This window comes from Dromiciops gliroides, chromosome 1 (assembly GCF_019393635.1).
Source record: "Dromiciops gliroides isolate mDroGli1 chromosome 1, mDroGli1.pri, whole genome shotgun sequence".
Taxonomy (NCBI): Eukaryota; Metazoa; Chordata; class Mammalia; order Microbiotheria; family Microbiotheriidae; genus Dromiciops; species Dromiciops gliroides.
The window spans coordinates 287,412,823-287,484,911 of NC_057861.1; positions in this window are offsets into that span (position 1 = coordinate 287,412,823).

The window sequence follows — 72,089 nt, forward strand, 5'->3', positions numbered from 1 at the left end:
TTATGTTCACTTCAGTTCCTTTCTTAATTATATCCAGAATGTGACTCCCCCTCCACTATTTTACATAGTTATGTTCCTTTAGCAGCAGTAAATAATTTGACATTCAATCAGCTAAAAACACACTGGTTAGATTGAAGGTCTATTCATGAGGGTGTCTGTCTCCCATATTACCTCTTCTATTCTTGTTGCTTTGGTCTTCTGTTAGGATCTTCTCTGAAAGGTGAAGCTAACCTCACAGAACTTGAATCATCATCCAGTGGAAAACATTCTGGATTCAAGGGAACTGGATTTGAAATCCAGCTCTGCTACATAGTAACCATTTTTAACATCAGCTAATCACTTAAGCTCTTTGGGACCCAGTTTCCTCATTTGTAAAATGGGTCATTGGTCTAGGTGACCTCTGAGATGCCTTCAAACTCTATATCTGTGATCATATGGTTTTATGCTTCCAGTGATGCTCACCAGCTATCAGTCATCTCCACCATTTAACAATGACTTAACTATTGAGTATACAGAGAGATGGGGGCAGTGACTGTCCTAGTGATTCATTTGGTAGTGGAAACTCCTCAAAAAGGAAACTTCCTTCACCAGTACAGGTCAGCACCTTTTCTGCAATTTATAGTTGTAGATAGCTGAATTGATTTCTGAGAACTTAAGTGACTTGTGGGGAGGAGGGGAAGGGGAAGATTACATAGCTAGTATGTGTCAAAAGTGGGACTTGAACTTATGTTTTCCAGGATCCAAGGCCAGAACATTACATATCTCAATGTGTACCTACACACATATGGATTTTATATTTGAATTATATATACTTAAATATATGAGAATTAGACATTGTATATAAATTATATGTTTATTCATATAACATATATGTGTGATATAATATATATGTGTGGGTGTACATATACACACATTTATATTAGGTTGACTTTTTTTAATCTAAGAAGGTCATGAAGGCTAGATGAAACAAGGTTTATGGATTTTTCTTATAGGTCAGTTTTAACAAGGTTTGTCTTTGGAAGTGTCAATTCTAAAGCATTCCTTACATTCTTCACAACATATGTTTCTGTTTGTTATCTAGTTGCAGATTTAAAGTTATTTTGTATCAAATACATTCTATAGGTTCATAGGCACCTGAAAGACTTTATTTTGAAAAGATAAAGAGTTTAACACATGGCATGAAAATATATAGGTCTATTTAGTTCTTTCCAACAGAGAAGGATATATGATATCTCTTTTTATGCTTCTTGAGGGAGAAGCTGGCACTTACTCACTAATCCATCTCAAACAGTTTTCTACCATCATGGTATTTTGCTACACATGGAATACATTTCCCTTTCCCTGATTGCTACCTCTTGAAACCTCTCCTTTCCCCAAATGCCTAAATTAGCTTCAATCTCTTTCACTGAGGCTTCATTAATCTCTCCTGGCTGAATATGATTTCTTTCTCCCCAAATTTCTCATAGCAGGTAGGGGATACAGTGGAATAGGATACTTAACCTGTATAGGATGGGCTATCCTACTGAACCTAGAGTCAGGAAGACATGATCTCACTCACTAACTGTATAACTCTAGGCAAAGTACTTAACCTATTTGCCTCAATTTCCTTAGATGTGAAATGAGCATCATAATATCATCTACCTCATAGGGTTGTGATTATCAAATGAGATCATATTTATAAAGCACTTAGCACAGTACCTGGGACATAGTAGGTATTATATTATTGATTATTCTCTCTCTCCTGATCTTTCTTCACACTTTCAAAATTGGTTGGTGTACATGGACTCTCTTACATCTCTCATCATAAGGAGACTGTAAACTCCTTGAAGGAAAGGACTATGCCTGATTGCATCTTTGTACCTCCAGTGCCCATTATAGAGCCTGTATAGTAAGTATATGATAAATACTTGTTGAATTGATTTGGAAGAATATCCATTAGGTTCTATTACACAAAAATGACATCTGGGTAAGTAATGATGTAACAATATTTCAATATTTGACTCTCAAAATTAGTCTTGAGGAAATATTTTTCTATACAAGTTCTGAAAGAATTACATGCTTTCTAAAAACATTAAAATTGAGCTGACCACATATCAAGAGCAAAGGATAGCCTGAGGATATAATGTGTACCCTTATTACCTGGTAACCTCAAGATGTTAAAGAAAAAGTAGGAAGGCCTACTGCCCATTGGGTAGAATAAGACTTATTCAGGATGGATAGCCATGGATGGGCTGTGATCCATGTTACTGGAAGAAATATCAACATTGATGAGATCAAAAATATATTTTAGTACACCAGTAAGATTTTAATATAAGGAATGTCAATAAACAGGGAGATATTTAGGATTTTCTCTAATACATCATGGGAATTATTCATCATAATGTTAGCCAAGGTCATAGAACAATATTAATCATTTCCAGTTTGTACTACAGTTAATCTTTGTAAAGAAAATTGTTCAACTCAGATTCATTTCCCCTATTGGGATGTAAGCTTGATTTTTTTTTCCTTTCGAATTTATGACTTAATTTAAGATTAAAAATTGTTAACACATGTTACTGTAGAATAACTCATTATTCTCCTAAGCAGGCTTTGACTCTCTTATCTTTTTGAACCTGAATGTCTGCCTCTTAGAATCTTTTCTTTCCTTAAAAATTCAACTCAAGTGCTACCTTCTATGTGAAGACTTTAGAGATTCACCCAGTTCCTCTGGTCCCCCCTCTGAAATTATATTTTGTTTATAGATATAGGTATAGATATTTATTTATTTGTTTATTCATTTTACTTCTGGAAATTTGTTCCTGAAAATGCATAGGGTGAATTTTTGCAAGTAGAATACACAATGGACATTAATTTCAATGTGATATATTTATCTGAATTCCTAATCCTTCAATTAATGCCCACTTATCATTCAATGATACTCAAGGGCCAACCTTTACAGGAAAAGAAACAAACAGAATAATAGAGACAAAAGAAATAAAAGAAAACAAAGCAAATGATAATGATATCTCATTGACTATAATTGATAACTCACTGAACAAGACATCTCTTGGAAAAGAAAGAAGACAAGGCAACTATTCCTTTACTTTAGGATGTATGATGCATGAGATTGTTACTATTATAAACTAGAAAACCATAAGAACTCTGATGATAAAATGTAACTAAACACACATCAACTGTACAACTGCAAATATGACAATGAAGTGTCTCACATTTTGCGTTTTGCTCAAAAGCTCCAAAAAATACAGATCACTTCTCATAATCACTTCCCAGCTAATAGCTCTGTTCCTTAAGGATCATAACTATTTCATTGATTTTGTGTCCTTAGAATATAAAACAGTCCCTGGCAGACAGTAGGTGCTTGACAAGTACCTTATTTGCCAGGTATTATTTCTTTTTGACATGAATTTCTGGGATTTCTAAGCAATAATGAAATTGAAAGACAAAGGTCATTGAGGTATCAAGTGACAGGGCCAAGATGGTAGCAGTTTGAGCAAGAAAACTGGTTGGTACCTTTCTTTTTCATTATTTATTTATTTATTCATTCACTATTTATTTAATTGATTTTTACTATGCAATGAGGGATAAGTGACTTGCCGAGGGTCATACAGCTATTAAGTGTTAAGTGTCTGAGGCTGGATTTGAACTCAGGTCATCCTGAATCCAAAGCTGGTGCTTTCTGCACTGTGCCACCTAGCTGCCTCTCCCCTCGGTTGGTACCTTTCTTAATTTAGTTTGTAAGCCCTGATGCTGTTATTAATGATTAAAAGAATGATAACATCATGTATAGAACCTTAAAAACTGAATTGTCTTTTGTCAGCCTACTTAAAAAAAAAAAGTTAAAGAAGGAGTGCCTTTGGATAGGCATCATTTGGGTCCTCTAATTTAATGGGGTATAAAAATATCCTAAAAAAAAATTAAAGCCTAGTTTTCTGTTTATTTCTTCTGTTTGGTAAGAAGTCAATAAACTGCCCCAAACATGGGTTCTCTGCTAAGACTCCAATGTCAGCTGCTTCTGTGGCCAGCTGTAGCCTACTGTGAAAGGATTCCATTGACTGTCACCATCCTCCATACACAGTGGACTGACTATCCAGGAACCCTATTTTATTTTCAGTTATGGCTTCTTTTCTGTTTCCATATTTAAAAACAAAAAGTCTTTCATGCTCTTGGAGTTCCAGTTTTACCAAGCTTTCCCTTTTATTAACAGTCATACAGTGTATGATCTTGAATTTATACAAAATGTTTTACCCTGAAGGATGTCCAAATTCCTTGTACATATACATACATTCTTCCCCTGCCCTTCCCTGCCACCCTAGCACACAAATCACGTCATCTCTGAAATTCCTGTCTCTTGACGGTAGGTCATGTTAGCTGTAGAACAGCAGATATTCTGTGTTACGTGGCTTAATAAGGTACCAAAGACCAGGTGTCAGGGAAAAACAAACAAACAAACAAACCCAAATTACACTAGAAGGGGAATAACCTAATGGAATAAATAAAAGTTTGCCTCTTTATTCAAGAATTGGAAGGAAAAGAATGACAAGCCATGAAGAGCCATTTTGTTTGAAAGACTGTCAAGATTTTTTTAATGTCATACATGATATTAATTAGATAGGTAGAATTAGGTGAAGGAATATGAAAAGAAGATATCAGCCTTCCTAAGAAAATGCCTAAAACTCATATATCTTAAATAGCTGAAGCAGTAAAATGTTCTTTATGGGGAGAATGGGAGTCAAGTGTGATTGAGAACCATTTTACGAAGAGATATTTATGGATGGCTGGAAGAAAATAAGAAAGGACAAACAGGATGACTTCAAAAAAAGCTTGGAAAGACATGTATGAAATGATGTATTGGGAAGTCAGCAGAACCAAGAGAACATTGTATATAGAGACAGCAATATTGTTTGATGAAGAGCTGTGAATGACTAGACTATTCTCAACAATGCAATAATCTAAGACAATCCTAAAAGAATATTGATGAAACGTACTATCTGCCTCAAGAAAAAAAAAAAAAACTGGTATTGATGGAACAGACTGAAGCATGTTATTTTTCACATTCTTTCATTAAGTAACAAATATGATGGTGACAGTTTGGATGATTATATATGCATAACCCATATCAGATTGTTTGCTGCCCCAGGAAGGGGGGAAGTGAAGGAGGAAAGGAGGGATAGAGATTGGAACAGAAAAATATAAATAAAAATGTTTAACATGAAAATAAAATAAAGGGGGTGGAACAGATAAAAAAGAAAATATGTATGTTGGGTAAGTAGAACAAATATCAAATGAAGCTCTAGATTTTAGAATTTTAAGAAAAGAGAAAATCCACAAAATTTTAAAAAATAATTGTGAGGAAGCAAATTTCAATGAGTTTAGGCCCTACATATACCTCTGAGTTCCATGTATGCTAGTATTAGTAATGCGGGACAAGGTGAAACACTAGGTTCCCTTTCTTTTTGAAAAATCTATAATTTTTATGAGTTTCTATTACTATAGTAACATGATACTTTTTAAGGTCAAATAACACCATATATTTATATTCAAGAAAGAGATCTATTCCTTATTAAGAAAAAGAATAGTTTAAAATTGAAGGACATTTGTATCTATAAAAATACATTTGTATCTATACAAATGAATGTGAGAAGGAATGACACAGTATTTGTTGATTGAAACAATAATTTTTAGTGTCACTTCAAAAGGTGCACGTGACCTGATTAAGGATCACAGCTGGGAGGCATCTCAGAAGTCATCTGGTCAAATATCTGAATTTGACATGAGGGAACTGAGTCTGCAGATGAATCCCATGGAGGGTAAGTGACTTAGTCACTGACACAAGAGGGAAAGAGGTCAGGACCAGGATTAGAGCTGATCTTTGGACTATAAATTCATTGTTCTTTCTTCACTATCCCTCCTCTCAAGGACATATCATTCCATTCCAAAAGTAAAATTTTAATAACTTTAGTAGAAATTTTTCTAAATATTATAAATGAAACAGTGTCCACCATAAAGATAAGCTTATAATAATGCACATTTAGTTCTTTGTGACAGTTTGAATATAATTCCAATTATTAAAGTCTGATGAAGTAAATATACCATTTCCTGTTTTTCCCCAAAAGACAAAAGAGATAATATTTGGAAATCTTTATTCAGTCAATGAAATGTGAATACTGGCCAAACAATGGAACAAAATATTTATTTGTTCATTATTTCAGTTGCTATAGAAACAACAGAATGACTCAGAAATGGTTATGGTAAAGAAGAATAACATGACAATATTTTCTTGACACAGAAAAATATGGGCTTGAAATTCTGGATCTTTCGTATGTGCTGACTTGTTAACTTTTAAAAGTCACTTTGTATTATTAATCAGCACATGTTGATTGCCTAACATGTATTGGACATACGTGTTTTATGGAGTGTCATATGACATTTTATTTATAAAATTCATCCAAATAAAGTTGTGCATAGATATAGTAACTTCTTATCAAAAACTAAAAAGAGAGGTTAATAGAAAAATTAGCATGTAGGTCAGGTAAATATTATAGACTTCTCAATTCAGAGCTTCTGAACCTTTTTATTTCATGTATCCCTTTCCTAGCATGGTGAAGCCTATGGACCACTTCATAGAATTATATATATATATATATTTTAAATGAATAAAATAATATACATAGGGCTACTAAGGAAGTCAATTATATTGAAATTAAGATGTAATTTTTCCCATCCAAGGTCATGGATCCCCTTGTTTATCCCAAGTTAAAAACCCTTATTCCAGTAGAATATTAAAAATTAAAACTTGATATGTGTTATTAACACTTCCATTGACATTCTAATAAGCCAAAGGAGGAAATATTATATTGCCCCCATAACCAAATCATAGTCTTACTGTTCTGCTGGAAAAATATGAATCTTCTTAATTGTTCCATAACTTTAATAAGAAGGAAACATTTATTAAGCCCCTACTATGAACTACACACTGTGCTAAGTGCTTTACAAATATTATTTCATTTGATCTCAACAACAACTCTGGGACATAGGTGCTGGGTTTTTTGTTTGTTTTGTGTGTGGGGAGGGGATTTTCTGAATTTGCTCCCCCTTTCATCCAAAAATCACTAAATGAAGTTCTACTGGTCTCTTTGTGTTCATTTTAAGGACCCATAATTTTTTTTGGATATGATACTTCCAAAACTATTATTGTGTTTCTTTTGCCTCCTCCAAAACCCTCTCTGATGGAAGAATAAAACCAGACCTACTGCCAACTGGTTTGGTCAAAATTTTGGTCAGAAAAATATATTAACTTCAGAAAATAACATCATGCAGGAATGTGATGCCAGCAAAAATATCACCATTGCCAGAGAATACACTCTTGGGTGGGTGGGTGGCTTGATTTGCCTTGAACACTTAATTAAGTACAACTTTTCTTGTGGTGTATTTACTTTCACTGATTGGCTATTACATATTGGTTTCCGCCCCACCCCCATCTCAGCTGTTAGTCATTTGTGTAACAAAGGTGCAGCACAAGTTGTATTATGCTAGGAAATAGATTTTACCCTTCCTCTTTGTATAGGATGGATAGATAGATAATAGATAGATGGGTGAATGATAAATAATAGATAGATGATAGGAAGACATAAATAATCAGTAGGTTAGAACTGATTTAATTCCTATAAGAATCTCTCAAACTCCCTCTATCAATGCAGGTTTCCATCTTCTCTGCAACTTACAATCTTAGAGAGTTGCCTAGAGTACTGAGAGGTTAGGGGGCTTACCCAGGGTCATTTAGACAGTATTTGTCAGTGTGATGTGAATTCAAATCTTCCTTCCTCTAAGACAAACTCTCTATTTATTGTATAGCCTCTCCTAGCTTTAACTATAGATATACCTTGATGAGTGATCTACTAAATACTAGAAGGTTTGTAACTTCTCAGTAGGCATTCACACACTGGGAGTTTTCTATGTAGATGAAATTGTATATTTGTGTGTATATCTATATCTATAGATAGATATCAACAAAGATAAATATTAGGTAGAGATAGATTAGCTATAGATGTGAATTAGATATAGATTAGATATAAAAGGAGATGTAGATATAGATGTAGATTTTGATAGAGATGAAGAGACAGAGATAGGGGTAGAGATAGATGACATAGAGAAGGAATAGAAACATTTGCCTACATGCATCCAAGTGAAACGACTTCTTCCACCTGCCTAAACTCTTGCTAATTGAAGTCTTAGTAGCATCATTTATTTAACCCTTTTTAAGAATTCCCTAAGAGAACATTCCCTCTTTTTTTATCACTAGTTGTATCTCTTTTCAAATAACACTTGTCACTCATAGAGATCACACCAATCAGACCCTCAAGAACAAAAAAAAACCCAAAACCAACAATAACAACAAGCATTTATATAGGTTTTACTATGTACCAGACACTATGCTAAGCATTTGCTAATATATCATTTGATCATCATAACAATGTTGGGTATAAATATGTGGAATAAGGGTACTTACAACCCTTGCATTATTTATACTTTAGAAAGGGGAAAGTGAACACCAAGCCAAGCTGCACTCCTCCATCCCCACACAGGATTATACAATCATTCTATCCATAGAAAACACTGTAATTGGGAACAAATTTATATGCTATATGCTTATATTTATATTTCATTATCTTTAATTTCCCATTGGCTATGCTTCAACTTTCCTACAACTTGCTAGTTAACCAGTAGGTTATTAATGCTCACCATAACAATATTAACTTTTCTAATTGTATGTGACCATGAAAATATTGCCTAAGTTTCCATTTACCAGAATATGACAGGATTATTGGGTCTTTAAAATTTTTTTTTTGTCTCATAATACCTTGACCTTCAAATACACATGCTCATTTATCACTCTGGATTAAGTTTATTGTTTCTCTCTTTTCTGCTCACTGACAGCTCTCATAGTTTAGTCCCTTTCCCCAGTACTATGGTATCAGCAAGAATCACCTCAGATTCATTATTCAAAAGGCAGTGGTTGTGGGCCCATAGTGTATTCTAACCAAACATGGACAGGCTTAGTGACTTGTTACTTGTCCCCAAGAAAATTAATGCCATATATGAGGCATCATGTATCTAAAATATTCAGCTCAACAGGATATTCTTCTCTCATTGCTTAAATCAAGAATTAAGTTTGTTGTTTTTTAAATAAAGATTTGGGGCAATTGTTTTTCTTTTAAAATCAAGTTGTTTGGGGCAGCTAGGTGGCGCAGTGGATAGAGCACCAGCCCAGGAGTCAGGAGGACCTGAGTTCAAATCCGGCCTCAGACACTTAACACTTACTAGCTGTGTGACCCTGGGCAAGTCACTTAACCCCAATCGCCTCACCAAAAAAAAAAAAAATCAAGTTGTTTATCCACTTTATTTTATGTCATAGTCCTTTCTGAACAAATTCGCTATCCCTACATTGAGCCTTCCTTAAAAAAAGAAAAAGAAAAATTATTAAGCAAAAATCAACTGGGCATAGCCAACTGCCCCTGGTACTGAAGACAACTTTCCAGACCCATAGCTTTCAGTACCCTACTGAGAAGGAGATCCATAGATTTCATCATTTGTTCTCTTGGGTCAATATTTGTCATTATAATTAGAGATAGTTCTGTTTACTTTTGGAATTCTTTTCATTTACATTATTATAAGGATTGTCCATATTTTTCTCTTGGTTCTACTCACTTCAATCTGCATCAGTTCAAAGCACCCTGCCCATGTTTTTCTAAAAGTCTAAGATTTGTTTCAGTCTTTCTCCAATTAATGAGGTCTTTCCTTGTTTCCAATTTTTCACTATGTCACAAAGTACATCTATGAATTTGTTGGCATAGATGGGACCTTTCACCTCACCCTTGTTTTTTACCTGCTCAGGGTTATATACCCAGTATTGGTACTACTAGGTAAAAAGATTTAGGGGCAGCTAGATGGCGCAGTGGTAAAGCACTGGCCCTGGATTCAGGAGTACCTGAGTTCAAATCCAGCCTCAGACACTTGACACTTACTAGCTGTGTGACCCTGGGCAAGTCACTTAACCCTCATTGCCCTGCAAAAAACAAAAAAAAAACAAAAACAAAAAGATTTAAATAGTTTAGGAATTTGTCTTTCATAATTTCAAATTCTTTTTCAGAATGGTTGGTTTAAACTTCTTGTTATTGTTGTTTATCCTTCATTCTCTTGGATGACCAGGATATCTACATGATGTCATGACTTGCTATGTAAAGTCATTAGCCTCAATCTCTTGTCCAGAGCCATATGGGTCCAGTGGCAAGATATATATTAGGACAACTTGACATGGCCCTAGATGTTTTGAGGAAATTGGGGTTAAGTGACTTGCCCAGGGTCACACAGCTAGTAAGTTTCAAGTGTCTGAGGTTAGATTTGAACTCAAGTGCTCCTAACTCCAGGGCCAGTGTTCTATCCACTCTACTACCTAGCTTTCCCAGTTGATTTTTCTATTTGTCTTATTTCTATAACCACCTCCTGAACATCTACATGTGCATATCATGTGGGCATCACAAATTCACCATATCCAAATCTGCACTTATCATCCCTCCCCCAAATCCTCTCCTCTAAACTCCCATGCTTCTGTTGAGGACATCTCTATCCTTATCAGCACTCAAGTTTGAATCCTTAGAGCAATGCTAGACTGTTCTTCTCCCTCATCCTTCAAGTTTATTAATTCTTCCTCTATAGCATTTTGTGTCTGTCCTCTTCCCACCCTCTCACATGACTAACTCCCTTTTCACCTGTCACCCAAACTACTATAATAGCCTCAACCCATGTCTCTTCTATCTGTCTCTCCACTATGCAGTTTACACTTCACATAAATGATAAATCTTCCCAAGAAGCAACTAGGTGTTTCAGCCGATAGAGTTCTGGACCTGGAGTGAGGAAGATCTGAATTCATACCTGGCATCAGATACTTACTAGCTACATGATTTTGGAAAAGTCATTTAGCTTCTGTTTGTCTCAGTTTGCTCACCTATAAAATTACATAATTATGGCACTTATCTAACAGAGTTGTAAAAATCAAAAGAGATAATCTTTACAAATCATTTAGTCTACTGTCTGGCACATAGTAGGTGCTTATTATATTATTATTATAGATACTTATTTCCTCTCTACTTCTTCCCACCACCAAGACACAGGCTTAACCTTTTCAATCCCCTGTTACAAAAAACATTGGTGGTTCCCTATTGTTTCTAGGATAAAATCCAAACTGTATTAGTGCAGCTAATCCTCCTGATGTATAGGAATTAAGCCTATCATGCTCACTGTCACAAGGCACATCAAACTGTTTATTAGGAAAAGGATATGAAACAGAAGCATGTGCAGCATCAGTTACTCTTGGGTCTCAGTATTTCTAAACTCTGCAACATCTATTAATTGAAAGATTCAACTGTACCATTAAATTAATATTCCATTTCTATTTCTATACATTGACTCTAGCTGGAACCTACTCCATCTTTATCTCCTCCCCACTTACAATCTTATCTTCTTTCTAGGCTCATTTCAGATGCCATTTCCTCCAGGAAACTTCTTTTCTTTCTCCCTTCCATTATAAACCTTCCTATAGTTCTTTGTCTAATTTTAATTTTGCTCCTGTCTCCCAATCCCAAATTATACTTAATTATGTTAGCAACCTAGTCTGTCCCAAATTCATCAATCAAATGTCCAAAAGTCCACCAGTAAACAAATTGTAATGACTTATTAGGAAAAACTTCATGTTTCCTTTTAATGTAATCCCTAGTCTTTGAGGTTGATTTGTAGAGAGAAGCATAGCTCTCCAAGGCCTATGCATTTACATGCTAATCAATTAGTAAAACAGATGGGCAATTAGTCTGAACCAATACACTATTTCTTTTGCTTAATGGAGCCATTTTGATGCAAACCAGATCTCCCTTTTATTTATATTGTCCTTTTAAGTCATCCATTGCATACTTATAGTGAAAGTTAGAGGTCAAGGCAAAATAGCCATATATATGTATATATCTCAGATTTGCTGTCTGAATGAACCAATGCTTTTTATTCCCATGAAAATCATCATGCATGAGGAATGAAGAAATATGCTTAATGTGATTATACATATATAACCTGTATTGCTAGATTGCTTGCTGTCTTGGAGAGGGGGAGGGAAAAAAATTTAGAACTAGAAAACTTATTTAAAAATGTTGAAAATCATCCTGGCATAGGGTAGAACATTCAGGAAACATAGGTTCAAATTTCATTTTAGACTTTTATTAGCTGTATGATCATAGACTGCTGCCTCTCAAAGCCTCAGTTTCCTCATTGGTAAAATGGGGATAGTAGTTGCACTATTTCATGAAGTTATTTCAAAGAATGCAGAATATAGCATAAGTTGTTATTATTACTCAGAGTTATTTATTGAAGAGTTTAATCTCCCAGAAAGAAAACTGCCATTCAAATTTAAAATGCAATTGCTCAACATTTGGATTTAATTATTTATCCTACCAAAATGAATTTTAATATTCCAGTTCCATTGAGTATACTACTATAATTATGTGAGCATCATCTAATTTCATTTTCTCATTTTTATTTTTTAATTCTGATATAGATAGACAAGTGAATAACTATTTTTAATGAAAGACAAAGTTATTAATTGCATTGTAGAATGCTTTTGTGTTTTTTAATATCTTCCAAAATTAACAAAATAGCAACTAGCTTGGGTAGCATTCCATTTGTCCTGGAAAATACATCATTTATGAGGAAATCAAAATATGCTCTTAACCTCCAAGTAGTTAGCATGAATTATTCCATTAGTTTTACTTTGAATTCATGCCATCTGTCAATTCAATGAGGATCAATAGATCATCAGATTCAATTCAACAAGTATTTCTTAAGCTACTACAATGTAGAAGGCACTGTGCTAAAAATGCTTAGTATACGAAGACAAAAAATAAACAATTCCTCCTCCCAAATACCTTACATTGGACTGGAGATATACAACATATATAAAGTAAATCAAAATATAGGAAAATAACACAAAGTAATTTGAAGAACAAGGCTACACTAATAGCTGGGAACATCAGAAAGTCACCCTAAAAGAGTCAGCACTTGAGCTATGCTTTCAAAGAAACTCAGGATTAAACTACGGAGGTTTGATGTAGGAAAATTCGAGACAGGAGGCTTCACTCTTCAAGGCATGGAATTGGGGGATGAAATACATATGACTCGGTAATCTAATACTTCATATGAGGTAACAAGCTCTGTGTGAAAAATCCAAAGTCATTTCTGTACATTAAAATGAAAATGTTGGTGGAGATTTTAGTTCAGTTGTCAAATCACTATTTGTAGCAGCTAACCTGTGTAGTGGATACTGCCATCTTTCTATTTCCAGGCCTAGTACTCAATCCATTGTGCCACCTAGCTATCTACAAAGACATAGCTATGTGAATCCAAGTTAGTCACTTAAGCTCTGTCTGCCTCAATTTCCTCAACTGTAAAATAAAGATAATAATAAATCCTAACTCATAGGGTTGTTGTGAGATCAAATAGCATAATATCTGTAAAGTACTTAATATACTATCCTGTTCATAATAGGTACTTGATAAACGTTTATTCCCTTCTCTATCCTATTTTTGTTTTTAATTTCTTGAAAATATGAATGTATACTGAAAGCCCAAATTGGTTATTAGATGTTGATATAAGCACAGAATTTACATTTTTCCTTAACATGAGCTATCTTTCTTGTTTTGAATTTAGAATACATTCTAAAAAAGCATAAATATTTATTTTTTCTCAGTCTTATATGTTCATGTTTTTCAATTGTAATATTTTTGTGAAGGAGAAAAATAATTTTGAGCATGTCAGTCTATGAACAAACAGGTGTAATATTCAAAGTATATCAATGCTGTGCCTGTTTGATTTAGAATAGTTTTCTTTGTGGGTTTATGATAAATAAACATTAATTTAAGAATTCACTTGCCAATCTAAATTGTTTTTTATTAAACCATTCTTAGGGGATAAACCCCAGGCATATGTGTTTCAAAGCCATTCTTGGCTTTAACATGTCAATAATATACAGAACCTAAATGATTATACTACCAACCCAAAGAGTGCTTAACCAATTCAATTGCTGGACTTAATGTTCCTCATATGTGTAAAAATTAGTTTGTTTATATATGGGGGAAAGGGTAGAGAGATCTAATATGAAATTATAGAATGGAAACCTTGTAATAGCTTTAGCTTTTTGCCTTGATATTTTGGCATGAGATCAGTTTTGCTTATTATGATTGGCTCAGGTAGTAGACAGGCAAATGAGTCTATGGAGGCTGGTGTAACTTTAGCTATTTACATCATTAAATGTTGAATGATGGCACATTTTGCTGTTTTGCTGCCAACTTTGCCTTTGATAAATAATTGTTAGTGTCAATAATTCATTAGTTCCAATAATGAGGCATAGTTTGAGAGGAACTGAATCTATGGTGTTCATCATACAATAAATTTGTGTGCTCTTCTGGGGTGATTTGAAATTATTGGTATTGAAATAAAGGCAAGGTGAGTATAGTTGGTTTCCACTGAGAACTGAATTCTATCCAAAAACTTATATAAATGTTCTTATTAGATTACAAACTCTGTTATAGAACTTTTTGATTTAGATTCAAGGCAACTTTTCTCAGAGAAAAATACCTAGGCTGAGACTCCCAAGGTAATTTTTGAGCTTTCACTCAACAAAAAACATATTATTTAAACCCAGAAACATGCAAATAATACAGATAGAATTTTTTAAAAATCTTTTAAAAAATAATCTTTATGTTTAAGGAAGTTTAAGCTCAAGTTTGAAAGTTATCTGAATTTAAAGGGAAAAAAAATCAATTATGTGGCCTCAGGTTATATTTGTATCTCAGGGTCAATTTATCAAAATGAAAACTGAAAAGTATCCTAAGTTTAAGCAGTGGGTTAGTGCTATTGTTTTATAATTTTAAAAATGTAACTTTAATTCAATTTTTTAATTTTTAATTTCAATTTCCTCCCACATTGGGGAAGAAAAAAAAAACAGAACAAAGCTCTTATAGAACATATGCATAGTAAAGCAAAAACAAATGCTCACATTGGCAATATCCCAAAATGAATGTCTCATTCTGCACCCTGAGTTTGTAGGTGCTCTATCAGGTGGTGAGTACTATGCTTCATTGACAGACGCTTGAAATTGAGAGACTTGTGGTTGATCATGGGATTGATTAAAGTTTTTATGTCTTTACTTCAGTTGAAATATAGTCAATTTTTCTCCAGGCACTTATTTAAACTTTTGTGGATATTTATGTTTCAAATCTGTTTCTTGCAAACAATAAATTGTTTTTTTCTGCTCTCATCTATTTTGAGAGTAAATTAATTTCATTCACATTGACAGTTATTGTTAATTGTGTATTTCTCTTTATAGTATTCCTTTATAAGAGGTTGGACTCATTCTTATTAAAAACACTAGAGAGCATAGGAATAAATTGTCCTTCCCTTAAAATGATAAGCAGCATACATCTAAAACCATCAGCAACATTATATGTAAAGGGAGATAAGTTGTAAGCATTCCCAATAAGATCATGGGTGAAACAAAGATGTCCATTATTACCACTATTATTCAATATTATATTAGAAATGTTAGCTTTAGCAATAAGAGGAGCAAAAAAATTAAATAGATTGTTGTTGTTTGTCCTTCATTCTCAAAATAGACCATAACATCAGGAGGTGAATTGGATTTAAGTGAGGGCAGGCTATGCAAAATCACCAGCCTCACTCTCCTCTAGAGTTATTTGGGTCCAGTGGCAAGTTTTACATCAGGATAACTGGAAATGACCTTCATTATTTGAGGCAAATGAGGTTAAGTGACTTACCCAGGGTCACACAACTAGTAAGTATCAAGTATCTGAGGCCAAATTTGAATTCAGACCCTCCTGATGCCAGGGGCAGTATTCTATCCACTACATCACCTCACTTCCCCCAATTGAAGGAATTAGAATAGGCAAGAAGGAAACACAACTACCACTCTTTGCAGGTGATATGATGATATACTTAGAGAATACTAGAGAATCAATTCAAAAACTACCTGAAATAATTAACAACTTTAGCAAAGTTGCAGGATATAAAATAAATCTTCATAAATAATGAGCATTTTGAGGGGCAGAACCAAGATGGTGAAGGAAAGGCAGTGACTCTAATGTACTCTCCCTAGGACCCCTCTGAATACCTTCAAATAATGCCAAAAGACAATTCCTAGAGCAACAGATTCTACAAAAGGATTGGGTGAAGTCATTTTCCAGCCAAAGATAACTTAGAAGGTCTGCAGGAATGATCTGTGCCACCCAGGTAAGAGTGGAGCACAGTCTAGTGCAGGTTGTGCCAGCAGAGACCCAACCTCAGAAAACCAGGAGCAGGCCTTTTGAACCTCTGAATCAGCAGCAGCAAATGATTCTGTATCTCAGCCCACAGAGAAGAAGGGGGTCAAATAACTGTCCAGAAGGAAATTACAGGTGCCTTTTTGCTAACACTGAGGCAGGACTCTATTGTTTTGCCCATTCTCAGATCCAAGTCACAGATTTGGGTGGTGGTCCCAGGCCAAGGAGGAGTACTAGAATGCCATGGTTTGCATGGGAAGAGAAATTATATTGATGTAAGAAAATAATGCAGAAAAAGTCAATAGCTTGGTTAAGGAGATACAAAAAATACTGAAGAAAATAACACCTTAAAAAACAGACTAGGACAAATGGTAAAAGATATACAAAAAGCCAATGAGGAAAATATTGCTTGAAAATCTGAACTGGCCAAATGGTAATGAAGGTCAAAAAGATTACTGGGAAAAAATTTACTTCTTAAAAATTAGGATTGAGCAAATGGAAGCTGATGACACAGCTGATCTTCACACAATGTTGCTGTTACTGTGTACAATAGTTCCATTCACTTCAATTAACATCAGTCAACTTATTTCTTTCCAGGGTTTTCTGAAAGCTGCCTGCTCATCATTTCTTAAAACAAAATAGAGAAGCCATTCCCCAATTGATAGGGATTCCCTCAAATTCCAATTCTTTGCCATCACAAAAAAGCCGCTATAAATATTTTGTACATGTGGGTCCTTTTCCCTTTTTTATGATCTCTTTGGGATAAAGACCTAGTAGAGGTATTGCTAGGTCAAGAGTATGCACAGTTTTATAACCTCTTGGGCATAGTTCCAAATTACTCTCCAGAATGGTTAGATCATTTCACACCTTCACCAACAATGCATTAGTGTTCCATTTTCCCCACATCTCCAGCATTTATCATTTTCCTTTTTTGTCATATTAGCCAATCTGTTAGGGGTGAGGTGGTTCCTGAGTGGTTTTAATTTGCATTTCTCTGTTCAATAGTGATTTATAACTTTTTTTCTTGTGATTACAAATAGCTTTAATTTTTTCATCTGAAAACTACCAGTACATATCCTTTGTCCATTTCCCATTTGGGGAATGACTTATATTCTTATAAATTTGATTCAATTCTCTATGGATTTGATAAATGATACCTTTTGAAGAAACACTGACTCTAAAAACTGTTCTCAGGATAATAACATGTTCTTATGTTTTCTTTTAAAGCAATTTTCCAGCCAATCCTCCTTAGAGTTGGTTATGTTTAGAGCTAATACTTTCCTTAATCTACCATCCCTTTTGCCTTGCCGTCCTTTTCTGTTTCCCCTTTGAGGGAATTGTATTTTTATACCCAATTCTATATATGCATTCTTCCTTTCTACAACAAGTTCAGATGAGAGTAAGGTTCAAGTGTTAATCACTCTGCTCACATCTTTCTCATTGTTTGTGTTCCTTGCTTTTCTTGCTCTTTTTTCTAGGTCTTTTTGTTTTGTTTTGTTGTTATTGCTGTAAGATACCTTACATAGTTTTATACATTTTTTTTCTCTTTGGACTTTGTTTTGGTATTTCTTTTTGTCTCAGGGAATCACTAAATAAACTATATATGTAAAACTACACACACACACACACATATATATAAAACTACATATATTACTACATAAAAGTACAAATAAAATATGAATATTAAAATAAAATATGAATGTATATATTAAAATGGATTGAATATGAGTTAATTACTCCATGAGACAAAAAAGGCTACATGCATACATACATACATACATACTCACACAAACACACATCTTAGACTCTTTTTAAAATCTTGCTTTATCTCTTCAAGGAATTCATGTTGAACTTATACCTGAGCTATGCCATGCTTCTCCTTGAGGCTTTACTTATACATATCTTCTTCTTGTGTGTATTCCTATATCAACCTGGGCTGGAAAAAAAAAAGACACTGTGATTTTCTTGAATTTCACACTGAAGATTCAGTGTGGTGCATTTTCTAAAACTATGTGTGAGAACATAATGGGTTTGGGGACTCTCAGAGCCCCCTGCTTGGGGGCCTAACCCAGAGAGGACCTTTCTTCAGGCCAGCCAAGAGTCAGAAGAATTTCTTTTTTTTTCAAATAAAAGTATTTTGTTATTTTCCAGTTATATGTAGAAATAGTTTTCAAGATTTGTTTATATAAGATTTCCAATTTCAAATTTTTCTCCCTCCCTCCCCTCCCTGCCCCCCTCCCCTAGGCAGCAGCCAATCTGATATAGGTTATATATACATAATAACATTAAACATATCTCTGCATTAGTCATGTTATATGAGAAGGATCAGAGCACAAAGGAAAAATCTGAGATCAGAAAACCAACAGCATCAAAAACAAAAGAAATAATATGGTCCGATCAGCATCTATATTCCACAGTTCCTTTTTTCCCCCTGGATTTGGAGAGTCTTTTCCATCATGAGTCCTTTGGAAAATTCTTGTTCTGTTGGATTGGTGAGAAGAATCCAGTCTATCACAGTTGCTCAACACATAATATTGATGATACTGTGTATAAATGTTCTTTTGGTTCTGCTCATCTCATTCAGTTCATGCAAGTCCTTCCAGGTCTCTCTGAACTCCACGTTCTCATCATTGCTTACAGCACAATAGAATTCGATTACATTCATATACCACAACTTGTTAAGCAATTCCCCAATTGATGGACACCCCCTTAACTTCCAATTCCTTGCCACCACATAAAGAGCAGCTATAAATATTTTTGTACCTATGGGTCCCTTTCCCTTTTGTATGATCTCTTTGGGAAAAAGACCCAAGACTGGTATTGCTGGGTCAAAGGGTATACACAGCTTTATAGCTCTTTGGGCATAATTCCAAATTGCTCTCCAGAATGGTCGGTTCAGATCACAGCTCCACCAACAATGCATTAGTGTTCCAATTTTCCCACAGCTTCTCCAAAATTTATTATTTTCCTTTTTTATCATATTAGCCAATATAATAGGTGTCAGGTGGTACCTTAGAGTTAATTTGCATGTCTCTAATCAATAGTTATTTAGAACACTTTTTCATATGGGAATAGATAGCGTTGATTTCTTCATCAGAAAACTGCCTATTCATATCCTTTGACCATTTCTCAATTGAGGAATGACTTGGATTCATATAAATTTGATTTAGTTCCCTATATATTTTAGAAGTGAGGCCTTTATCAGAGGTACTGGCCATAAAGATTGTTTCCTAGCTGTCACCATCCCTTCTAATTTTGGATGCATTGCTTCTGTTTGTACCAAAACTTTTTAATTTAATGTAATCAAAGTCATCAATTTTGCAATTCATAATATTCTCTATCTCTTGTTTGGTCATAAACTGCTCTCCTTTCCAAAGATCAGAAAGGGAGACTATTCCTTTTTCTCCAAATTTACCTATAGTATCACCTCTTATGTCTAAATCATCTACCCATTTTGACCTTATTTTAGTATAAGGTGTCAGATGTTGTTCTATGCCTAATTTCTGCCATACTATCTTCCAATTTTCCTAGCAGTTTTTGTCAAATCCTGAGTTCCTATCCCAGAAGCTGTGGTCTTTGGGTTTATCAAACAGTATATTACTCATATCATTTACTACTGTGTCTCCTGTGCCTAGCCTATTCCATTGGTCCTTCACTCTATTTCCTAGACAGTACCAGATAGATTTGATGACTGCCACTTTATAGTAGAGCTCGAGATTTGGTACAGCTAACCCACCTTCCTCTGCATTTTTTTTATTATTTCCCTTGATATTCTTGATGATTTGTTTTTCCAGATGAATTTTGTTATTATTTTTTCTAGCTCTATAAAATAATTTTTAGGTAGTCTGATTGGTATGGCACTGAATAAGTACATTAATTTAGGGAGAATTGCCATTTTTATTATATTAGCTCTGCCTATCCATGAGTAATTGATATCTTTCTAAGTTTTTATATCTGATTTGATTTGTTTGAAAAGTGTTTGGTAATTGTGTTCATAGAGTTCCTGGGTTTGTCTTGGCAAGTAGACTCCCAAGTATTTTATATTATCTACTGTTACTTTAAATGGAATTTCTCTTTCTTTCTCTTGCTGCTGGACTTTGTTGGTCATGTATAGAAATGCTGACGATTTATGTGGATTTATTTTATATCCTGCTACTTTGCTAAAGTTGTTACTTGTTTCAAGTAATTTTTGAGTTGATTCTCTAAGTATACCATCATATCATCTGCAAAGAGTGATAGTTTTGTTTCCTCCTTGCCTATTCTAATTCCCTTAATTCCTTTTTCTTCTCTGATTGCTAAAGCTAACATTTCTAGTACAATAATAAATAATAGAGGTAATGATAATGGACATCCTTGTTTCACCCCTGATCTTATTGGGAAGGCCTCTAATTTATCTCCATTACATATAATACTTGCTGATGATTTTAGGTAGATACTGCTTATTATTTTAAGGAAAGCTCCACCTATTCCTAAACCCTCTAGTGTTTTTATTAGGAATGGGTGCTGTATTTTATCAAAAGCTTTCTCTGCATCTATTTAGATAATCATATGATTTTGGTTAGTTTTCTTATTCATATGGTTGATTATGTTGATAGTTTTCCTAATGTTGAACCAGCCCTGCATTCCTGGTATAAATCCCACCTGGTCATAGTCTATTATCCTGGTGATCACTTGCTGCAATCTCCTTCTAATATCTTGTTTAAGATTTTAGTATCAATATTCATTAGGGAAATGGGTCTATAATTTTCTTTCTCTGTTTTGGCTCTGCCTGGTTTTGGTATCATCACCATATTTGTGTCATAAAACACATTTGGTAGAACTCCTTCTTCAGCTATTTTTCCAAATAATTTGTATAATATTGGAATTGATTGTTCTTTAAATGTTTGGTAAAATTCACCTGTAAACCTATCTGGCCCTGGGGATGTTTTCTCAAGGAGTTCATTAATGGCTTTTTCAATTTCTTTTTCTAATATGGGCTTATTTAAGGAATTTATTTCCTCTTCAGTTAACCTGGGCAGTTTGTATTTTTGTACATATTTATCCATTTCATTTAGATTGTAAAATTTATTGTCATAAAGTTGGGCAAAATAATTCCTAATTATTGCTTTAATTTCCACTTTCTTGGTGGTAAGATCACCCTTTTCATTTTTGATACTGGTAATTTGGTTTTCTTCTTTCTTTTTTTTAAATCAAATTAACCAATGGTTTATCTATTTTATTGGCTTTTTCATAAAACCAGCTCTTCATTTTATTGATTAATTCTATAGTTTTCTTTCTTTCAATTTTATTAATTTCTCCTTTAATTTTCAGGATTTCTAATTTAGTAATTAATTGGGGATTTCTAATTTTTTCTTTTTCTAGCTTTTTAAGTTGCATGCCCAATTCATTGATCTCCTCTTTCTTTTTTATTCATGTAAGCAGTTAGAGGCATAAAATGTCCCCTAAGCACTGCTTTGGCTGCATCCCATAGATTCTTGTATGTTGTCTCATTATTGTCATTCTCTACAATAAAGTTATTGATTGTTTCTATTATTTGTTGTTTGGCCCATTCATTCTTTAGAATGAAATTATTTAGTTTCCAATTGATTTTCTTTCTACCTTTCTGTGGCTCTTTATTACATGTAATTTTATTGCATCATGATCTGAGAAGGATGAATTTGCTATTTCTGCCTTTCTACATTTGACTATGATGTTTTTGTGCCCTAATACTTGGTCAATTTTTGAAAATGTGCCATGCACTGCTCAGAAAAAGGTATATTCCTTTCTATCCCCATTCAGTTTTCTCCAGACATCTATCATGTCTAACTTTTCTAGTATTGTATTCACCTCTTTCACTTTGTTCTTATTTATTTTGTGGCTGGATTTATCTAATTCTGAGAGGGGGAGATTCAGATCCCTCACTAGTATAGTGTTATTGTCCATTTCCTCTTGTAACTCATGTAACTTCTCCTCTAGGAATTTGGATGCTATACCACTTGGTGCATACATGTTTAATATTGATATTACTTCATTATCTATAGTATCTTTTAGAAAGATGTAGTTTCCTTACTTATCTATTTTAATTAGATCTATTTTTGCCTGTGCTTGGTCTGAGATAAGGATTGTTAGCCCTGCTTTTTTTACTTTAGCTGATGCATAATATATTCTGCTCTAGCCTTTTACCTTTACTCTGTGTTTATCTCTCTGCTTCAAATCTGTTTCTTGTAAACAGCATATTGTAGGATTCTGGTTTTTAATCCACTCTGCAATTCCCTTCTGTTTTATGGGAGAGTTCATCCCATTCCCATTCACAGTTAAAATTATTAACTGTTTATTTCCCTCCATCTTCTTTTCCTCTTTGTACTCTTTTTTCCCCTTGTTGCCCCTATTCCACTTGACCAGCGTTTGCTTCTGACCACTGTCTCCCTCAGTCTGCCCTCCCTTTTATCAGCTGCCCTTCTTTTTCTTGCCCCTTTCCCCCCCACTTGTGCCCTCCCTTATATCAATACCAACCTTTTACCCCTTCCCCTTTTGTTACCATAAAGAGTAAGCTAAGTTTCTTTATACAAATGGTATTGTATTTTATTCCCTCCCTGAACCAAGTCTGATGAGAGTAAGGTTGCAACAATGCCCACCCCTCCCTTCTTTCCCTCTGTTGTAATGGGTTTTTTTTGTGCCTCTTCCTGTGGTATAATTGACCCCATTCCACCTCTCCCTTCCTCTCCTCCCCCTAGTCTTCTTTTATTTTGTCCCTTAAGTTTCTGTATATCATCACATCAAAGTTGATTTAATAACAATACCTTTACAGAGATATAGACCCAAAGAGTTGAAAGGATTATCCTCCCTCATATGGACTCAAGCTGTTTTCTGCTTGAACAACCCTTTACTCCCCCTTGTTTATCTCTTTATATTTCTCTAGAGTCTTGTATTTGGAGATCAAATTTTCTGTTCATTTGTGGTCTTTTTCTCAGGAAGCCTTGGAAGTCTCCTAGTTCATTCAATGTCCATCTTTTACTCTGAAAGAGAATGCTCAGTTTTGCTGGGTAGTTGATCCTGGGTTGTAATCCAAGCTCCTTTGCCTTCCTGTATATCATATTCCAAGCCCTGCGATCCTTTAATGTTGAAGCTGCCAGGTCCTGTGCAATCTTGACTATGGCTCCATGGTATTTAAATGGTTTCTTTCTGGCTGCTTGGAGTATTTTCTCCTTCACCTGATAACTCTGGAGTTTGGCTACTATATTCCTTGAAGTGTTCCTTTTGGGGTCTCTTTCAGGAGGTGTTTGGTGGATTCTTTCAATGATGATTTTTATCCTCTGATTCTACAATTTTAGGGCAATTCTCCATAATAATTTCTTGAAACATGCTGTCTAGACTCTTTTCTTTTTTTTGTTTTGTTTTGTTTTTTGTGGGGCAATGGGGGTTAAGTGACTTGCCCAAGGTCACACAGCTAGTAAGTGTCAAGTGTCTGAGGCCAGATTTGAACTCAGGAACTCCTGAATCCAGGGCTGGTGCTTTATCCACTGTGCCACCTAGCCACCCCTAGACTCTTTTCTTGATCATGTCTTTCAGGTAGTCCAATAATTCTCAGATTTTCTCTCCTGGACCTATTTTCCAGGTCAGTTGTTTTTCCAATGAGTATTTCACATTTTCTTCTATTTTTTCAGTCTTTTGATTCTGCTCATCAGATTCTTGTTGTCTCATGGAGTTATCTGCTTCCATCTGCTCAATTTTAATTTTTAAGGCCTTATTTTCCACAGTAAGCTTTTGTACTTCTTTTTCTGTTTGGCTAATTTTTTTTCTCATTTGGACAATTGTATTTTTTAAAGAATTGTTTTCCTCAGTCATTTTTTGTGCTTCTTTTTGCAGTGTAGCTCTCATTTCTCTTATTTCTTTTTCCATTTTTTTCTTTTACATCTCTTATTTGATTTTTAAAAGCCTTTTTGAGCTCTTCAAAGATGACTTATTGGTCTTGAGACAAGATCATCTTCCTTCTTGAGTCTTCACTTGTGGGAGTTTTGACTAACTCATCTGTGTTTGAATTTTGGTCTTCCTTTTCACCATAGAAGTTGTCAATGGTAAGGGTCCTTTTTTGTGTCTTGTTCATGTTGTAGGCTACTTTTAAACTTATCAAGTTGAAGTCTGCTCCTGGGGCACAGGGTTCACAGTTGCAAGCTTCTTACTTCTCTCAGCTTCTCCACTCTCAGCTGCTCTACTCTCAGCTGTGTCAAGTTGCAACATTATTGAACTGCCAGTGAGTGGAGCTTTGCTGAGCTGAGCTTTACTGAGGTGAGCCGCCCTCCCCTTTTACCCCAGGTGAGACAGATCTTTTCTGAAGTCTTCTAAATTTTCTCACATAGCAGGATTTTGTCTTTCTTTTTGTAGGTTCTGTAGTTCCAGAATCTGTTTAAAGGCTTGGTTTAATGTTGTTTTTGTGGGAAATCCAGGAAAGCTCAGGAACATTCCTAGCTTCTCTCCACCATCTTGAGTCAGAAGAATTTCAAGGGAAATGTAGATTGACCTTGCTGACTATCTACAGGAAGTTCCCTCATTCAAAACCACACTTATCTGAAAGCTTTTCCCCCCAGAGGATCTGTACTCTGTACCTTGACCTCAGCACATACTGTGCTGGACCACCCTCAAGTCCAGTAAACCAATAGATTTGAATGGTGCTAGCCAATTAGCTTTGAGCAGTGTGGAAGGGCTGCTTCTCTTCCTGACCACAAAAAACTTACACTCAGATTCTTTCGCTTGGCTGGGGCACTCAAGGAGGCAGGATGTAGCTTCCTCTCTCTTCTCTATCTTAGATAGGCCTTCTAAACTTTTGAGGCCATGTTCTCTATCTTTATTTATATTTAATATGCTTTAATAAATGTTTAATACAAATAAATAAATGCTTATTGCCCAAAACTGGTGCTATAGCCTCTAATTTCTAAGTAACAATATATTAGAAACCCCACCTAAATTCTCTAAAATTTGGGACAGAAATATAGGCACTCCCATAAATTTTTAAATGCCACATACGTGAAAGAGTTGTCAGTGAGAGATTCTCTCTACTCCTCTCTACAACTCTGACATCTTAGCTCCAACACTCCCTTCCCTTTATTTCTTGTTAGGCAGAGATGCAAGTTTTCAAAGATGACAATTACTGCTATCAGCCACATACAGGGGTAGCCACCTTAGTCCCAAAGGAAGAAAAGAGCAATTGGTACTTACTTTCATTTGAGCATATAATAAGGACTTTCATATAACTGATAACAATTGTTTATACAGAAGTGAAATGACAGAAACTTACCGTTCACTTGCAAATTGTGTATGTATGGCCTAAATGTAGGCTTCTGAATTATTTGTCTGGCTATGTTCAGAGGCTCATTAGGAAAAATACAAAAGAAAATAATCACTGAGTAACATACATTGTGCAAATCTTACTGTGTGTTTTATGAACATTCATTAGTTTGGAAGAAATACATTTGTAACAAAAGATTTCAAGGTATAAGAGAAACAAGACTTGTGGAGAGAAAATGGGTTAATAAACTTTTGTTTTTTTAGGGCAATGAGGGTTAAGTGACTTGCCCAGGGTCACACAGCTAGTAAATGTTAAATGTCTGAAGTCGGATTTGAACTCAGGTACTCCTGAATCCAGGGCCAGTGCTTTATCCACTGCTCCACCTAGCTGCCCCAATAAACTTTTAAAGGAATTGAGTTAATATGGAAAATATTTCCCACGTCTTTCAGGTGAGATATTGCATATCATAATTTGCTCAAGTATCCAGTTCAGTCTTACTTATGCCCACAGTGTTTTGTAAAAACTTGTCAACTGGTTGGGAAATTATGTAAATATCTTTGTGTTACCTTAATGCCAAGCAATATAAGTAGAAAAGGATAAAAATTAGAAAATTCAAATGATTGTGAACTTCTGTGTCAGGGCTTTGCACATTCCTATATCACGTAAGATGGAGGTATCCACGTGGGAGACATGAAGAACATGATTCTAGGAAAAGACATTTTTGTATTATTCTACTATCTGGGTGGGAGCAACCTCTTTTCATTGGCTGTATAGACATACTGGCTATATCTTTGAAACTACTAAACTTAAATAGTCTTTCTTTCTGTTGATATCCAGAGGGTGAAAGTCTGTTTACCTGAAGCATGGGCACCCTTAACTAGGCTGGGTATGATGGGAAAGTCCACTTCTCTTCTTTACAGCCTGTGCCCTGAATAATTGATCTTGGGGCTTGAGTCTGTTTCACATAACCATTCAAACTCTATGCATAGAAAGTAGGGTGCTATATATGAGGCCTTGAGTATAGTACCTGTGAAGTAATGACTCCAGGCTGAATATGGTTGCCTGTTCATCAGGTAAATTCTGAGAAGCCAGTGTGCTGGGATGCATACTTTGTGGAACTATGCCATATAGGAATGAGCTAAACTGTGAACATAATCCCCATCTCTTCCCAAGAGCTTGGGGAGCATAGGAGAATTTTGCCTTGCCTCAACACCAGGTAATGGGGTGGGTGGGAGAATATTTATATCTTTGTTCTTGTCATATCTTTGGAATAACTAGACCTTTGAAAAGGCTAATCTAACCACCAAGTGGTAACTGGGGTGCTGGGAAACACTAAAATTAAGGGAACTCAATTGGCAAGGCCTTGAGCCAATAATAGACTAGACTCTCCCAATACACTTAAGGTTACTAAAGAACACAGGTGGAGTACTGAAATGTAATATACCTAGTCTTTAGAGAGTGGAGCTAGAGTAGGTACCATGACACTTTTATTGTCAGTAACATTATTTTCTTTTTAAATCACTTTGTAAAAAAAAATTTGACATTTTATTTTTTACATCATTATAATTAACACTAGTATCTTTCCCCCTCCCATTCCCAGACAGCTATCCCATATAACAAATAAAAGTTGTAAAGACAAAGAGAGAAAAGTCAGCATAATGTATTGATGTGCTGAAAAAAGTATTAAAATAGAGTGTTACAAACAATAAAATGCTAAATAATAAGTAAGTCAAATAACAAATCGAAAAAATAATACTTTTATGAAAGTTTCCCACCAGATATACTGCTTTTAGAATTATTTGGAATTCTCCACCTTAATTTCACACAGGTGCCTTCTTCCCTCTTATCCCTTTTAGCTCCCTTTAGTGTGTTCTCTTTCCCCATTAAAATTGTAAGCTAGGGGCATCTAGGTGGTGCAGTGGATAAAGCACTGGCCTGGATTCAAGAGGACCTGAGTTCAAATCCGGCCTCAGACACTGGACTCTTACTAGCTGTGTGACCATGGGCAAGTCACTTAACCCCCACAGCCCCGAAAAAACAAACAAACAAATAAATAAATAAAATTGTAAGCTACTTGAGGGAAAGGGATGTCCTTATTTTTATTTGTTGAATTGAAGTAACCCCCCCCCCCCCCGTGTGAGTCTGTGGACTTTTCTTTCCCTATACCACACACTCATCCCTCTTTTAGCCCATCCTAGCATACTGAAGCACTTAACACATTGTCTAGCATAAATGTTTATTGGCTGTTTTCATGAGGCTGCTTTGATGTGAAAGAAAATTATAATAATGAAACAACATTCCAAAATTTCTGGGATGCAGATAAAGCATTCTTCAGGGGAAAAATTATAGCACTTACAATACATAAATTAAACATTAAAAGAGAGGAATAAGGGACTTGATATGTATAGAAAAAAAGGAAAGCCAACAAATAATCATAAATTAACAAAAAGAGGAGACATCAAAATTTAGAGAAGAAATAGATTAAGTAGAAACCAAAACTAGTATAGGAATGATAAATCAAACTACAAACTTTTTTTTGAAAACAAAATTGGTAGACCTTTAGTCAATTTCAATAAAAAGAAAAAAGCATAAAATTCAAATAAACATAATAGCAAGAAAAGGAAATCACATGCAAAAAATGTAAAGTTTTTTTAAATATATTCTACTATGTAGAGTTATATACTAAGAAATTTAGAAGATGGAAGAAATTGAGGATTACCTTCAAAAAATAAAATGGGAAAAATAAAGTGATAACCAAATAAAGATCTAAAAAAATCCAATATTAGAAAAGGACATAGAACTAACTGTTAAGGAACTACCAAAAGGAAGACAACAGCAACAATACCTCTCCTGATTCTAGTGGATTTACCGGAGAAATCTCTCAAACTTTTAAACACTAATTAGTATTAATATCACACAAAGCATTTTTAAAAATTACCAAAACAAAAAGGATCTTACCAGATATATTTTATAGGATGAACATAATTCTAATACCTAAGAAAAGGAAAGGGTAAAGCACAGAACTATAGATCAGTATAATTAATTCATTCAAATTTTAAAAGTAAATTCCTAACAGGCCATGCAGATTTGTCCAAGAAACCATTCATTCTGATCAAATTGAATTCAAACCAAGGGTCCAAGAATGGATTGACATTAAGAAACCAATTAATTAATTAATTGATTGATTGATTAGTTTATTTAATTAATAATCATAATAAAAACAAAAACCCAAATGACATGATTGTCTCAATATAAGAAAGTGCCTTTGAAACAATACAAAACTGATTTACACTAAAAACTCTTCAAAGAATAGACAAAATTTTTAATTCACATTAATTAATGTCATAAAACCATCTATTTTTTAAAAAGTAGGCAACATAGGCAATGGGAATACAGGAGAACCTTTACTAGTAGCTCCAGGAGTAAAGCAAGGATGGCCATTTTATCCACTATATTTTGATATAGTTCTAGAAATGATTATAATAACAATAAAAGATAGATAAATTTAAATTGTAAAGATAGGCAAAGAGGAAGTAAAACTATTTTTATTTTGGGGTGATAACACATTTTACTTCAGAAATCCCAGGGAGTCATACTCATTGAGGCCATTAATAACTACGTTGAATTAATGTGCAGGCTATAAAACAACCCCTAAGAATCAACTGCATTTTTATATGAGAATAAAAAAACACAATAGAAAAGAATAGAAAGGGGAATCTCATTGCATATAACTAACAAGTATATAAAATACCTGGAGATCAATCTAACAAAGCATAAGAGATACTTGAAAACTTTTTTTTTAATTCCTTAAAAGAAATAAGAAACTTAAATAAGTGGAGGAATATTCAGTGCTATTGGCTGGGTTATACTAATGTTATAAAAATAACAATGCTACCAAAGTTAATTTATACCTTTACTGTAATACTGATAAAATATTAAAGGAATATTTGGAAATGATAAAAAATATAACAAAATTCATTTGAAAAACAAAAGATCTAAACCATCAAGGCTAATGATGAAAAAGAATGTATGAAGGAGTCAGAACCTCAAACTATATCATCAAGCAGCAATCATAAAAATCACTTGATATTGGTTAAAAAATAGAAAAGTAGACCAAGGGAACAGACTGGAGAAGGCATAATCAGAAACAATGCAAATTAACTACCCGGTGTTTAACAAAACATAATACGTGAGTTACTTACGACATTATTTTCTGTAAATGGTGGACTATATTTTCTGGTCTGTCAAAATTTATACTAGATCATTTTAAAAGTCCTTTGCAAATCTAAGTTTCTATGATTCTTATTATGCCCTAACAACATAACTATCTTAAAGTCTACTTTCCCCACGTAGACAAAACAAAACAAGATCCAATTTATATACGAGGCTCTCAATTACAGTTTGTAAAAATGGTTGAATAAATTAAAGCAGAACATTCAACAACCTCTTGGGGGTATTAAATAGATTTTTTTTTTTTTTAGTGAGGCAATTGGGGTTAAGTGACTTGCCCAGGGTCACACAGCTAGTAAGTGTTAAGTGTCTGAGGCCGGATTTGAACTCAGGTACTCCTGACTCCAGAGCCGGTGCTCTATCCACTGCGCCACCTAGCTGCCCCTATTAAATAGATTTTTAAAAATCAAGCAGTTAGAAAGTTGGTTGGCTGTTTCAGCACTGTGAGGATTTTTTTTTTTGAAGGCATCTGTTCTAGCCTGAGAGAAGACACTGAGAAAGTATCAGCTTGGGGGAGGGGAGAGAAGAAAATTGCTGTCTCTTTCAATTACCATTCCTTCCCAATTGTGTATATCATGAGAGATGCTGGACAAGTAGGCTAGAGTACATCTATCATAAATGAGAGACAATGGATCAGGAGGAAACAAAAGTTTCAGCCAAAGTGGAGTGACATACCAAGAGCAAATGGATGCAGGAAAAATGTTACTTGAGGAGGGAGGCAGCTTTAAGGAGTATGACAGTCCCAGCCCCAGTTCCAGAGAAGAATGATGCCTATAAACTCAGGAAAGGAATTTGGGTCATAAATTGTCAGGAACTATGAACTATACCTTTGTCCCATGCTCAGCTACATGTATCTCAATATTGTCATGTGTGTTCTATGTTTCATCCTGCTCTTCCCATGGACTTATATATACTTGGGGGAGATAACACCCAAGATTTTGTGGTGATTATTTTGCACCAATTGTTTGTTTATTATACCACCTTAGTAATTACCTTTGCTAAGAGCTAATTTAGACTCCTAGATCATTGTTAATGGGAAGCATCTTTGTAGTGACTACATGAACAGAGTAGCAGTCACAGTGGGGGATAGGATATCTCTATCTTTGTCTGGAACTAAATGAGCTGAGTTGGAGAAAATGGATCATACAAGGGTAATGGAAGAAGAGATAGATTGAAAAGAGATCTGTTATATTTTAGAAAGGAAAGATGGTGGTGGGCTCTCAGATCACACTACAGACACTGTGAGATGAAAACTTGAACTCAAGTTGTTTGTACGTAATAACTTCTTCAACTATTAAGGGGATTTCAAAGAGGGCTACTCTTTCTCTAGTTTCCCTTCTCTATATCTGAAGTAACAGGAACTGGTTTATGCTCATCTCCCTTCTTTTATATAAACATTTCCTATGTCTTTCTTTTACTTCAAATATCAAAAACCTGATTTTGATCATGAAGGTTTATATTATACACAGCCCACACCAAGAAAGTTGGAATAGAAGAAGTCAAAGTCTAAATAGAAATATACAAAATTTATACTAGGAAAGAAAGTCAAAACTCTACCTGAATATTAAAAATATTAGTAACTAGAGACTATGAGCTATTATGATTATATTAATAACTTTTTATCTGCAAAAAACTATAATACAGCAGAGAAAGGACCATGTAGACATGAGGGCCATTATATTCCCTGTAGGCTAAAAATAAGCTAATTATTTTTATAGGGCATAACTGATTAAATCTCCAGAAAGGAAGTGGATAAGGAAAAGAATATATAGTGACAGAAAAAAACACATCATACCCTAAATTACTCCCAGGGAAAATATAGATGAGAACCCAGAAGGATTTAATTCTATACTTGTCCAAAAGGAAAGAATTAGTAGGAATGATTCATAGCTATACAATTCTACCCTTTTTTGTTGGGCAATGAGGGTTAAGTGACTCACCCTTGGTCATACAGCTAGTAAGTGTCAAATGTTTGAAGCTAGATTTGAACTCAGGTCCTCCTGAATCCAAGGCCAGTGCTTTATCCACTGGGCCACCTAGCTGCCCTTGACAACTCTACTCTTACAATGATACCCACTGGTATTAAAGGAAGAAAGCTTTTTGTCAACCTTATAACCTTATATATACTCCAGCTATGAGCATTATTTATATAAATCTGTATCAATATGCATTTCCAACTTTTGAAATCTTCAACTCCTAGGTTGAATAAGATGCTGCTATTTCCCCCTTTACTTCAGAAACTCTATAAGGTAAATTTAGGGTATTAAATGTATTTATTTAAAATTTCCTTAAATAACTGTTCTGTTAAGTTCCATTTACATGCCAAATCTTTCATGCAGCCATACTTGATATGTCCAGCTAAAAGTTGCAGATAGACCATCCTTCAATCTCTTAAGATCTAATGCAGTGCCTATTTCACAAACTACTTCCCTCTTCCATATTAACTCTTTAAGAATAAGAACAGTATCACTTATATAATTTTTGTAAGCCCTTCCCATTTTTCTTACTACTTATCTATGCTTTCACCTCATCGTCAAAAACTTCTCCTCCCTCTTCTTACTTTCATAGTCCTTATAAAACTGGAATTTCTCTTGTTATTTGCTATAGCAGCTGGGAATGCCTAATACCTAAGAAATAGCTTACTATCTGAAGGATGAATCTAAATACATGACTATAGTATTTCTATCTTGAGCAATACTTGCCATTGATGCAGGTACTCAGCAACCAGGGGAACCAAGCTTCATCTCAAAGCATACCATTCACCTATTCTAATAAGTAATGGTTGATTTCAAGGGTCTTTGTTTTGCTCTTACCTACATACTACTATTTGCATTGTTTCTACTGCAGAGGGTTATTTTATTCCTGTGTGAAGGGAGATTAACCAAAAGCAGCTTGAATCAGAGATCTACCCACATCTTCATAATGGTACTGGAATCATTATTACGCCTGCATTTTTCTGTGCTTGCCTTCCATTCAGATTATACTGACTTTGTATGCATACTTTTTACATGTTGTCTGCCCCATTATAATGTGAGGTCTTTGAAGAAAAAGGCCATTTAAATTTGTTCATGTGTTTATTTATTTGTTTGTTTGCTTGCTTGTGTGATTGCTTTTCTTTCTATCCCTAGCATTTAACATAGTTTCTTGTGCATAATAAACAAAAAATTCTCATTGACTGACTGAATGATTCCTCCCCTGGATTATTTCCCTAACCATCAAACAAACAAAAATATAGCCTTGATTTACCATGGAAACAACCCCAGATTCCATTTTTTCATAATTTTTTGATCTTCCTTTTCTTTGAACTCCTAAAACACTATGTAGTCAGTAGGCTACCCTCACACTTAAAAGTCAAGACTGACTATATCTCTTCCTCAGCATACTAGGAGGGTAAGAGTGTTTCTTCTCTTATGCCATCAAATAAAGGCCCTATTCTAGCATTTCCTATTTTGCTCCTCCCATGTTTACTACCAGGGACTAGTGATCCAGTTCCATTTAGCCTATTAACATCAATAACGTTTCACAAAAGAATATTTACTGAAGATATAGAAAGAGCAGGTGTACAAGCATTTTGCCCTAACACTTTGGGGTTACAATCTCCCATATGCCACCTGTCTCTGGGGAGAGTGGACTCAGACTTAACACATTTTCTACATAGCATTGGTCCTAACTTACGACAAGCTCACATCACATACTTCTAAGTGATGCCTTGCCTTAGACACTATTGGGGTTAGGTCCCAAAGGATGCTTCTCTTTCTTTGAAGTCTTAAAACTGATTCAGTTGAAAAACATGTAGGACTCCTAGGCCTCTTGGACCTCTGGTGACTTGAACACATGAAACTTTTGAAACTCCCATTTACTTATTGTAAGTCATTTCCTTATTCACAAGCCACATGTCAGCCAAGAAAGGAGAGAGCTTGCGGTCTTTCCCCTTATAGCATTGCCTCTCACTAGGCACAATCAGCCAAGAGGAAGTCACACAAAAAGGAGTAAAAGCAAGAGAAATAACTATGTTAACTGGTGGCTTTTGAATACACATCAATTTCTGCCTCTGATTCTGTAGCCAATCAAAACGGATGTTATTCACCACTTGAGTAGTAGAATAAATTCAGTTACAGAAGGTCTACACATTTTCTATGTATTTCCCAAGCAGTACATGTCATCATGATTCTCCTAGAATTGGGCTCCCCAGTTTCTTCCATGTGGGGAATTGAATAAGTGACATTCTGATCATGTTCATAGGGACTGGGCTCATTGACCAGTCTCTAATAACAGTTATATATTTGGGCCCTTAATTGTATGTTCTTCTCTGGCTTTTATTGGTAGCTAGATAAATTTTTGGTTAAAGTATTAAATCAGAGCCAAGAAGAACTAACTTTGAATCCTACCTAACATACTTGCTGTGTGACCTTGGGTGAGTCATTTAACCCTTCTTAGCCCATAGTTTCCTCATCTAACAGGGAGATTTTTTTTTAATTACTGCAAAAGAATGTTGTAAAGATCAAATGAGATAAATTCAAACCCCTACTGGCTTGTAAATTCCCTGAGTTTACAGGCTAGGACTCTGATTCATACTCACTTTTCTCCTTATTCACTTATTTAATCTTAAGGTATTAAGTGTATGGTGGTTGATTTACTGATTTGTATGGTTGAAGGCATATGGATGAGCTTTTTTTAGTATTTCTTCTGTATAAAGTATAATTTCTATAATCCATATAAAAGTATACTAAGGCATAGTCTGTAGTATCAAAAAGTATAATCTATTGCTAACAGCAGTGTCAACTACTGTCTGTCTTTCTCTATTTCTGATTTGTATATGTTTGAATTTAAGCCCAGCAAGCATTTGAGGACAGCAGACATAAAGTTGAAACATACTTCCTTCTTATTTCATGATCTTTTAACCTTTAAGATATAAATCATAACCATATATTAGGAATGCATCTCTTACTTTTAGTCATAAAATTCACTAAAACTCATCATTTATAGTTAATGATATTAACTACAGAAACACAATGCTAGTATTCATCATGGGTGGAAAACATCTGTGAGATATTCATAGAGATTATGAAGACTGGTAAGATTAGAAAATATTTGTTCTCGGCATAGTGGCATACACCTGCAATCCCAGCTTCTCAGTCAATAGGGTTGGCTAGCGCTGGTGGATACCTTCAGTTTGAGAGTTTTGAGCTGCAGCAAGGCTAAAGCAGATTGAATCTCTGTTGTGTCTGGCAAAGTAGTAAGCAAGCCCCCAGGAGAGCAGGCACCACACTGACTAAGGAGGGGTCAGATAAATGGAGTGGCTTAAAACTCTCATGCCAGGAAGCAGGAGAATCAGTCACTGAATGTCCAAACTGGGTGAAATAGGAAATCCAGTAAAAATGAGGAAATAGTTGATTCATCTTAGAATATTAGGATGTACTGAAGAAGAAAACTATAGTAGCAGTTTATACTGCATAGCTCACCTCAGGTAACTCCACTAACACTGAAGTCTTATTTATTCTGCCTGGAGGACATTTAATTTATTCATTTCTTTCCTTAAAAAAAAATCATGTCTCTTACAACAGCACTGTGTTCATTATAGACCTTGTTGCTATTGGGGATGTGTTTTATTTTTTGTTTGTTTGTTTGTTTTTAATTTTCACAATAAAATGCTATCTTTTAACTGTTAGTAATCTGGAGCTGACCAGTTGACTACAAACTGCTAAATTATTTCAAATTATTTAGAAGTACCATGATGTAGTTGATAGAGGGCCAACCTTGGAGGTAGGAAGACCCAGTTCCAAGTTCTGCCTCTGACACAGTTGTGTGACTCTGAGCAAACCACTTAACCTCATAGTGCTTCTGCCAGCCCTTGTTATTTAGTCATTTTCAGTCACGTACAACTTTCTGTGACCCCATTTGGTTTTTCTTGGCAAAGATACTTGAGTGGTTTGCCATGTCCTTCTCCATTCCATTTTACAGATGAGGAACTGAGGCAAACAAAATTATGTGGCTTGCCTAAGGTCACAGAGCTTGTAAGTGTCTGAAGCCAGATTTGAACTCAGGAAGAGGAGTCTTCCTGACTCTAAGCCCAGCACTCTATCCACTGCACCACCTAGCTGCCCCCAGCCAACACTGTGAGACTTTAAATTATAGATAACTTGCCAATCTACATCAGTGAAGAAAGTTTCCATTTAAAAAATTCCCCCCCATACTGAGGAAAACACATATCAAAAAATCACTTGATTAAAAAAAACAAAAACAAAACCCCAATTCCTATTTTCCATATAAACCGAAAGTTCAAAACTGGTGAGACTATACATATGCCCAGACTCTAGAGGTTTGGAGATAATTAGTTTGCTCTAATAATTCTGATACACTATTTGACTTTTCAATCACCTAGAAGTACTTTTTGGCAATTATGTTACCTCTGAATTCTAATGTTTTCTCCTCTAAAACAAAAATGTTATTAAAACATTTGTTTCTTTGTAAAACTGTGTCTCTTTCATCTAAGAATTTTTAACATGGAATCTGATATAAGAATTTCCCAGGAACTCTTATAATATTCCATCCCTATTAGACCAATAGCTTTCATTAAATTCCCTAGATCTCCAACATCAATTTCACTTTTACTTGATTTTTACCCATTCTGTCATTAGAAGAGCTATTAAGGAGCAACTAGGTGGCACAGTGGATAAAGCATCAGCACTGCATTCAGAAGGACCTGAATTCAAATACATCCTCAGATATTTGACACTTACTAGCTGTGTGACCCTGGACAAGTCACTTAACCCTCATTGTCCCACAAAAGGGGGGAGGGAAGGAGCTATTAAATGTTAAGTTATATAGTTAACTTACCTAAATCAGAAGCTGTTTTACAAAAATGTCTTTTTATCTATGTCACATTTAGGGAAAACATTTTATGAGCATATTTATTGTACATGGGTGAAAATATATAAATGTAGGTTACCTGATGTGATAAAAAAAACATGCTTTGTTAGCTCATTGGGAGGTCACACATGTTGGGTGTCTTTTGACAAACTGGGAAATAAAGCCTTCTTTTTTAGGACCTAATCTTTACAGGTTGCAGGTCACACATTCATACTGACTTTTGAAAACTACACCAACTTTACTATCCACCAGTTTCCTCATTTTTTTTTCCCCTTTGGTGCTTGGTTTCAGGATCTTGGGCAAGTTGCTTTCTTTTCCTTGGTATCCTAAATCTGTGTTCTTACAAAGATGAAGATAATAATATCTCTGTACTACCTTTCAAATTAGGATCCCCCATGAGCCTAAAAACAAGTACTTTTAAGCCACCTTTTATAGTACAGGAAACACAGACAATTGGAGAAGTTAAGAAAATTGCCCAAGGTCATACAGAAAGTTGGAAGCTGAGCCAGGAATAGCACACAGGCCTCCTGATTCCTAGTCAACTGCAATAACCACCAGACCATAGTCCATCTCTGATGATGCTAGAACAAGCCATCTTGGCATTATACACTTCAATTTGTAGTGCTACTTGAGAAACAAGTATATAAACACTACCTTTCTTTCTAAAGGTATACTGAGCAGCTGTGTTTTAAAAGAAGAGAAATTGCTTTGAGCAAAATGAGCAATCAGCCTTCAACTAAGTGTTTAAGTTAAATCCCTAATGTTAGAATGGGTATAGCATTTTTATTGTTATTCTTTGAGTGAGGAAGAGAACATGGAATAGAGATTGGGGGCGGGGTGGGGGGAATAGGCAGGTGGGAAGAATTTAAAGGATTTATGGAAACATTTCCCTTCTCCATTCCTGATTCATTTAGTTTCTTTGAGTGGGGTTAACTGAAAAAGAAAGGGGAGAAGCACAACCTGGAACAGGTTAAATTTCCTTCTGAGTATTTTAACAGTCTTTCCTTCCTCTGAATCTTCATAATAAAACAGAATCCCAGGTTATTAGAGTTGGAAGCAATCTTAGACATCAAATCCAACCTCCTGTACCTAACCAAAAATTCCCTCTATAACCATCATCAATTAAAGTCCATACAGCTTTTGCTTGAAAACTTCAGGTAAGAAGGATGTGCTGGGGCAGCATGTTGCACTTTAGGGAAGTTCCAATATTAATGAAGTTTTTCCTTATTTTGATCTGAAATCAAGCTCTACAACTTGGACCCATTGGTTTTATTTCTGCAATCTAGAAATGAACAGAACATTTCTTTTTCAATCTTCTCAAATATTAAGACAGCAAAGAGGTTCTCCTACCCTTGCTTTTTTTCAAATTAAACATCCCCAATTTCTTCAGCTAATTCTTACATAACAAGAACACAATATTCTGCATATGGCCTAATCAGGAGTACAGTGATACCATCCCTTCCCTCATTCAGTACACTATGCCATTAAATGCAGCCTAAGATCCCATTATCTGTCATCTTCCGCATCCCTGTAGATATTTTTCAGATGAATTGAAATCTAGTGTTGTCTCCTCCATCCCATATTTCTGAAGTTGATTTCTTAAACCCACATGTAATTCTCTATTCATCCTTTTTTTTATTTGATTAGATTTGGCCCAATATTCTAGCCTATGAAGGTAACTTTGGATCTTGAATCTATTACTGAACATGCTAGCTATTCCTTCAACTTCATGTCATCTGCATATCAAAATGTCATTTATGTCCTCATAAAAGTGATGAATAAAAATGTTAAACATCACAAGAGCAAGTGCAAATTCCTTTGGCATGCCAATAATGATCTTCCTCCAAATTGACATTTGTAGCATATTCTCTAAATCTGGGAATCTCATGTTTCTTTTGAGCTACTTCAATTCTGTTCTGCTCACAGAGCACAATGCCTTCTTTGATGTGAGTATGCCATACTGGGCAGTCCTTTGTTAGTTTCTCACACATCATGCAATCAATTCAAAATTCTTCAGACAGCACTTAAGAGTGTCCTTGTAGAAGATGGCAGAGAGTAGCCAGGACGTTGCCTGAGCTCTCCCAAGTTTCCCTCAAAAACAAAATTAAATCAAGCATCTAAAAAGATTCTGAAACTACAAAACCTACAAAAAGACAGAGAGACAAAATCTTCTAACTTGATATACTTTAGAAGACTTCAGGAAAGGTCAGTCTCACTTGGGCAAAAGTGGAGTGCAGTGCAGCTTTGCACAGTGCAGCATGGACCAGATCTGGGCAAGTCAGCAGGAAACAGTAGAGCAATTAAGGCCTCTTGATCCTGGTTCAGCAAGCTGGTGGTGCAGCATGGCAGTTGCGAGACCCACCAATACCAACTGAGTGGTCAAGCTGACAGCTGGAGGGCCACCCATGAGACAGGCTCAACTGGGACTGACCATCCCAGCACCTATAGCAAGTGCAGGGAGAAAACCCAGGGCAGTTAGAAATCCACAAGCCATAGAGGCCTCAGAGTAGAAAGCCAGTGACATAGTCTCTATCCCGCAGCACAAAAACCTTAAAACAGTGACCCTTATGCCCCAGGAGTAGACCTCAGCTTTAAAAAAATAAGCTGCAATATGAGTAAGAAATAGAAGAAGGCTCTTCCCATTGAGAGTTTCCATTTGGACAGAGAATAGCAAAATAGAAGCTAAGATGAGGACAATATTCTCAAATTGCCTACATGTGAAGCCTCAAGAGGGAAAATGAATTGTAGGAGAACTGCCCTGATATTATAGAATCAGAAAATAAAGTCATCATTGAAAGAATCCACCAACCACCTCCTGAAAGAGACCCCCAAAAGAAAGCTCCAAGGAATATTGTAGCCAAATTCCAGAATTATCAGATAAAGGAGAAAATACTCCAAGAAGCCAAAAAGAAGCAATGTAACTATCATGGAGCTAGAGTCAGGATTGCTCAGGAACTGATAGCTTCAACATTATAGGATCACAAGGCTTGGAATATGATATTCTGGAAGGCAAAGGATCTTGGATTGCAACCATTAACTACCCAACAAAATTAATCATTCTCTTTCAGTGGAAAAGATGGACATTCAGTGAAATAGGGGACTTTCAAGGTTTCATGATGAAAAGACCAAAACTGAATAGAAAATTCGATCTTAACACACAAGACTCAAGAGAAGTTTAAAAAGGCAAATGAGGTAAAAAAAAAGTTATTCAATAATGTTAAACTGTTTATACCCCTTCATGGGAAGATAATACTTATAACTCTTGAGAACTGTATAACTATTTGGATAGGCAGAAGGAATATACACAGAGGGTATAAATATAAATTGTCTTTTATATGATGATATAAAGAAAATTAAGGGGTAGAAAAAAAGGAATATATGGGGAGATGAGTAAAGGCAAGGTGGAATGGGGTTAATTACATCATATGAAGAGGTGCAAAAACCCTATTACAATAGAGGGAAAGAAGGGAAGGATGAGCATTGTTTCAACCTTTCTCTCATTAAATTTGGTTCAAAGATGAAATAACATATATGTTCATTTGGATTAAGAAAATTAGCTTATTCTTCAAGGAAGTAAAAGGGTAAGGGGACAAGGGGGTACTGATAGAAGGGAGGGCAGAAGCAGGGGAGAAATGGGTAAAGAAAAGGGAGGGGGGCTTATAAAATGGAGGACAGATTGGGAGAGGCAGGGGTAAGAAGAAACATATTGGTGAGGAAGAATATGTTGAAAGAAGGGGGGGAGTACAAAAGGGATAAATAGAATGGAGGGAAATAGTTCATAATAATTACTGGGAATGGGAATGGGAATGGGATGAACTCTGCCATAAAATATAAGCAAATAGCAGAATGGATTATAACCCAGAATCTTACAATATGCTATTTACAAGAAACATATTTGAAACAGAAAGATACACACAGAGTAATGGTAAAAAGTTGGAGCAGAATATATTATGCTTCAGCTAAAGTCAAAAAAGCAGGGGTAGCAATCTTATCTCAGAAAAAGCAAAGGCAAAAATAGATCTAATTAAAAAAGATAAGAAAGGAAATTGCATCTTACTTAAAGGTACCATAGATAATGAAGTAATATCAATAAGAAACATGTATGTGCTGAGAGGTATAGCATCCAAATTCTTAGAGGAGAAATTGAATGAGTTACAAGAGGGAATAGACAGCAAAACTATACTAATGGGGGATCTGAATATTCCCCTCTCAGAGTTAGATGAATCTAACCACAAAATAAATAAGAAAGAAGATAAAGAGGTGAATAAAATGTTATAAAAGTTAAATATGATAGATGTCTGGAGAAAACTGAATGAGGATAGAAAGGAATATACATTTTTTCTCAGCAGTACATGGACCATATTCAAAAATTGACCATCTATTAGGGCATGGAAACCTTATAGTCAAATGCAGAAAGGCAGAAATAGTAAATGCATCCTTTTCAGATGAGGATGCAATAAAAATTGCATGTAATAAAAAGCCATGGAAGGTAGACTGAAAATTAACTGGAAACTAAATATGTTCATTCTAAAGAATGAGTGGGTCAAACAGCAAATCATAGGAACAATCAATAACTTCATCCAAGAGAATGACAATAATGAGAGAGTATACCAAAACCTATGTGATCCAGCCAAGGCAGTGCTTAGGAGAAATTTTATATTTCTAAATGTTAAAATTAAAAGAAGAGAAAGAGGAGATCAATGAATTGGGCATGCAACTAAAAAACTAGAAACAGAACAAATTAAAAATCCCCAATTAAATATTAAATTAGAAATCCTGAAAATCAAAGAAGAAATTAATAAAATTGAAAGCCAGAAAAGTATAAAATTTATAAATAAAACTAAGAGATAGTTTTATGAAAAAGCCAATAAAATAAACAATAGGTTAATTTGATTTAAAAAAAGAAGGAAGAAAATCAAATTACCAGTATCAAAAATGAAACGAGGGCAGCTAGGTGGCGCAGTGGATAAAGCACTGGTCCTAGATTCAGGAGGACCTGAGTTCAAATCTGAACTCAGACCCTTGACACTAGCTATGTGACCCTGGGCAAGTCACTTAACCCTCATTGACCGGCCAAAAATGAAACAAAACAACAAACAAACAAACAAACAAAAATGAAACGAGTGATTTCACCACCAATGAGGTAGAAATTAAAGCAATAATTAGGAGCTATTTTGCCTACTTGTATGTCAATAAACTTGACAATGAAATGAAAGGGATAAATATTTACAAAAATACAAATTGCCCAGGTTAACTGAAGAGGAAATAAAATCCTTAAATAAGCCCATATTAGAAAAAGAAATTGAACAAACCATTGATGAAATCCCTAAGAAAAAAATCTCCAGGGCCAAATGGGTTTACAAGTGAATTCTACTAAACATTTAAAGAACAATTAATTCTAACATTATTCAAACTATTTGGAAAAATAGATGAAAAAGGAATTCCACCAAATTCCTTTTATGATGCAAATATATTGTTGATACCAAAACCAGGCAGAGCCAAAACAGAGAAAGAAAATTATGCACCAATTTCCCAAATGAATATTGATGCAAAAATCTTAAATAAGATATTAGCAAGGAGATTACAGCAAGTGATCACCAAGATAATGCACTATGACCAACTCAGATTCATACCAGGAATGGTTCAACATTAGGAAAACTATCAACATAATCAACCACATCAATAAGAAAACTAATGAAAATATCATATGATTATCTCAATAAATGCAGAGAAAGCTTTTGACAAAATACAGCACCCATTCCTAATAAAAACACTAGAGAGCATAGGAACAGGTGGAGCTTTCCTTAAAATAATAAGCAGTATCTACCTAAAACCATCAGCAACATTATATGTAATGGTGATAAGTTAGAGGCCTTCCCAATAAGATGAGGGGTGAAACAGGGATGTCCATTATCACCTCTAATATTTAATATTGTACTAGAAATATTATTTTTAGCAGTAAGAGAAGAAAAATATAAAGTAATTAGATTAGGCTAGGAGGAAACAAAACTATCACTCTTTGCAGAAGATAAGATGGTATACTTAGAGAATCCTAGAAAATCAGCTCAAAAATTACTTGAAACAAATAACAACTTTAGCAAAGTTGCAGGATATAAAATAAATCCACATAAATCATCAGCATGTCTATATATGACCAACAAAGTCCAACAGTAAGAGATAGAAAGATAAATTCCATTTGATGTAATGGTAGACAATATAAAATACTTGGGAGTCTACTTGCCAAGACAAACCCAGGAACTCTATGAACACAATTACAAAACACTTTTCACACAAATCAAATCAGATCTATGTAATTGGACAAGTATCATTTGCTCATGGATAGGCCAAGGTAATATGATAAAAATGACAATTCTCCCTAAATTAATTTACTTATTCGGTTCCACACCCATCAGACTACCTAAAAATTATTTTATAGAGCTAGAAAAAATAATAACAAAATTCATCTGGAAGAAGAAAAGGTCAAGAATATCAAGGGAATTAGTGAAAAAAATGCATAGGAAGGTGGGCTAGCTGTACCAAATTTAAAGCACTATTATAAAGTAGCAATCATCAAAACTATAGGCACAAGAGACACAGTAGTAAATGACTTTAGTAATGTACTGTTTGATAAACCCAAAGACTCCAGCTTCTGGCAGAGGATCTCAGTATTTTATAAAAACTGCTGGGAAAACTGGAAGAGAATATGGCAGAAACTAGGCATAGACCAAAATCTTACACCTTATACTAAAATAAGGTCAAAATGAGTACATGATTTAGACAAAAAAAGGTGATACCATTGGTAAATTAGGAGAAGAAGGAATAGTTTTCCCCTCATATCTATGGAAAGGAGAACAGTTTATGACCAAACAAGAGATAGAGAAGAATATGAAATGCAAGATGGATGATTTTTTTGATTACATTAAAATAAAAAGCTTTTGTACAAACAGAAGCAATGCATCCAAAATTAGAAGGGAGACAGAAAGCTGGGACACAATTTTTATAGCCAGTACTTCTGATAAAGGCCTCATTTCCAAAATATATAGGGAATTAAATCAAATTTATAAGAATCCAAGTCATTCCCCAATTGAGAAATGGTCAAAGGATATGAACAGGCAGTTTTCAGATGAAGAAATCAAAGTTTTCTATTGCCATATGAAAAATGCTCTAAATCACTATTGATTAGAGAGATGCAAATTAAAACAACTCTGAGATACCACTTGACACCTATCAGATTGTCCAATATGACAAAAAAGGAAAATAATAATTGTTGGAGGAGCTGTGGAAAAATTGGAACATGACTACATTGTTGGTGGAGTTGTGAAGTGATCCACCCATTCTGGAGAGCAATTTGGAACTATGCCCAAAGGGCTATAAAGCTGTGCATACCCTTAGACTCAGCAATACCACTATTAGGTCTTTTTTTACCAAAGGGATCATAAAAAAGGGAAAAGGACCCACATGCACATAAATATTTATTGCTGCTCTTTTTGTGGTCACAAAGAATTGGAAATTGAGGGGATGCCCATCAATTGGGGAATGGCTGAACAAGTTGTGATATATGAATGTAATAGAATATTATTGTGCTGTAAGAAACAATGAGCAGGCAGATTTCAGAGAAACCCGGAAGGACTTACATTTTTTTTTTTTTTTTTTTTTTTTAGTGAGGCAATTGGGGTTAAGTGACTTGCCCAGGGTCACACAGCTAGTAAGTGTTAAGTTTCTGAGGCCGGATTTGAACTCAGGTACTCCTGAATCCAGGGCCGGTGCTTTATCCACTGCGCCACCTAGCTGCCCCTCGGAAGGACTTACATGAACTGAAGCTCAGTGAGATAAGCAGAACCAGGAGAACATTGTACACAGTATCAACAACATAGTGTATTGATCAACTGTGATAGACTTGATTTTTCTTAGGAATACAATGGTCCAAGATAGTTCCAAAGGACTCATGATGGAAAATGCTCTCTAAATCTGGATAAAAAGAACTATGGGGTCTAGATGCAGATTGAACCATGCTATTTCTATTTTTTTGTTGTTTTTCCTTTTTGAGTTTTTTTTTTCCTTTTTTGCTCTGATTCTTTTTCACAACATGACTAATGCAGAAATATGTTTAGTGTGATTTTACACATATAATCTATATCAGATTGTTTGCTATCTTGGGGAGGATGGAGGAAGGGGAGGGAGGGAGAAAAATTTGAAACTAGAAATATTATAAAAACAAATGTTATGGGGCAGCTAGGTGGTGCAGTGGATAAAGCACCAGCCCTGGATTCAAGAGGGCCTGAGTTCAAATCCAGCCTCAGACATTTGACACTTACTACCTGTGTGACCCTGGGCAAATCACTTAGCCCTCATTGCCCCACGTTAAAAAAAAGTTGAAAACTATTTCTATATGTAACTGCAAAATTAATAAAATACTTTTATGGGAAAAAAGGAAAAAAAAGAATGTCATAGTATAGTTTCTTCTGAGTACCATGTGAGTACTTACTTTAGGCGAGTTCTCCATAAAATAGTCTTTTAGGCAAATGTGCTTTTGGCATTCTAGATGATGACCTTTCATATGTTTAAAGATAGCTACTATGTCCCCTCTAAACTGTCTCTTCATTAATCCCAATATCCTTTGGTTTTTCAAGTTTTCCATAAGTCTAATGATTTTGAGTTTCTTCTCAGGCTCCTCAGCTGTGGATGTACCCCCATCTTTTCATTGTCCCTTTGTTATTGCCTCCCTGCCCCCTTTTCCTTTATTATCATCTCCTTTTACAAATGAGGAACAAGAAGAACAAAGTGATTAATCAATGGAACCAAAGCTGTACAATTAATGAAGGGTATAATTTAGGTTTTCTGAGTCTACAGGTTTTTACATTCATATACAGATTACTCAGACACTATTTAAGGGCTATTAAGAGGAGATGACAAGGGATACAATTATTGTTTCTTTTCGATATTTTCATGTCTCTGGGAACTTCAAGTTTATAGGATGGTTAGGTTATTAGACATGTGACTACTATGCTTACTGGTACTCTCTGAATGTTAAATAATTGTAAAAAATGGTCAGGAAAGGTGAATATGTAAAAGTTTTTCAGTACAGGTCACATAGCAGGGAGACACTATTGTTACAAGCACAGTAAGTGTACATATGCCCCATTTAAAGAAAACCCAAATCCATGTACATGTGTAATTGCAAAACAAATACAAATTTATTTGGCACTAAAAATCCTTCGTAATCAGACTTCAGCTTGACTATGCAGTCTAATATTCATTATTTCCTATATTAGAAGACAAGAATACCTGAGTTCATATTTTGCCTCAGACACTCTTACTAGCAGTATGACCCTGAGCATAAGGGCAAGTCTCTTGTCTTTTCTCAGACTCAGTTTCCTTATCTTTAAAACATGGATAAGGCAACGACTATCTCATGGGGTTGTGAGGATCAAATGATATAACATGTATATACATGTATGTATATATACGTAAACATATGTATACATATGTATATACGCATGTATAGTGATTTGCAAACCTTAAAGCACTATATAAATGCTACTTATTAGGATTATTATTACATTCTATGTTTTAGATTTAACCAAATCGGCCTCCATGCTCTACTTAGTATTTTTGTTTCATCATCTTTCTCTGTGTCCTTTGCACAAGTTCCATCCCACAGTTCAACAGTTCTGTTCCCTCACATATACCTTTTTTTTTCAACTTTTTTTTTTTGTGTGTGTGTGTGTGAGGCAGTTGGGGTCAAGTGACTTTCCCAGGTTTACACAGCTAGCAAGTGTTAAGTGTTTGAGGCTGGATTTGAACTCAGGTCCTCCTGAATCCAGGGCTAGTGCTTTATCCACTGTGCCACCTAGCTGCCCAACATCTACCTTTTAAACAAGGGTATTTTCATTTTTAAATTCATAGTATCTGCCACAATATGACTTGTCTAATAAATTCTTGCTGGTTAATTATAATCCTAATGGTCAGCTCAAATGCTATTTTGGACATCAGACCTGTCCTGATTCCTTCATTTGTTAGTACTTCCATATTACTCCCAAATAACTTTATTTACATTTTATATATTTTATGTAGACTTATCTAATTTTATAGGGCTGCAAGGTGGCACAGTGGAAAAAATGCTGGGCTTAAAGTCAGGAAGACTTATCATCTTGCATTCAAACTCTCAGACACTTTACTAGCTATGTGTCCCTGAGAAAGTCACTTAACCCTGCTTGCCTTAGGTTATTCATCTGTAAAATGAACTGGAAAAGGAAATGCCAAACCAGTATCTTTGCCAAGAAAATAACAAACAGGCTCAAGAAGAGTTGGACATGACTGAAATGTCTGTACAACAAACAACAAATCTAACTCTATGATGCTTCCCTCCTGTAAACTCTTCCAGTGTAGGTATTATTTTATTTTATTTTTTCCCCAGAGCCTAACATTGTATGTAAATCAGTAAGTATTTAATAAAATGGTTGTTGAATTGTTTAGAATGGAATAAATTATGGATAACATATTGAATACCTAAAATGTCTATAGGATCCTGTAACTACCAATATTCCTTTAAAATAAAGGAGCAACATGATTCCCCAGTCTTTAAACTCAAAGTTATATGCAACACTATAAGCACATTGGTCAAAGGTTGTCTCAGCAGGGTTAGAAAATTTCTTCCTTGATTCCCTTTAAGAAATAAGGAAATTGAAACCATCACAAGCTGACATTATCAAAGTTCATTCAGTGAAGTAATGGCAGAGTGAGGGGATCAAATTCATTCTCCTGATTTCCTAGTCTATAACCATCTAAAACCTATCACAACACTTGGGAGAAAAAGTATGCTGAATGAGAACTGAAAAATTGAGCTGAAAAGGAAATTTCTTGTCAAAACAAGCTCATTCTTGTTGAAAGCAAGAATTTTGGGAGGAATGTTCTGAAAATAGTCTAGAATTCAAGTAATTCAGCCCAGGGTGTGGACAGTTAAGATGACTGCAGTTCAAAATAGAAAGCATTATTTTCATCTATTTGACTGTATAATGTTCTTTCTCTCCAAGTACACTTCTGACAGCATTATTATCCATAGGTAAACATGGATGGAAATTGCTGTATGGAAATATAATTTTTTGGAATGTATAAAATGTGATTTCTTTGCTTTTTCTGACAAAGTCAATTTTGTGAAAAGTAGCATAGTATAGTGAAGAGAGTACCAAACATGAACTTAAAAAGATATGGATTAAAGTATTGCCTTATTTTCTTACTTGTAATGTAATCATGGGCAAGTCATAGCTTCAAGCAAGATTTTAAGACCAAGTAATACAGTTCTTGCCATTCAGGGTGAGGAACTCATACAAATGAAATCAAAAGTTGCCAGCACATAAGACATTCTGTTTTTATAGGATATTGCCATTGGTAGTTCTGACTCTTCACTGAGATTACTACATAACCAGTTGGTCTGTCAGCTCTTAGTGTTTCCTGATGTGTGTAACTCATTATTTGGATCTCAGCTTTCATTGTTTGTCATGTTTCCTTTTTTTTCCACTTACCCTTCTGATAGCAGCTCCCCACAGAAATCTGCAGGTGGATCATCTTGTTAGTCAGTCATTTTCTATAAATGTCCAACTCAGTGTAACTGTATTATAATGAGTATTGCCATAATACTGGTGTTCTTCATCTTTCATTTTTTAAATAGGACCAATGACATCACAGGGTGGTCTTGAATTGCACATTAATTGGATTTTAGTGGGGCAGAGTTGCACAAAGTTGGTTCAGACTCTGTCTCTTGAAGGAGAAGCATGTCTTTTGGGTTATTTTTAAAATTTTCTATTGATTTTTTAAATTCAAAAACATTCTGACACATTGTTACTGTGATTTTCTTAGTCTGTTGTAAGTCCTCATCAGTTGGCACTAATAGTCTTTTTTAAGTTCCTATTATGTGCAAGACACTGAGCTAAGCAACAGGTATACAGAAAGAGGCAAAAGTCATTTTATGCCTAGGAGAAAGTTACAATATAATGGGTGAGACGACAAGCAAACAAACATGTAGAAACAAGCTAAACTGAGAAAAAGAGGGAAGGCACTAGAATTAAGTGAGATTGGTAAAACACTTCATGGAGAAAGTAAAGTTTTAGTTGGGCTTTAAAGAAAGCCAGGAAAGCCAGTAGGAAAGAGAGGAGAGATATGAGGAGAGAGTATTCAGGGAAGAAAGACAGCTAGTGAAAATGCTCAGGGCCAAGGCATTAAATGTCTTGTTCATGAAACAGCCTGGAAGCCATTTCACTGGATTGAAGACTAATGTGTTTGGGATTAAGGTAAAAGAAAAACTGGGAAGATGGCGGGGGGGGGGGGGGCATAATTATGAAGAGTTCTGAATGCCAAACAGGATTTTGTGTTTGATCCTGAAGGTGATAATGAGCCAGTGGAGTTTACTGAATAGGAAAGTGAGATGGTTGGACCTGCACTTTAGGAAAATCACTTTGGTGACTAAATAAAGAAAGGATTGAAGGAAGGAAAGACTGTAGGCTGGAAGCAGGCAGACCCACCCTAGTAACCTGATTAATTGAGATTAGATTCATTATTCCTTTCTGTCATCAAAAAATAGATAAAATTTAGCATCCATTCCCATCCACGTCAAATATCCCTATTTTCCTGGGAAAATAGAAACAACACACAGACCCCTATGCCAAAGTTTCTGACTCAGAAGGATGGACATAACTTCACAAAAGAGGCAAGTCATAATAAGGAAGCAATTCTGGCAATTGTTAGAATGCAATTTTTCAGTAAGAAAGGCACATAGATTTATTCAAATGGTGAGCTAAGAAAATAATTTTAAGGGAGTTCTCCCTAAATTGCTCTTTTTTTCAATCAAACCTTGCTCTCTTCCCACTGCTACTAATTAATATAGGCTCTCATTTCCACTGCCATGAGAGTTTGCTGTAGCTTCTTCTTCTTCTTCTTCTTCTTCTTCTTCTTCTTCTTCTTCTTCTTCTTCTTCTTTTTTTTTTGCAGGGCAGTGAGGGTTAAGTGACTTGCCCAGGGTCACACAGCTAGTAAGTGTCAAGTATCTGAGGCCAGATTTGAACTCAGGTACTCCTGAATCCAAGGCCAGTGCTTTATCCACTGTGCCACCTAGCTGACCCCTGCTCTAGCAGACCCCATTGCTCTATCCTCTTTCCCCATCCAATAAATTCTTCACATAATCACCAAATAAAACTTCCTCATTCTGCAATGTTTCCCCATACCAAAAAGGAACCAATTTCACTTCCACTCACTTTTGTTTTGTTTTGTTTTGTTTTGAGTGAGGCAATTGGGGTTAAATTACTTGCCCAGGGTCACACAGCTAGTAAGTGTTTGTAAGTGTCTGAGGTCGGATTTGAACTCAGGTACTCCTGACTCCAGGGCTGGTGCTCTATCCACTGCACCACCTAGCTGCCCCACTTCCATTCACTTTTATTAGTAAATCAGTCAAGAATCATTCATTAAGCACTTGCTATGTGCAAGGTCCTGTGTGCTGGGGCTACAAAAGAAGGCAAAACTGTATCTGCCCACAAGGAAGTCACATTCTAATGGAGGAGACAACATGCTAACAACTATGACATATATACTGGATGAATTGGAGATTATCTCTGAGAAAGGCACTATCAGTGGGTTACGCTTAAATAGGAAATGAGAAAAGGCCTCCTAAAGAAAGTATGATTTGAGCTATCTTGAAGAAAGCAGTTAGTGGAGATAAAGAAAGAGAGCATTATTAACATTGCACATCCAGGGAAAAGGCAGGGAGTTGGAAGATGGAGTCTTATATTGTAGAGAAAGCAGGAAGGTCAGTATCACTAGATCATAGAGTATGTGAAGGGGAACAAAATAAAAATGACTGTGAAGTTAGGAGTCATCTTATGAAGGCCTTTAAAAGACAGATTGTCATATTTGTGATAATAGGGAACCACTGTGAGGTTACTGTGAGGGAATACTTGACATGATCAAGCTCATGCTTCGAGATCACTAGCAACTGAATGGAGATTGCTGGAGTAAGGGGAGATTTGAGGCAGAGAGACCAACCAGACAACTACTGCAATTATGCAAGTATGATAATTATCCAAGCCTCCAAGGGCTCTCTATCTCTTGTATAATCAAAGACAAAATCCTCCGGCATGCAAAGGCCTTCATTACTTAGCCCTTTCCTATCTTTCCAGTCTTCTTACACCTTACTCTTAGCAATGCACTCTTTGATCCAATGACACTGGGCCCCTGGCTATTCCACAAAGAAGATACCCCATCTCTTTTTGCCAGGCATTTTCAACAGCTGCTCTCTGGCCCAGAACGATCTCTCTTCTCAGATTTAGCTGTTAGCTTCTTTTAAGCCCCAACTAAAATCCCATCTTTCCAAGAAGCCCTTCCCAACACCTCCTAATTTTAGTGCCTTCCCTCTCAATTATTTATGATTTATCTTATATGTAGCATGTATGTAACTATCCATTTGCATGATGTCTCTTCCATTAGATTGTAACCTCCTTGAGGAAAGGGACTGATTTTTGCCTTTTTGTACCCCACCCCATGTTTAGCACAGTACATAAAATATAGTAGGACATTAATAAATTTTTATTGACTGACTATATATACATATATACATACATATGTGTGTATATCTATATCTATATCTGTAGCTATAACTATATGTATGTATGTATCTATCTATCTATTTATCTATATATATATATACATGAGAAAGAGAAGAGAAAAGAAGGCTAATTTCTGAGTCTTGGAGGATATCTACAGTTGGTTGGGCATAGCCTGGATAAAAATTCAGCAAAGAATATGTAGAAGGAATAGTCAGAATGATAATAGGAGAAGCAGGAGAGAGATGTGTCATAAAATTCTAGAGAGAAGAGAATATAAAAGAGAAAATGATCAACAGTGTCAAAGGCTGCAGAAAGGTCAAAAAGGATGGGTATTGTGAAAAGATCATTAGATTTGATTTTTAAGAGACCATTGCAACTTTGTAAAGAGCTATTTCATTTGAATGATGATGTCAAAATCCTACGTGCAAAAAAGCTTAGAAGATAGATTACATAGAGGTACCAATAAGAGATGGTTTTATCAAGGAGTTTAGACACAAAGAGAGGAGAGATATTGTGAAAATGGTTATATCAAATGAAGGAAGACATATAAATATTTATAGGCAGTGAGGAAACAGCTGGTATATAGGGGGAGATTGAAGTTCAATAAAAGAGAAATATAAAGGGGTCACATTTCTTGGAGAAGGCAGGATGGGATGGGCTCAAAGTGGAATGTAGACTCTTTAGCCTTGTTAAGAAGATCCACTTCTGGGGGCGGCTAGGTGGCGCAGTGGATAAAGCACCAGCCCTGGATTCAGGAGTTCCTGAGTTCAAATCCAGCCTCAGACACTTGACACTTACTGGCTGTGTGACCGTGGGCAAGTCACTTAACCCCCATTGCCCCGCCAAAAAAAAAAAAAAAAAGAAGATCCACTTCTTCACTTTTATAAAGCCTTGCTTGATCCTCTATGTTATTAGTACCCTCTCCCTCCTCAATATACCTGGCAGCATCTGGGTGGCACAGTGGGTAGAGCACTGGGCCTGAAGCTGGGAGGACCTGAGTTTAAAGCTCACCTCAGATACTCACTAGCTGTGTGACCCTGAGCAAGTCACTTAACCACAATTGCCTTAAACATCCGGGGCGATCTTACATCATCAAAACACACATACATATCCAGATGGCTCTGGAGGAGAAAGTGAGGTTGGTGACTTGCATACCCCTCCTTCACTTAAATCCAGTTCACTGCAAGTCATGACATCACCTTAATATCATGGTCCTCTTTGAAAACAAAGGACAAACAACAATAACCTTGCATTATATTCATTTCCATACACACCACATGCCCTTTAAAATTCTTTAATACTGGTTATTTTAAGCATTGTTTCCTTTATCTTGCTATCCCTAGCATGTGTAAAGTTGGGGGTGTGTGGGGGCAAGTGGCTACAATGAAGAATCATTATCTTAAGGCAGGAACTAATACAACACAATTTGACCCCCATTGGGCAGGTATTCGGCAGATCTTGTTAAGAGATCATGGCAGCGATAGCAATGGAAAGATAATAAAAGGCAATTTGACTTAGTAGATTGAGAGCCTGCCTTAGAATAAAGAAGACCTAGGTTCAGATCCTGCCTCTGATCCTTAGAGTCTCTATGACCATAGACAATGTATTTATCTACTCTGACCTTTAGCTTGTTCATCCATAAAGTGGAATGGATGATACCTAGATATAAGGCCTGTTGTAATGAACAAATGAAACAATTTGTGCCAAGTGCTTATAGAACGTTTGGATTTAAAAAGGCACTATGACATCTGTGTTATATCAACCAGCCCCTTAAAGGAGTTGACGGTTTTCTGTGGCTGTTATTTGTCAGCCCATCATTCTGAGATTTGTGCTGTCACAGGAGCAGAACCCTTTCTGCTGTCTCTCCAGAGAGGATTTTGGCCGTGCATATTTTTTTTTAATTTTTTTTTTAATTCAGATTGGTAGTTTCCAAGCTCCAATCAGGCTATAGGTGCCTCTTGGCATTTCATAATATTCCAGATGTATTCTGCTTTTAGAACTCTCAAAACATAATTGTTAAACAATTGCCTTGAAAGATTTGACAATATCTATGACTGAATGGTAATTTTAGAACAATATCCCTTTTACTCTGCAGAATAAAATGAAACTTTTCTGTTTCTTTCTTGCTGTCTAGGTCTATTCCTTGCTTTAAAAGTTTAAGAAGAAATTTTATACTTTCTATGGTGAAAATTAGGTTGGTATAAATTAAGTCTGGAGCAATGCCACCAAGAAATTTAGCCAAATAATCAGGTCAGACAACCACGTGACATTTTCCAGAGGGGTTCTGTTTCCTGCTCCCTAGCTCCTAATTTTCAGGAGATCCCATAGATCACTAAGCAAAAATGATTGCTACCTGGAATAGTCCAGCCCTAAAATGAACAAAAATTAGATAAACGATTGAAATCAAGAACAGCTTTTATATCTGCAGAAACTAACATAGAATGTATTTCATGAATCTGGGGATCTTGTTCTGTTCCCCCCTTAAGGGGAATGTGGTGAACCTGATGGGCTTTTAATGTGCATGGCTGCATCTGCCTTTAACAACTACCACAAATCCCTCAGAAAATAAATAGCAAGTCAGGGCAGAATGCAAAACCTTTGAGGGAAGAAATTTTTTAAAAGAGCGAGTTGATGTTTGTCTATCTTTGTGTGTCTTTGTGGGGGAGGATGATACTTTGCGGTGCCCTGAGATTCTGTTTACTTGGATATATCTCCCCCCTCTCTTTTGGTACACAAATGAAAATTTTATTTGAAAGCTCCTCAGTGAAAATAGATGTTTTCTCATAGGTAATTCCTTCCCTAGGCCCTGAGGCTTTTTCAAGAGCTTTTAATTCCATAAGAGGAATAGATCAGGAGTAGATTAGTTTGATCTATGGTGACAATTTCTGTAGTAGGCTGTGTTGAGCATCATTTCTTATGATTACTGTGTTTCATAAAATAGAGCTGCAAATATTCCTAGATTTTACAGAGGTCAATTGCATTATTATACCTTTACATTGTTATTTGACTACTTTCCAAAATATGAATTGCACATGCAAGTCACATATTAACACCTATGCTTTTTACATAAGTTGCTTTGGAATAAAACCAGAGCCTGGTTAAAATTTTAAAAATAGTTTCTGAGTTGTTGATTGAAGTTCCTTATGCCAGTGATGGTGTGTGTATATATACATGTCCAAATTTGTATGTATATATCTAAAGGGACGAGCAGAAGCATAATGAGTCCATAATTCAGAGGGTTGATAGTACATAATTATCATATATTAAGCATATTTTGTTTTATTGAAAGTAAACTTGAAGGCAGAGTAGTTCATTTTTGTCTTGCTAACCTCATTGACCTATTTAGAGGTAGTTTGTCATAGGATAAAGAGAACTAAACTGGGATTCAGAAAGTCCTGAGTCTATTCCCTACATCTGTCACATACTGGATATTTGACTCTGGGCAAGTCACTTAAACATCCCCAATTCTTTAATTTCCCCTAATTAACCAAATACTATTATCATATTCTTATTGGTCTCTGGAAAAATACTTTATTAACACTGTGCCATCATTACAGTTTTCTAGATGTATGGAGTTAGATGCTAAGATTCAAGTATCAGCTACATAGTCATTTTTAGCATACAAAATTTCTGTCAGTGGCTCATAATTAAAATATATTAAAGAAGAAAATATGAAGTTTATAGTTGAAAAAAATGTAACAGTTGTTATATCTTCATCATCAAGGCTAACCTTCTTCCACAGTAATCATTGACCTCTGAAATAACTTAAATATTTTGAGATGTTAGTTTTAAGTTAGAAGTTCAAACCTGAAGCTCCATCTTTTTATTTTATTTTTATCATTATCTGCCTTTTTAATAGTATTTTGTTTTTGCCCAATTACATGTCATCATAATTTTAGCATTCTTTTTTTTCAGGGCAATTAGGGTTAAGTGACTTGCCCAGGGTCACACAGCCAGTAAATGTCAAGTGTCTGAGGCTGGATTGGAACTCATGTCTTCCTGAACCCAGGGCTGGTGCCTTATCCACTGTATCACCTAACTGCCCCTTTAACATTCATTTTTACAAGATTTTAAGTTTCAATTTTTTCCCCATTTCCTCCCTCCCTTCCCTCCCCTCTTCAAAAAATGGTAGGCAAGTTGATGTTATACATGAGCTATCTTGTAAAATATAGTTCCATGTTAGTTATAGTTGTGAAAGAAGAAACAGATCAAAAGAAAAAAACCACAAATTAATAAATTAAGTGAAAAGTATATGCTTTGATCTGCATAGTCCATCAGTTCTATATCTGGATGTGGATAGTGTTTTCCTTCATGAGTCCTACGTACTTGTTTTGGATTATTGTGGTGCTGAGAATATCTGAATCATTCATAAATGATCATCACACAATATTGCTGATACTTTGTACAATGTTTTAATGGTTCTTCTCACTTCACTTTGAAACAGTTTCTACAAGTCTTTGCAGGTTTTTCTGAAATCTATTTACTTGTCATTTCTTGCAGCATAACAGTATTCTATTACATTCATATACCACAGCTTATTCAGTCGTTTCCCAATTGATGGCCATCCCCTCAATTTCCAATATTTTGGACACAAAATGAGCTGCTATAAATATTTTTGTATATGTGGGTCCTTTCCCCCTTTTTATGATATCTTTGGGATATAGACCTTGTAGGGTACTTTTGGATCAAAAGGGTATAGATCAAAGGGCATTCATCTTTTGACTTGTAGGACTACTGAGTGTTCAACTTTGCTGAACTGCTGAGATGAAAATGAGTAGAGATGAGGTACACAGAAATATTTTCTTAAAGTAAAGGAATACTATTTTAGTACAAATGCCAATTTTACTCAATGAAATGGTTTGTGACAACCTGTAATTTCAAATTGACTTGATTCCCCTGAAGTGGCAGCAACTCTTGGTGCTTCAATTTACATTAAGCCAGTTAAAACATGTTTTACCTACATAAGCTTTCCATTGGGCACAAGTCAAGTTTCCTGTTTAATCATCTCACCAATTTAATATTGACTCCTTGTCCTCTCTTTATGTGACAGAAGATGGAGAGGAAACTCAAAGTAATGCCATAACAGGGTTTGTGAAGGAGATGGGGATTTTTAGGCTGGAGAAAAAAAGACATAGGAAGCATTTGAAATGTCTTCAAATATTGGAAGGAATCCTGTGTAACATGGATTTGCCTCGTTCTGCTTGCCTAGTTCTGTAGGGCAGAACTAGGACTAATAAATGGAAGTTACAGAGAAGCAGATTCTGGCTCAAGAAAAGGAAAAACTTCCTAATAATCAGAACTATCCAAAATGCAATGGGCTGCCTCAGGATAGGGATTTCTCCAACACTGTAGATATTTAAGTGGAGATTTGATGACTGCTTGCCAAGAATGTTACAGATTATTAATGATTTGATCAGACATCAGACTAGATAACTTCTGGTGCTTCTACTGTCTCTGTTATTCCATGATTCTACAGATTTATTCTGTGAGAGGCAACTAAGAATTTTCCTCAGTTTTCTTCTTCTGATTCTATGTATGTCTCTCATGAGACATGATGGCTTTCTCCATTTATTCCTGAAAATTTTAAGTCTTAACTTCTGATTCTCAGCAGTTTGATGAATGTAAAAAAAGACTAGGGAAACTCAAAGAACTCCAGGGGGTGCTTACGGAGTCCCAATGTAATCTAAGTAGCCTTTGGGGAGCCATTGAAAACTTCTGCTATATTGTCATTAGTACATAGCAATGCAATTTAACCAAAAATGAGATTAGATGGAGATTTCCATCTTCTTGGTAGTAGTTCTTGGGGAGAAGAAGGTAGTAACATGACACATATAGAGTGCTTTGATCTGCAATGAAATTTTAAACCTGCCCAGATCATGAAATCAGGTGCAGCATGGGTCTCTATGAGGGTAGAATATGTGTTATGGGGCAGAAATGGTAGTAATGCAGTTATACCTGAAATCCTGAGAGATAGCACCTTATAAAGTTTCTTTTCTGCAAAAGAAGCAAAGCCTTGGATCATCATGGACTTGAAAAGCAGTTTAGAATGGTAGACACTTGGGTCAGCTAGGTGGCACAGTGGATAGAGCACCAGCCCTGGAGTCAGGAGGACCTGAGTTCAAATCCGGCCTCAGACCCTTGACACTTACTAGCTGTGTGACCCTGGGCAAGTCACTTAACCCCCATTGCCCTGCAAAGAAACAAAAACAAACAGCCCTCCAGAATGGTAGACACTTGCCTTCCATCATGAAGACTGCTAAATTTGATACATTCAATATTTCTTTTGTATTTTTGATATTGTTATTTATCACTTTCTTTATCACCCATTTCATGCCTGTATGTCTTGTCTCCCCAAATAGATTGTATGAACCTTGAAGACTAGAACTATACATTGGTTCTTTTGATTCCTCTAGATGTCCCACCACAATATTGAGTCTATAATAAATGTTCAATAAGTTGAATTATGGGATCTTAGAGCTGAAAAGAATCTGAAAAACCATTTAATTCAACATCTTCCTTTATCAAATAATCTTATCAATAACATCCTTGAGAAATGTTCATTTAACCTCCTATAAGGGCTTCAAAGATGGGAACTCTTTACTTCATGAAGCAATCCATTCCATTTTGAGAAAGTTTTCATTGCTAAGAAGTTCTTTCTTATGATGGGCCAACAAATTATTTGTTGAATGAATAAATGTGGAACAACACAGAGATAGCTTTCTTCTCAGGCTGCTAGGATTTTTAACAATATTTCTTTATTTCAGTTTCTTATTTCTGCCTGAAATTTTCTCCCATTGCTGTGACAGGTGTTTTTTCCCTTCTCTGGTGGTCAGAATTTGTTCCATTTAAATAAGTATCTTTGAGTTTCTTGTAAGTTCTTTCAGTGTTTTCTTAGGGTAAATTGCCAATTTCCGTTTTTCATGGAAAATCCTTTTAACAGGATGACCTTGGTCCCAAGCCATTCCATAAAATGGCATTTTGTTGTATTCTCTACTGTTATGATTTCAAAATGTTTTTCTATCTTATCCCTATTTATTTGATTTTGCAATCCTTACTGAAAACTTGTTGCCTCCTTCTAAGAGAGCTAAATAAATTCTACTTATTTACAAATTAAGATAAATTAAAATTAATTTAATTTATCAGTTTCTTGATAGTTTATTTGATAAAAATCAATTATTAGAAACTTTCTTGCCCTTTGAAAAATCTGGAGAATCTAGAAAAAAGTCAGTGAAATGGAAAAGAATAACATCTACTATATAATAATCCCTGAGAAGTTGAAATTTTTATATATAATGTAGCTAATTATCATAACATTGAATGGTGTGAAGAGGATGGAGAAGGTGAAAAATAGGTGAAGGCACTGTGGGGTACCTTTCCTTGGGCTATCCCACTCTACTACCTGTGGTTAAGTGGCAATACTGCAAGTCTGGGACTCTGGAAACCTGGCCTAGCTTATAAATGTTGTGTGATCTTGAGTAAATAAAATGAAGCACATGAAATTAAATAAAATGAAGGAATTCCAGATATAAAATTATTTGGTTCTGGGAATACTGTAATCTCTCTCTCTCTCTCTCTCTCTCTCTCTCTATATATATATATATATATATATATATATATATATACACACACACACAAACATACAATGCAGAACCTGCCCCATTTCTGAGACAAGGCTGACTATAGTTAATCCTTAAAAGAAAAAATAATATATTACTATGATATGACTGAAATGCTAAATAACAACTTTTATACAAAGTTTTGTCTTGCTAGAAAATTAAGAGATCCATAATATTTAATACTAAGCATGGTGAAGCAATATGGATCAGAGATTGAGAGATAGGAGAGACTGCAGAACCTATATAGTCTAAGCCCCTCATTTTGCACATTAGGAAACTAAGGTCAGGAGTTCTAAATGACTTACACAACATCACACAGGTATTAAACATTGGAGGCAAGATTTGAATACAAGTCTTCTGTCTCCCAAATTGGCATGTTTTTTACTGCAGTAGAGACTGACAGCAAAGTATTTCAGGATTGCACCTGATCATTTATTAATTAATATTTATTATGTAGTGTTGAGTAGGTAAAGCATTGACATTGTGGAAAGTCATACATTTCATAGTATTTAAGTTGCTAAAGAAGTAGAAATAAAAATGCTTATTCATATATCTAAGGATTTAAGAAATATGTCTCAAATAGTAGCCTGGACATTTTTGCAAAACAGCTAAAGAATTGCTGAAGTAAAAATGTTTTCTTTGGAATACCTGGCACTCGAATAAAATTACCCTGGCAATTTATCTCCAGGAACAAAGCTTGAACTGCAATAACAAATGCAAATTTCCCTTTGTTAACCCTTTCAAAAATCGGTGTTTTTCTCTGGAATAGACAAGATGGTTTAATTAGGAAAGTTTTAAACACAAGTTGCAAGAACTATTCCTATTTTGATTGGCATCTAGTGAGGTGTTTTTTTCTTTTTCCCAGAAGCCAAATCCAGTTTCCAAAACTATATTCCAGAATCTTATTTTAGGCCTAAGTCCCTGTAACTTCAGATTTTTAAAATGAAAAAGTCACAATCTGAAATATTCACAAAGCAGCCACAATGTATTTTAGATCGTATATAAAAATTCAAGGAAATCCCTCAACTGTTCTGATGATGATCCATGGCCATATTAAGCTTCCTTGGCATGTTCCTTGGAGATCATTGTTCCCATTTAGAGATAAGAGTATTTCTATTGAAAAAAAATTTGTTGATAAATAGGTTTTTTTAAAATTTCATAAAGGGCGGTCATAGTAAAAATGTCCCATCTCTGGAATGTTATTCTTCAGTACTTGTAATTATCACAATAGTTTAAAGCAACTGTTAATACGAATAAAATTCATAAGTGAATAATAAAAGGTGATTCGTTTCTAGATATTCATTATAATACATCTTCCTATTCAGTACATGTTGTTAAAAACTAAGGGATTAAATGGAACCCGTGAAGAAAAGTTGAGCACCTTAAGTGGAAAATAAGCCTTTTCCCTTTGCTCTAAGGACTTCTCTTTTCATAGTCTTTAGAAGTTTGATTTTTCCTTTTTAAAACAAGGGGTTTTTTTTCCTTCTTCTTTGTCTTCTTCTTCCCTCTATCCTCTAAGATCTCAAATTCCTAAAATCACTTGTAACTATTTTAATATCATGGCAAAAGCTTCCACTGAAAAACTACTTTGATGTCTCTACAAAGAATGGAGGAATCACTTGGTTCTTCTCACAGATTGTACCAGCAGAGTGTGAGTACTGGAAGGTCTTACCACATTGGAAAATAATGATTTCAACTCTGCCACTTACTTGCTGTATGAACAGGGACAATTCACTAACCCTCTCCTGGTCTAATTTTCTGCATCTATAAAATCAGGAAATTGAATTACTATGTTGAAGTAAAAAGAATACTGAATTTAGAATTACAGATCTTCTAATTTTAATATTTTCTTTGTGCTGTTGATGAATATAAAATTTCGAAGTACGTATATTTTGATTCCCTTACTTCCCATTTCTCAAAGACTATGAGTTGTAGAGCAGCTACTGATCTGTACCATTATGTTTTTCCTCTTCCTTATACAAATGAAATGACAGACTGACAACAGCAACAACAATAATGACACCACCATCAAAAACCATAACAATAAATAATGATCATGACAATGATGTTGCTGATAATGAAATTTGATAGCAAAGGTGCTTTAAAATTTAATAAAGGCCAATAGCAATCCAATAAAAAATTAAATTTAATAAAGAGTAGCAATAATTCAGCACAAATTTCTCATATGTAGGATCTCTGAAGGGTTTTACTTGTCACCCCAAAATAAGGTCACATTTTCTGCACATAGTTTGAAATTTAAAACAAAATTGTGCATGATATTTCCATCTTTCTTTTTTCACCTTCTTCCAACTTTGAGCATAGGCTCATTGCCATTGTTAGGTTACATGATGACATGCTGCCAAGTCAATCAATCATTTTACTATGGAGAAAGAGTAACATTGGTTATTTGGTGTCCTTTTGGTATCTTTACTTTTGAACCAATTATGTTGGCCTAATGTTGACACAGTTTGCCAAAGATTGTAAATGCATACTGAACTAGTCCAGTATTTTTGAACATTCAAACTCACAAATGTGCTTCTGCCTAAATTCATTTTTCCTACCTTAACACTAACAAGTTCAGGAGATGTATGTCCCTGGTGTGCATATTTGGTCTACACAGAACTGTTCCATTACTGAGATGATATGCTTATCCTTAACCCCTTTAAACACCTTGTTTACATTGAGCATATTTTCTAAATATATTGATGACAATCCCTTAATGCCACACTAGGATTGTTTTTTATTATTTTATTTCTAATTTATCCCACATATATTTTGGTTGTATTTTCCATGTTGTCTCCCCCATTAGACTGTAAGTTCACTGATAGCACTGATTGGTTTTTTTGCTGTTTTTTTAACCTTTCTTTGTATCCCCAAGCACAATCCATGGAATGTAGTAAGATGTTTAAATTGAGAGTTACATTAAAAGTAAATCAGGTGGGGCAGCTAGGTGGCTCCGTGGATAGAGCACTGGCCCTGGAGTCAGGAGTACCTGAGATCAAATCCAGCCTCAGACACTTAACACTTACTAGCTGTGTGACCCTGGCCAAGTCACTTAACCCCAATTGCCTCACTAAAAAAAAAAAGTAAATCAGGTGAAGAAAGTTACATGGTAACTTCATTATATATTTAAAAGAAATAGAAAGGTATACATAATAGATTTGCAGTTTCATGAATAATCATATTTTTTATTTTATTTTATTATGTTATAGAGATGTTTGTTTTATTTCCTCAGTTCAGATTTTTTTTTTTAAAGCAAATCTATAAGGCAGAGCCAAAAGGGCAGAATAAAAGCAGAGATTCACTTGAGCTCATTGAAATTTCCCTCCAAAAACTTTAAAATAACCCTCACAAAGTTAATTCAGGAGTGGCAGAACCAACAAAAGATTTGGGTGAAATAATTTTCCAGCCCAAGGCAAGTTAGAAAGTTGACAGGAAAGGTCTATATCACTAGGATGAGAGTAGAGTGCAGGCCATTACAATATCCAACAGGCTGTGTCCGAGTAAGCCATTGCAAGCTTTGGGGATAAATGAATTGGTGGTGATGACTTCTGAAGCTCTCACCCTACAAATGGCAAGTAAGATAGACATTGCTCAGAAGGAGATTACTGGCGACATTTTGTTAGCACTAGGAACTGGGTTCTTTTTTATTACCCATATGTAGATGTGGGTCACAGGTCTGGATCTCAGTCTCAGGGGTAGGAGGAACACTAGCATGCTAGACTTTGCAGCCCCAATGGAGAAGTGACCCAGGTCTAGGGCAGAAAAGACTTCTTATGGTCACTTACAGACAAGTACACAGGGAAGGAGAACAATAAACACTGCTCTCGTTAGATCATATCAGTTCAGAAGAACCGAACATTTACAATTCTTCAGAATTAGCTCTGCAAATAACAATATAAACAACCTGAAGTTTGGTACAGCCCCACCCCCCAACTTTACTATAAAGTTAAAAGTCAAGAAATGGCCTGGAAAACAGGAAAACAACAAAAAGAACCGGAACCTAGAAAGTTACTATGGTGACACTGAAGATCAAAACACAAACTGAGATGAGGACAACAGTGGTAAAATGGCTACACGCAAAGCCTCAAAGAATAATGTAAACTGGTGCCAGTCCCCCCCCCCAAAAAAAAACCACTTCAAAATATCAAAAATGATTTTAAAAATCAAATAAGACAATAGAGGAAAAGTAGTGGGAGTGAAGCAAGAGAATTATGAAAAACAAGTCAACAGCTTGTAAAGGAAACAGGAAAAGTGGGGAGAAATGTACAAAAATTCACTAGAGAAAACAAACCCTTAAAAGTAAAATTGGCAGGGGCAGCTAGGTGGCACAGTAGATAGAGAGCCGGCCCTGGAGTCAGGAGTACTTGAGTTCAAATCTGGCCCCAGACACTTAACACTTACTAGTTGTGACCCTGGGCAAGTCACTTAACCCCAATTGCCTCACTAAAAAAATGAAACAACAAATAAATAAATATTTTTTTTTAAAAAGTAAAATTGGCCAAATGGAAAAGGAAGAACAAAAGCACTCTGAAGGAAATAATTCCTTAAAAAATAGAATAGGGCAAGTGGTAGCTAATAACTCCATGAGACATCAAGATAAAAGATAAAACAAATTCAAAAGAATGAAAAATAGAAGAAAATGTGAAATATCTCACCAGAAAAAAACAACTGACCTGAAAAATAACTGAGTTGAGATAATTTAAGAATTATTGGGCTGGGGCGGCTAGGTGGCGCAGTGGATAGAGCACCGGCCCTGGATTCAGGAGTACCTGAGTTCAAATCTGGCCTCAGACACTTGACACTTACTAGCTGCATGACCCTGGGCAAGTCACTTAACCCCCATTGCCCCACAAAAAAAAAAAAAAGAATTATTGGGCTACTTGAAACCATGATTTAATAAAATTAACCTAGCCATCATATTTCAAAAAATTATCAAGGAAAACTGCTCCAATATTCTAAAACCACAGGGTAAAATAGAAATTAGAAGAATCAACCAATCACCTCCTGAAATACATACCAAAATGGAGACTCCCAGGGATATTATAACCAAATTTCAGAGCTCAGAGGACAAGGAGAAAACACTGAAAAGAGGCAGAAACAACTCAAATATCATGGAGCCACAGTTAGGATAACACAGAATTATAGCAACTTCTACATTAAAGAAGTGAAGGGCTTAGAATATGATATTCTGGAACCAAAAGACCTCCAGATATTCTAGATCAAAAGACACAGGATTACAACCAAGAATCACATACCCAGTGAAACTGAGTATAATCCTTCAGGGGGAAAATGTATATTTAATGAACTAGAGGACTTTTAAGCATTCCTGATGAAAAGACCAGAGCTGAATAAAATTTTGATTTTCAAATATAAGACTCAAGAGAGGCATTAAATGGTAAACAGGATAAAAAACATAAGTAGTTCAATAAGGTTAAACTATTTGCATTACTATATGGGCATTAATATACTTGTAACTCCAAAGAACTTTATCATTATTAAGGCAGTTAGAAGGAGTGTACATAAAAGGAGAACATATGTTGAGTTGTTTATGATGAAATGATATGTAAAAAAAAAATTAATGTTTAAGAAATCGGGAGAATCTAGGATAAGGGGAAAGGGAGAAATAGAATAGGGTAAATTACCTCACGTTAAAGAGGTAGAAAAAAAGCTTTTATAGTTGAGGAAATGATGGGAGAGTAGCAGGAAATGCTTGAAACTTACTCTCATTAGAATTGACTGAAATTCCTAATGGATAAATGATCAAAGGATATGAAGACAGCTTTCAGGTAAAGAAATCAAAGCTATCAATAGTTATATGAAAAAAAATTGTTCTAAATCACCATTGATCAGAGAAATGGAAATCAAAACAACTCTGAGGTACCCCCTCACACCTATCAGCGTGAATAATATAACAAAAAATATGTATAGAATGTTGGAGGGGATGTGGGAAAACTAGGACACTAATCCATTGTTGGTAGATTTGGGGGCAATTTGGAACTATTCCCAAAGGACTATAAAGTAGTGCATACTCTTTGATCTAGTAATACCACTGCTAATTTTATATCCCAAAGATATTCAAAAAAAGGGAAATGACGTATTTGTGCAAAATATTTATAGCAGCTCTTTCTGTGGTGGTTAAGAATTTAGAACCAAAGGGATGCCCTTCACTTGGTAATGGATAAAAAGCTTTAGTATATGATTATAATGGAATATTATTGTGTTATAAGAAATGCCAAGCAGGATGATTTAAGAAACACTTGGAAAGACTTAAATGAATTGATGTATAGTGAAGTAAACAGAACTTGGAGAACATTATACAAATTAACAGCAATACTTTACAATGAAGAACTGTGAATGACTTAGCTATTCTTAGCAATTTAATGATTCAAGACAATCCTAAAGGTCTAATAATGAAGCATACTATCCACTTCCAGAAAAAGAACTTATATTGATTGAATACAGATTGAATCATGCTATTTTTCATTTTCTTCCATTTTTTATTTCTCTTCTTATACAAAATGACTAATAAGGAAATGTTTTGCATAATTATACATGTATAACCTACCTTTGATTGCTTACTATCTCAAGGAGAGGAAAGGGGAGGTAAGGAAAGATAGAATTTGCAACTCGAAACTTTAAATAAAAATGTTTATTAAAAAGAGTTGGGGGCAGCTAGGTGGCACAGTGGATAGAGCACTGGCCCTGGAGTCAGGAGTACTTGAGTTCAAATCCGGCCTCAGACACTTAACACTTACTAGCTGTGTGACCCTGGGCAAGTCACTTAACCCTTATTGCCCCACAGGAAAAAAAGAAAGAGAAAATGAATCTATTTTACCTTTCAGGGAAGTAGGAGGGGAGAGAAACAGGAGAAGAGCATAGGGTTGATAAAAGGTAGGGCAGGTTGGGGGAGACAGTGGTCTGAAGCAAAATATTTTTCTAAGGACAGACAAGGTAAAAGGAGTGAGAGAGAGAGAGAGAGAGAGAGAGAGAGAGAGAGAGAGAGAGAGAGAGAGAGAGTGATAGAGGGATAAACAAGCAAAAAAGCAGGCTAGAGGGAAATACATAGTTAGTAATCATAATTATGGGCATTAATGGAATTAATTTACCCATAAAATGGAAGTGGAAAGAAGAGTGAATTTAAAAAACAGAATTTTATAATTTTTTTGTTTAGAAGAAATACAGTTGAAGCAGAGACACACAGTAAAGAAAAGGGCCTAGAACAGAATCTATTATTCTTCATCTGAATTAAAAAGAAAATCAGGGGTAGCAATCATGATCTCAGACAAAGCAAAAAGAAAAAAAATACATATAATTGAAAGAGATAAGATATGCACCAAATGGTATAGCATCCAAATTCATAAAGGAGGAATTAGACAGTAAAACTTTACTATTGGGGGACGTAAAATTTTCCATCTCAGAACTAGATAAATCTATTTTTTTTTAAAAAACACCAACTCTATATTTACATCCAAATATAATAGCATGCCTTGACTAAACTGAAATATATAATAAATAAGTAATGTCTACTGCTTGAAAATCTTGTTTTAAAAACTTAAATAAACCAAACCTGAATGAAATAAAAACTAGATAAATGAAATAAAAAAGGAACAAAAAGAAAATAAGGAAAGTTAGAAATAGAATTTTAGAAAAGTTAGATATAATAGACCTCTGGAAAAAAGTGAATGGGGATAGAAATAAATATAACTTTTTCTCAGCAGTACATGGCATCCACATAAGAATTGACCATGCATTTAATCATAAATACCTTGCAACCCAAATCAGGAAAATATAAATATTAAATACATCCTTTTCAGATAATAATTCAATAAAAATTCCATTCAATAAAAGTCCAGAGAAAGATAGATTAAAAGAAAGGTTAATAATATAATCATGAACAATGAGAGGGATAAAAATATATCATAGAAACAGTCAATAATTTCATTAAGGATAATGACAACAATAAGACAACACATCAAAATTTATGTAATGCAGCCAAAGCAATACTTAGAGTGAAATTTATATATCTAAACACTTAGGTCAATAAAACAAAGAGAAAATCAATAAATTGGATATGCGATCAAAGAAACCTCGAAAAAGAACAAATTAAAAATCCCCAAATAAATATTAAAAATGTTTAAAACCCTGATAATCAAAAGAGAGATTATCAAAATTGAAAATAAGGAAATTTTTGAACTAATAAAACTGAGAGCTAGTTTTATGAAAAAAGAATAAAATATATAAACCACTGTTTAATTTGATTTAAAAAAAGAAAGAAGGAAACCAAACTACCATTATCAAAAATTAGAGGAGAAATTCAGCACCAATTAAGAAAAAATTAAAACACTTATTTGAAGCTACTTTGCACAATTATATGCCAATAAATCTGACAATCTATGTGAAATGGATAAATATGTACAAAAATATAAATTACCCAGTTTAAAAGAAGGGAAAATAGAATACTTTAATAGCACCATCTTAGAAAAAGAAATTGAACAAACCATCAATGAATTCTTTAAGAATGAATCCTTAGGACCAAATAGATTCACAAATGAACTCTACAAAATATTTTTAAGAAATAATTCCAGTAATATGTAAACTACTTGGAAAAATAGGCAAAGAATGAGTTCTATCAACTTTCTTTTATGACAAATATGGTGGTGATACCTAAATCAGGAAAATAGAAAATAAAGAAAGAAAACAACAGACCAATTTCTCTGATAAATATTAATGCAAAAATTTTAAATAAAATACTAACAAGGATATTATAGCAAAATATCACAAAGATCATATACTATGACCAGGCAGGATTTACAGCAGGAATGCAGGGCTGGTTCAATATTAGGAAAACCATCAGCATAATTGATCATACCAATAACAAAAGGAACAAAAATTATGATTACCTTAATAGGTGCAGAAAGAGATTTTGACAAAATAGAATACTGCTTATTTAAAAAAAAACCTATGGGGAGCAGCTAGGTGGCACAGTGGATAAAGCACAAGCCCTGGATTCAGGAGGAACTGAATTTAAAATCTTGCCTCAGATAGTAGCTGTGTGATCCTGAGCAAGTCATTTAACCCTCATTGCCCTGCAAACAAACAAATAAATAAATGAGCAAATGAATGAATAAACAAATGAATGAATGAATAAGTACATAAAAAATTAATGAATGAATAAATTAAGAATAACAAAAAAACTAGAAAGCATAAGAATAAGTGGCATTTTCCTTAAAATAATGAGTAGTATTTATCTAAGACAAACAGAAAGCATTATCTGTAATGGGGATAAACTAGAAACCTTCCCCAAAACATCAGAGGTTAAACAAGGTTTCCTATTATCACCACCATTATTCAGTATTGTACTAGAAATGCTAGCTATAGCAATAAGAAAAGGAAAAAGAAGTCAAAGGATTTAAAATAGGCAATGATGAAACAAAATTATCACTCTTTGTAGATGACATAATGGTGTACTGGGAGAGTCCTAGAAAATCTATTAAAAAAAAAAACTAGTTGAAATAATTAACATCTTTAGCAAAGTTTCAGGTTATAACATTAACCCACATAAATCATCAGCATTTATACATATATTACCAACAAAGTCCAACAGCAACAGATAGAAAGATAAATACCATTCAATATAACTGTTAACAATATAGAATACTTGAGAGTCTACCTGACAAGACAAACACAGAAATTATATATACACAATACTTTTTCACACTAATAAAGTCAGATTTGAATAATTGGAAAAATATCAATTGCTCATGGGTAGACTTAGCCAATATAATAAAAATGACAATTGTACTTAAATTAATTTACTTATTCAGTGCCAAGCCAATTGAACTACCAAAAAATATTTTATACAACTAGAAAAAAAATAACAAATTCATCTGGAAAAACAAAAGGTCGAGGAATCAAGGGAATTAATGAAAAAAATGGGAAGAATTGTGGGCTAACCATAGCATATTGCAAACTGTATTATAAAGTACTAATCATCAACACAATCTGCTAATGGCTAAGAGAAAGAGTGATTTGTGGAATAGATTAGGTACATAATAGGTAATGACTGTTGCAATCTAGTGTTTGATAAACCCTAATACCCCAGCTTTTGGGACAAGAACTCCCTACTTAATAAAAATTGTTGGGAAAACTGGAAATATTTGGCAGAAACTAGGTTTTGACCATTATCCCATACCATATGAAATGATAAATCAAAATGGGTACATGATTTAGAAACAAATGGTGATACCATAAATTACAGGGGCATCAAATAGTTTACCAGTCAGCATGAAATAGTTTACCAGTCAGGTCTATGGCTAAAGGAAGAATGATAGCGAACATTACAGTATGTCAAATCGACAATTTTGTTTACATGAAATTCAAGTGATTATATAGAAACAAACCCAACGCAGTATGAGAATCAGAGTGCCACCCCCTCCACCCCTGCTGAGAAAGACATTGTGAGAACCAGGGCAGCGCCAACCTGAGGAGAAAGCGTGTGAATAGCATCTGGACATTACATCTATAGAAACACCTGTAAGTCATGTAAATCAATGCTATCAGTCAACTAGCTTGGAGCTGTGTGTGGGGACTGCATCTGGGCAGCCAGAGGGAGCTTCCACTTCAGGAGTATGGGGATCTTTCTTTTCCTTTCCTTTGGAGCTTGTGGTAGGAACAGCAGGTGTAGGGAACTAGGGTCTTTCCTTCTGAACTCCATGTGTTCTCTTTACTAACCCCTATTATACTTTAAGAAATGCTTAATGACCCAAAGACTTGTGCTTTGAGTTTCTAATTTAAGGTGACCACTCATTAGATTTTTAGCCACACAGTTAGAATGTATACTTCACAGCTGGCAACCACACAATTAGATTTTAAACATCATAGCAGCCAAAATTAGAAGGAAAGCAGAAAACTTGGAAACATATTTAGAAGTTTCTCTGATAAATGCTTCATTTCTCAAATACATAGGGAACTGAGTTAAATTTATAATAATATGATTTTTCCCAATTAATAGTCAAATGATATGAATAGACAGCTTCCAGTTGAAGAAATGAAAGCTGTATTCAAATGAAAAAAATGCTCTAATTAACTATTAATTAGATAGATGCAAATAAAAACAACTGTTAGGTACTAGCTCACACATATCAGATTGACTAATGTGACAGAAAAGAAAAATGATAAATATTGAGGGTATGTGGGGAAATTGGTACCCTAAGGCATTGTTAGTAGAGTTCTGAACTGATCCAACCATCTGGAGAGCAACTTGGAACTATACTCAAAGGGCTATAAAACAATGTATATCTTTTGATCCATAAATGCTAGTACTAGGACTGTACCCCAAAGAGACTTTTAAAAGAGAAAAGGAATACTTTTCCCCAAAAATGTTTGTAGCAGTTTTTTGAGGTGGCAAAGAATTGGAATTTGAGGGGATGCCCATCAGTTAGGGAATAGCCAAACAAATTGTGGTATATGATCATGATAGAATACTATTGTTCTATAAGAATTGATGAGTAGGAAGCTTTCAGAAAAAAAAAAAAACACTGGAAAAGTTTAAATGCATTGAAGCAAGGTGAAGTGAGCAGAACCTGGAGAATGTTGTACACAGTAATAGGAATATCGCATGGTGATCAAATTTGAATGACTTCACTATTCTCATCAATACAAAAATCCAAGACAATTTTGTAGGACTCATGATGAAAAATGCTATCCACCATCAGAGAAACAATTGATTATATCTGGGTGTAGAACAAATCACACTATTTTTCTTTTTGTGGGGCAATGATTGTTAAATGACTTGCCCAGGGTTACATAGCTAGTAAGTTTCAAGTATCTGAGGCTGGATTTGAACTCAGGTCCTCCTGAATCCAGGACCAGTGCTTTATCTATTGTGCCACCTAGCTGCTCCCAAAGCACACTATTTTTACTTTATTTTCTCTCTCTCTCATTTTTTTTAGTCTGTGTTTTCTTTCTCAACATGACTAATATGGAAATATGTTTTGCATAACTGCACAAGTATAACCTATATCAAATTGCTTGCTTTCTAAGAGAGAGTCAGGAAAAAGAGAATTTGGAACTCAAACTTTAAAAATTGAATATTAAGGGGGCAGCTAGGTGGCACAGTGGATAAAGCACTGGCCTTGGATTCAGGAGGACCCGAGTTCAAATCCAGCCTCAGACACTTGACAGTAGCTGTGTGACCCTGGACAAGTCACTTAACCCTCACTGCCCTACAACAAAAATGAATAGTAAAATTATTTTTAGATATAACTGGAAACAATTTTAATAAATACAAAAAAAACTCCCATTGGCTAACTGACAGTTAAAATCTATGGATTCTTGGATCATTAAAATGATGTCATCCTTTGTGTAACCATGCATTACAAATAGTAATAATAAAATTATATTTAAATAAAGATGATGTGTTACTTATTTTGAACTCTCATGCTTATGTATGTGTCTTGTGAAATATATCATATATAAGTAATTATCTTATTGAATGATAAGGAATTCTTCAGTGTCCTCCTGGCTTCAGAGCCAAATTCTTAACTTAACTGTATTGCCCTGAATTAGGAGAAGATATAAAATAATAGATTTAGATCTTGAAGAAATTTTCATAATCCCTGAATGTATTTGATAAGAAATGCTAAGAAAATTGAAGAGTAATCTGTCAAGTTAGGTTTAGTCTAACGTTTTATACCATATTCTATGATGAATGTAAAATGTATACATGACCCGAATATTAAATATCATATAATGAATGAATTAGAATAGAAACAGATTATATATGGTTTTCAATGCTATGGCTAAGGTGTGTGGGCATGGTAGGTTTGACTCAGCTCTATCCCCTTTGTAGTTTCAGGCCAAAATTAGAATGAAATGACTCATATGTAATGCATCAAACAATTAATAAAGAAGACTTACAGTATAAGGATTCATGTTCATTTTGCATAGAGCTGTCAATCAGTTGAGTACAGTTTCCCAGTCTTGTCCATGCTACGGGGCGTCTAGCTCCTTTGTCCTGAATATTTTGTACTCAAGTGAACTGGAAGCTATGTAAGCAGCTGAGCCTTAATCCTCCAAGCAAATCAAACCACAAGACAGTTTCAACAACTTATAGGGGAAAATTAGCCTAACTTGAATGGAGGGAATG